This window comes from Gastrolobium bilobum, unplaced genomic scaffold (assembly GCF_033153095.1).
Source record: "Gastrolobium bilobum isolate Gb01-03AN ecotype WA unplaced genomic scaffold, APGP_CSIRO_Gbil_v1 utg5420, whole genome shotgun sequence".
Classification (NCBI taxonomy): Eukaryota; Viridiplantae; Streptophyta; class Magnoliopsida; order Fabales; family Fabaceae; genus Gastrolobium; species Gastrolobium bilobum.
In genome coordinates this window covers 487,555-552,068 of record NW_026898652.1, presented here as the reverse complement: position 1 = coordinate 552,068, position 64,514 = coordinate 487,555, and the positions used below count along the sequence as shown (strand labels likewise).

The 64,514-nt window shown below is 35.3% G+C and overlaps 3 protein-coding genes across 3 annotated transcripts; all 3 read left to right on the top strand.

Moving 5' to 3' along the window:
- The first annotated feature begins 17,107 nt into the window (after window positions 1–17,107).
- LOC133318044 (methionine S-methyltransferase) lies at window positions 17,108–24,228 on the top strand. Its single transcript, XM_061519975.1, has 12 exons — window positions 17,108–17,434; window positions 17,750–17,943; window positions 18,063–18,269; window positions 19,080–19,175; window positions 19,583–19,771; window positions 19,842–20,030; window positions 20,124–20,360; window positions 20,603–20,737; window positions 21,321–21,641; window positions 21,730–21,909; window positions 22,610–23,569; window positions 23,696–24,228. The coding sequence occupies exons 1-12, from the start codon at window positions 17,197–17,199 to the stop codon at window positions 24,017–24,019; spliced, it is 3,270 nt and encodes a 1,089-aa protein (XP_061375959.1). The 5' UTR covers window positions 17,108–17,196; the 3' UTR covers window positions 24,020–24,228.
- Window positions 24,229–25,193: 965 nt separating this feature from the next.
- LOC133318042 (uncharacterized) lies at window positions 25,194–39,120 on the top strand. The gene is made up of 16 exons (XM_061519971.1): window positions 25,194–25,355; window positions 25,460–25,599; window positions 25,714–25,771; window positions 26,005–26,220; window positions 30,849–31,124; window positions 31,243–31,377; window positions 31,472–31,597; window positions 33,151–33,195; window positions 33,351–33,455; window positions 34,533–34,675; window positions 34,793–34,916; window positions 35,660–35,734; window positions 36,456–36,812; window positions 36,883–36,975; window positions 37,504–37,660; window positions 38,615–39,120. Exons 1-16 carry the CDS (start codon window positions 25,242–25,244, stop codon window positions 38,869–38,871), a joined length of 2,421 nt encoding a protein of 806 aa, XP_061375955.1. The 5' UTR covers window positions 25,194–25,241; the 3' UTR covers window positions 38,872–39,120.
- Window positions 39,121–55,920: 16,800 nt separating this feature from the next.
- On the top strand, window positions 55,921–56,712 carry LOC133318089 (zinc-finger homeodomain protein 3-like). The gene has a single exon (XM_061520037.1). It carries the CDS (start codon window positions 55,921–55,923, stop codon window positions 56,710–56,712), a length of 792 nt encoding a protein of 263 aa, XP_061376021.1.
- The last annotated feature ends 7,802 nt before the right edge of the window (window positions 56,713–64,514 follow it).

The following is a 64,514-nucleotide window of genomic DNA, read 5'->3' as shown; positions in this document are numbered from 1 at the left end:
AGTGCACGTGTCAACAAGTAATAAAGTGGATGTGTGAGTCCAGATATCGTTCCCACGAAGAAAACTATAAAGTTGGGATCAATGTGAAGCAATCAAAGTAACAAAGATAATTTGGAAGATGTTAATGACTAATTAAACAATTAAGAAATAAAATAAAAATAATAATTAACTAAAAGAATGCAGTAATAAAATAGGTTTTCTAGGTATTAAAGATAGATTAGGATCAATTTCCCCATTATTGCAACTTCACCAGAATGCAGTAACCATGCTACAACAATTATCCATTCAGTAACCAGAACACTAATGCATGCAAGGGCTCTCACCAACTCTACATGTATACTAAGTCCCACATCTCTCTGGCCAACATAGTTATGAATCATTAAGTGCAAGTTCCATTAGATTTTGTGTTGTGAATGATCTCTCTACCCACAATTAACTAATTAAATTAGTTAAACCACAATGCTTAATAACTTTCTGAGTTCACCTATATCTCTATAGCCCAAACCCTAATTATCTTGCAGCTCTCTCTCGATAAGTCAACAAGAATAAAAATAAGCACTTTATTAAGCAACTAAAAGGACAATCATATAGCAAAGTTTAGGCAAACTGATTACATCACAATAAGGGTACTCTATCACCCAATCATAACAATTTAGCCCATACTTGGGTGGGAAGAAACAACAAAAAAAGAATAAGATTCCATTAAACTAAAGTAAAGAAAACAGGGACGTTGCTGTAGCACTGCTCCCGCAGCTACCGTAGGTTCCACCACCATCATCCTTGCTTCAGCCGCCGAAATAGTGCAGGGATCCACCGGATTTGATGATCTCTCTACCAAACCCTAGCCTCACCCTTTGATTCCTTGGATCTCTCTCAACGAACCCTCAAATTCTCTCTATGTGTTTCCCCCACTTTCTCTCTCTAGGATCTGATTGAATGTCTAAAGCGTGTGTAGCGTTCCTAGCCTCTTTCTGTGTGTAGGGTTCGTTCCTTTATATACTTGATATTCTGGGTCTCAATCATCTCTTCCAGTCCATGTAAATCTTCATTCAAATCTGTCGTGTGAGTGGATAAGGATGACACTCTGTTTTGCTGCAGCACTTGATTGGAGATTCTTTCCTTATTTGCTGCAGCACTGATTGAATATACAACTGTGTTTTGCTACAACGCTGATTGGAAATTCTTTCCTTATTTGCTGCAGCGCTGATCAGGGACAGCGCATAATGCTGCAGCATATCTCATCAGATTCTTTCCATTTCGTGTTTCAGGTCTGAATTTGGAAATGTAATCGCTGATTTAATGAAGCTTTAATGGTGATCCTTTGAATGTTTTAAAGCGCGTAGCCAGCTCAGGACTCTGATTACACGTTCAGAAACTTCTTCTAGCTAATTAGACTTGGATCCATAGCTTGCTGGAGGTGATGCATTGCTGACCTCATCTGCACTGCTACAGCACTGCTTTCCGATGCTACAGCGTTGACCTGCAGTAAAATAACAAGTGCATTTAAATGTTTCCAATGCTCATTTATATCCAAATACACATAATTAACATAATTCTCAATTAAATCATGAAATCATAGAATTCATGCATTAATCATATAAAATCAAGAGAATTATATGCAATCATGGTACCAAAATATCACAATTAAGCCCTAAAATAACTCTCTTTTCGAGAGTTATCACACTCCAAACTCAAAACGCTGCTCGTCCTCAAGCAACAAAACACTCCTCAGGTTTAACATTCATCAACTCAGTAACTTTTGTATCAACGGCCATTGTTGAGATTCTCCAGATTGCAGCAGCATTGCTACAACATTGTGCAGTTGATTGTTGATCTTCAGCCATCATCCTTACTTCAACTTCAGTATTTCTTGTTGGCTTCATCTTCCCAAGGATTCATGGCTTTTGGATGATTCAGTGTGTGTGTGCTAGGAGCTTGCTTCTCAGGTTGATCCATCTTGGAACTTCAAACTAAAAATCATCGAGTCTAGTTGCTTGATTCATGCTTTGTCAGGATTAAATCCACATCTGTGTGCACAAGATTTGAAGGAACGAGTGTCCACCTTGCATTTTTAGCTTTGCCTTCCTCTTTTTTTTCTTTTTTTTAGTGCTTTTGCACTTAGTCTATTTTTGGGGTTTTCCCCTCTTTTCTTTTTCATTTGACTCTATTTTCTTGAGGAAGAATTCTTTGTGCATTGGCAATTTGTAGCTTGGCTTCTTTCACCCTTATAGCCCTCAAATCTATTTAATGTAATGGGATTCAAACTTAACAAATTGTTGAACCCTAAACCCTCTTTCGCTATTCATTCCTTAATTTCTCTTCCCTTGAATTGATCCTTGTGCTTGAATGGTCCATCCATTGGCCTTTCACCCTGAGTTGGTTCTGCTTTTCAAGTCTAACTTGGCTTTCCATTTAGACTTTGGCTTTAAACCACTGACTTTCATGCTTACCCAGTGCTGTAGCAATCCTGTAACAATACAGATCATAACAGAATAGGCAAAGATACAACATTGCCTTATTGATGTTATGCTAAACCATTTCAGCATTTTTAACTCAACATCAGTACTAAGTTTGTTTCTTGAGTCCCTTATTTTCTTTTCATGTTTTGCCTAACTTCTTTTATTTGAAATAGAAACAAACTAAAATAAAATAAAAAATTAAACTTACATAGCATACAGATTCCTTACTAATATTTTCCAGTGGGTACAAAAAGATATAGATAAGAAAGAAATAAGACAACCTGGGTTATCATTGAATTTTTAGAATGGTGGAGTCCCTTTGTTGTTGGGACTCCAAACTCAATTTCTAGAACAGAGTTCTTGCAAAAATGCTTTGGGGGACTCCAAACTCAGCTTTTTGTTGAGTGCTTTCATGATTTCATTCAGGAATTAAACTTGACTTTCTTCCCCTCAGCACCTTATTCCTTCTGCCACAACTATGATGTAGCAGTGTTGTAGCAATGTTGTAGCAGTGTTGTAGCAATGTTGTAGCAGTGTTGTTGCAATGCTGTAGCAGTGGGACCTTAATTGCCCATAAATTGCACTTACATCAACAAAAATAATGAGTTTGTAATCTGTTTGCTCATTTATCCTAATCTAAAAATTGAAATTCAGAAATTTAAATGCAATAAAACTAAAGAAAAGTATAGAAATTTCCTAATTGATTTGGGTTGCCTCCCAAAAGCGCTTGTTTTATAGTCTTCAGCCAGACTTTGGTTGATGATCAAGGTGGCTTGAAACAAAGGAAGAAGAACAACTTTGAATCCTTGGTCAAATTCTTGTCGCATGTAGGCTCTTCCTTCATCTTGACCTTTGGATTGCCTTCATCTTGGTCTCCATCTATTTCAAGAATCAGTTCACTCTTCCACATATCTCCCATAACATTTGGGGTATAGGCATGATGACTCTTCAAGATATTGAGAAATAACTGGGTCCTTTTTCATGTCAAGGACCGCAAAATCCAATGGGTGTGCAAAGTTGCCTATCATCACATTTTCAACAACATCAACTGATATTTTCATGACTTGACTAGGCACTTGCAAAGTCATCTTTGTAGACCTTATGCTATTTATTCCCATCTTTTCTAGTAGATTCATGGGCATCAAATTTGCATTAGCCTCACTATCACATAAGGTGCTATTCTCTAGCACATCATCTTGTTGCTTCTGAAGTCTTTGAGGGAAGGGAAGTGGTGGTCTAATTGTCCTGTTGACTTGCTGACAGTGTTGTTGCTTTGCTGTAGCATTCTGTTTTGTGATAGCAACTTCAGGTGCAACATGTTGTTCTTTTAATTCATCTTCCACAACAACCTTGCCTCATTTCTTCTGAATTTCAGCTTCCTCCTCCAGATTGTGGTAGTTCTCTATGGCCTCTGGTCTATCTACTGCCTTCTCATTCTCTAATGCTACAGCTTTGATTTGCAGATATCCAATGCTTCTTGGATCTTCAATATTGTTGGGCAGTGTTTCATATGATATATCTCTCACAGCTTCCACCAACTGATCCATTTGAGTCTCCAAGTTCTTGATTGATGCAATTTGGTCTTGGATAAGAGCATCACTTCTTGCCATAAAGTCCTTCAGCATACTCTTCAGAGCATCAGAGTTGTCAGCTTGCTGTTCAGGCTGCTGGTAATGCTGTTGCTAGAATGGTGGTCTGTGATCTTGCAGTGCTGTAGCATACGCTGACCCTTGCTGTTGCCCTTCAAAATAGGAACAATTTGGATGATTCCACCAATATAGGTTGTAGGTGTTTGAATATGGATCATTCATGTTATAATTTCCTACAAAATAGAGAGATTGAGGATTTTGGGGACAATCATCATAAACATGTGGGCCATTACAGAAAACACATGTTATAGCATTATAAATTGAATGTGCTTGTTGTGCTCTAGCATCAGCAGTAAGATTGAGAGTCTCTATTGACTTATTCAGAGAGGATATATGTGCTGCTAATGAAGATATAGCATCAAGCTCCAGCAATCATGCAGCTTCATTCAGTGCAATTGACCTCTCTGCTGGCCGGTGGTAATTGTTGTATGCCATCCTCTTTAGCATATCATATGCTTCAATGTAAGTCTTGTCCAAGGGAGCTCCTCCAGATGATGCATCTACTATATCTCTAGTTTTTTCACTCAACCCATAGTAGAAAGTTTCCACCTGGATCCATTCAGGTATGCCATGATTGGGGCATCTCCATAGCAATTCCTTGAATCTGTCTCAACTTTCATGTAGTGATTCTCCATCAAATTGCCAGAACATTGCTATATCATTTCTCAATTGTGCCGCCTTGGTGGGAGGAAAGAATTTGATCAAGAATTTTTCAGCAAGGTCCTCTCATCTTCTGATTGAATTAAGTGGTAGAGTGTTGAGCCATGTCTTAGCTCTATTGGAGAGAGAGTAAGGAAATAACTTTAGTCTCAATGCATCAGATGTAACTCCTTGCATCTTAAAGCTGTCTGCCACGTCCATGAAGTTCTTCAAGTGTAGATGTGGGTCTTCACTTGGCAACCCATTGAACTGGCCAATAGTTTGCAGCATGTCAAACATCATTGTTCTAAACTCAAAATTGTTTGCTGCAACATCAGGTTGCACAATGGCAGAATGAAGATTGTTAAGTGATAACATTCCATGTGCCCTGATTGAGATTGCATCCTAGTTTGGACCTAGTCCATTAGCACCAGAACCTGTTATTCTTGCTGTCATGTCAGGTAATGCTGTAGCAATGCTCTGTCACTGCTGCCTCTTCCTAGCTTGAAGTGTTCCTTCAATTTTTGAATCAAAGTATACTTCTGTTTAGTGAGGAGGACTGTTCATGTACTACCTGCAAAACCTGAAAACAGAAAGAAAAGGGATCAAGTATCACTTCACAAAGAAACTAACTTTATAAGTTTTCCCCGGCAACGGCGCCAAAAATTTGTTGTGCAATTGTGTACCCCTTTATCAATCACACATTACGCAAGTGCACGTGTCAACAAGTAATAAAGTGGATGTGTGAGTCCAAATATCGCTCCCACGAAGAAAACTATAAAGTTGGGATCAATGTGGAGCAATCAAGGTAACAAAGATAATTTGGAAGAGGTTAATGACTAATTAAACAATTAAGAAATAAAATAAAATAAAACTAATAATTAACTAAAAGAATGCAGTAATAATATAGGTTTTCCAAGTATTAAAGATAGATTGGGATCAATTTCCCCATTATTGCAACTTCACCAGAATGCAGTAACCATGCTACAACAATTATCCATTCAGTAACCAGAACACTAATGCATGCAAGGGCTCTCACCAACTCTACATGTATACTAAGTCCCGCATCTCTATGGCCAACATAGTTATGAATCATTAAGTGCAAGTTCCATTTGATTTTGTGGTGTGAATGATCTCTCTACCCATAATTAACTAATTAAATTAGTTAAACCACAATACCTAATAACTTTATGAGTTCACCTATATCTCTATAGCCCAAACCCTAATTATCTTGCAGCTCTCTCGATAAGTCAACAAGAATAAAAATAAGCACTTTCCTAGGTTAAACAGTGACCGTAACCTCCTTCTTATATCCTTGTCTTCTTCAAAAGATGAGTGGAAGGATCGTCCTTTCCGTTTCCATTCCTTTTGGCAGGACCATATCCTGTTCAATCAATTTTTAAAGGACAATTGGCACGTGCATGGGAACATTGCTGATTGTTTGAAGGTTCTTACCCCTTGCATTAAGGAGTGGAATGAGAAGGTATTTGGGAATATTAAGCATGGGAAGAATAAGTTGATGAGAAGACTTGAAGGTATTCAAAGAGCCATTTCTGAGCACAATAAAGATTATCTGGAGAAAGTGGAGTGCAAGATCAAAGCTGAACTTGAGGAGGTCCTTGATCAAGAGGAGTTATTATGGTATGAAAAGTCTCGATCTCAGTGGATTAATCAAGGTGACAGAAACACGAGATGCTATCATACAAAGACTATTGTCAGAAGGAAAAGAGGTAGAATCGTGGAACTCAAGGATGATAATGGAAGTTGGATTCGTGAAGAGGAAGGCCTGGTTAAGATGATCCGCGATTTTTATATTAATCTTTTCAAAGATGAAAGTTGTCATCATGAGTGGATCAATACTAGATGGCCTATTGTTCCTGTGGAAGTCATGGATAAATTAAGGGTGAATGTTACTAAGGAGGAAGTTAAAAAAGCTTTTTTCACAATGAAAGGCTCAAAAGCCCCAGGGGAGGATGGGTACATAGCTGATTTTTATCAAAAGAACTGGAATCGGGTAGGTGATCAAGTCTGGAATGCTTTCCTAGCTTATTTGGAAAACCCGCAAACCATTGCTGATATTAATGGTACGATTATTACCCTTATCCCAAAGGTTAATAAGCCTATGTTGGTTTCTCAATTCAGGCCAATTTCCTTGTGCAATGTGATTTATAAAGGCATGAGTAAAGTTATAGTGGGTAGACTGAAGAAAGTAATGGAAGCTTTGGTTTCTGATAACCAAACCAGCTTTGTCCCAAACAGAAACTTGCAGAATAACATTATTGCAGCTAAAGAGATTGTCCATTCGATGACAAAGTTTAAAGGTAAGATGGGTACTATGGCCATTAAAATTGATTTAGAGAAAGCCTATGATAAGCTGAATTGGTCGTTTATTCGTAAAGTTATCTCTGAAATACAGCTTCCGTCTTGGATGGTTGAATTCATTATGGCGTCTATCACAACTAATAGATTCAAAGTGCTTGTGAATGGGGGCTTGACTGAAACTATTATTCCTGAACGTGGAATTCGACATGGTGATCCATTATCCCCATACATCTTTGTCTTGTATGTTGAAAAGCTATCTCATCTTATTGCTCAAAGGGTTGGCAGTGGTGTGTGGAAACGGATCAGAGTGTGTAGAGGTGGTCCAGCAGTCTCCCATCTCATGTTTGCAGATGATATTGTCCTTTTCTCTGAAGCTTCGGTGCAACAAATGCAGGTAATAATGGAGTGTTTAGATCTTTTTTGCAGAATGTCTGGTCAAAGTATAAGTGTTCATAAGTCTACCATTTATTTCTCTTCCAATACATCTGATGCAACTGCAAATGCAATTTCTGCGCTCTCTGGGTTCAACAGAGTTAGTAACATTGGTAAATATATGGGCTCTTTTATCAGGCAAGGGCGAAATTTGAAATCAAATTATGCTGATCTAATGGATCGGGTTCGTAAGAAACTTGATGGCTGGAAGCATCAAAGTTTATCTTTTACGGGGAGAGTCACTCTGGCTAAATCAGTGATTGGTGCTATTCCCTCTTTTCATATGCAGAATGGTCTTCTCCGCACTTCTGTGTGTGATGAGATTGAACAGCTTCAACGGAACTTCATTTGGGGTATTAATAAAGCTCATTTAGTGGCTTGGGACACAATGTATAAGCCGAAGGAAATGGGAGGTCTTGGTATTATCAGATTGCGTACTCAAAATGAGGCTTATATTCATAAGTTGGCCTGGAAAATCTTAACTGACAAGGAGGAACTTTGGGTTAAGATTTTGAGAGCCAAGTATGGCAGAGGTAAAGATTTGAGGCGTGAGATAAGCTCTAAGCCTTATGATTCTAAACTTTGGCGGGACTTTTCTAAATGTTGGAACAGTTTTTTAGCCGGTCTTCGATGGGAGGTGGGTGATGGAGAGACTATTAAATTCTGGGCGGATAATTGGTTGAATCTGGATGTTAATCTTTGTAATTTAGCTCCTAATCACATTCCTGATCTGGAATTGCACAGAACCATTGCTGAGATCTTTCAGCATGGTACCTGGGATGTTCGATATTTGAAGCAATTCTTAAATGATGAGCTAATCTCTAAGGTGTTTTGCGTTCCTGTTGCTTTGGAAGATAATACTGAGGATAGGTTAGTTTGGTGTCAGAATCATGTGTCCTCTTCCTTAGTTAAGGTTGCCTACTTGAACTTGATGAATTTTCAACATGCTCAAAGGAATGTTCCCTGGAAGAAGATTTGGGACTGGAAGGGTCCAGAAAGAATCAAGACTATGATGTGGCTGGCTTTTCTTAATAAGCTTCCAGTTAGGAGTCGTACATGCAAATGGAATTGGGGTCCTAATTTTTGCATTAACTGTCCAAACAGTGAAGAAACTCTTATTCATGTCCTTAGAGATTGTTCTCAAGCCAAAAGATTGTGGATAGATTGGTTTGGTAGAAGGGTCCCCAACGATTTCTTCACATTAGACCTACAGCCTTGGCTCATCAAAAATGTGAGTAAGGGTTGGAATTATCAAATTCATGTTGATTGGAGAGATGTTTTCAATACTACTTGTTGGAATCTTTGGAATTGGCGTAATCATCATATTCATGATGATAGTTTTCGAAGGCCAAGCAATGATAAACGTGTCATTTCTGATTTTATTACGCATTTAATTGAAGCTAGAGGTAAGAATAGAAGCATTCTTGGCAGCTTTCCTAATGCCCATCAGCCTACTAAATGGTGTCGTCCTGAACCTGGTCGGTTGAAGATTAACACAGATGGTGCTTCTTCCCTATCTAGGCAGCATGCTAGCTGTGGAGGCCTTGCTAGAGATCACAATGGTGCTTTTCTGGGTGGTTTCTCTTTCAGATTAGGTTTCTGTAATCCTCTTGATGCAGAAATCTGGGGTATCCTCAAAGGTTTAGTGCTGGCCTGGGGTACTGGTGCTAGGAGAGTGGAGTTGAAATGTGACTCAGAAATTGCTCTTAGCACTATCCAAGAAGGGAGCAACAATCACAGAAACTCTCAGGTTGTTTCCCGTATTCACAAATGGCTTGCTGAAGATTGGGATACTCGTTGGGTCCACACCTTTCAAGAAAATAACAGATGTGCTCACTGGTTTGCTTCTAGGCATTTTGAGGATGATAATAATCTTATTGTTTATCATTCTCCTCCTTCTCCTTTGTTAGAGCTCCTTCTTCAGGATGCTTCTGTAGATCTTTTAAGTTCTCGCGTCGTGTAATTTTTGTTTTGTTTGGGGCTTTTGCCCCTCTTTATTACAAAAAAATAAAAAATAAAATAAAATAAAAAATAAGCACTTTATTAAGCAACTAAAAGGACAATCATATAGCAAAGTTTAGGCAAACTGATTACATCACAATAAGGGTGCTCTATCACCCAATCATAACGATTTAGCCCATACTTGGGTGGGGAGAAACAACAAAGAAAGAATAAGATTCCATTAAACTAAAGTAAAGAAAACAGGGATGTTGTTGTAGCACTGCTCCCGCAGCTACCGTAGGCTCCACCACCATCATCCTTGCTTCAGCCGCCGGAATAGTGTAGGGATCCACCGAATTTGATGATCTTTCTACCAAACCCTAGCCTCACCCTTTGATTCCTTGGATCTCTCTCAACGACTCAAATTCTCTCTTTGTGTTTCCCCCACTTTCTCTCTCTAGGATCTGATTGAATTTCTAAAGCATGTGTAGCGTTCCTAGCCTCTTTCTGTATGTAGGGTTCGTTCCTTTATATACTTGATATTCTGGGCCTCATTCATCTCTTCCGGTCCATGTAAATCTTCATTCAAATCTGCTGTGTGAGTGGATAAGGATGACACTCTGTTTTGCTGCAGCGCTTGATTGAAGATTATTTTCTTATTTGCTGTAGCACTGATTGAAGATACAATTGTGTTTTGCTACAGCGCTGATTGGAGATTCTTTCCTTATTTGCTGCAGCGTTGATCAGGGACAGCGCATAATGCTGCAGCATATCTCATCAGATTCTTTCCATTTCGTGTTTCAAGTCTGAATTTGGAAATGTAATCGCTGATTTAATGAAGCTTTAATGGTGATCCTTTGAATGTTTTAAAGCGCGTAGCCAGCTCAGGACTCTGATTACACGTTCAGAAACTTCTTCTAGCTAATTGGGCTTGGATCCATAGCTTGCTGGTGGTGATGCATTGCTGACCTCATCTACACTGCTACAACACTGCTTTCCGATGCTACAGCATTGACCTGCAGTAAAATAACAAGTGCATTTAAATGTTTCCAATGCTCATTTATATCCAAATACACATAATTAACATAATTCTCAATTAAATCATAAAATCATAGAATCATGCATTAATCATATAAAATCAAGAGAATTATATGCAATCATGGTACCAAAATATCACAATTAAGCCCTAAAATAACTCTCTTTTGGAGAGTTATCAGTACCTTCTTACTATGTGATCGGAATTTTTGTTCTTCAACAAGTTAAGTTTTTTTGACACTAAAGTGTGAATTAGTTGGCTAAAAACAAAAATTTAGGTAGGATAATGATGGTTACTTACTAGCCGTAATTAGATCATGTGTAGTTGAATTTTTTTTTGGAACAATCTTAGTTAAATTAGCCTTTGGTACTTGTTTTTTTTTAAATAGAACCTACCTGTATAAAATTCGGATTTTTACTCTAATTTAACATGCATCTTGTGAGTTCAATGTCTATTTTCAAATTATATAAAACCAAATTTCAAAATATTGAAATTTCGATTTTATATAATTTTATGAGACAGACAACTTTTCTGAAAAATTTACTATTTCGTTTTCAAAAGTTTTTATGAATCTCTCGCTGTTTTACCTATGTCATTCGATTTAATACAAGTCTTTATCATGTAACTTCGTACTCTTCCTGAATTGACTACGTTATCGTCGCGACTCTAATAAGATTTAACGGGCATCTCCCTTGGATGCATACAGGGGAGGGTGTCACACATTGGAATGCATATATAGTGTTTTCTTTGACAACTAGTCGTTTATAGCCGTTATATGAATTCTATCACAGTGGTAATCGATTACCAAATGGTGGGTAATCCATTACCGTATGCTGGTAATCGATTCCCAACCTGACAACAAGAACACTGTTTCGTATTTTGGGCATAACTTGAGTTATACTTGTCGTATTGATGTGATCTTGGTCTCGTTGGAAAGATAAAAGAGATATCTACAATTTTTATGAAGAACACATGATCCAAATCCATAATCTTGGATACAAAGACTGTATGGAAGGAAGCAATAAAAGTATACATCAAATTTGAAGTTTAAATGTGCTCTAACTTGCTTCCAACCACTTTTTATGAAAGATCTTGATTTGATAAATATGCTTTGAATTTATAAAACATGTAAAGGATCTTTTTCACGGATTTTTCAAATTTCTTTCAAGTATATAAAAGTTATGATTATGCAATTCGAAAAACACGTTTACTTTGAGAAAAACTTTAAGCTCTTGTAATGCAATTTACCATATACCCTCACATATATTCTAAGTATGATTTTAGACTTAGCTTTATGTCTTGTGTCTTGGATCTTTACTTCAGCTTGATGCTTTGACTTGTTAGATATGACAATGCTTGATACTTTGTTGGTTTTTATCATTTTTCACCATGAATATGATATTGAGCTTCTCTTAGATGTTGTCTATGGTTTGTTGTCTTTGATCTTGGTGTTGCTCTTCTAATTATTCCTTGTTGCTCTTGATCCAATGATCTCTCCACTTTGATTTGTCATTACTCTTCTTGTGTGGCTATATCATACATCTTCAATATCCACATACGGTTGATGCTTTTTGCTCTTGATCAATACTCTTCTCTTTTTGTCGTTGTCTCTTTGTTATCATCAAAAATATACCTTGTATCTACAATTTCTTTCACTTTTCTCTGATTTTTCTCTTGTTATGATCGTTCTCCCTAACATTTGGTGCTTTCACCTTCACTCATCGCCATTATGCGCGTCCAAGATTTGGTGGAGGAGGTCGATGCTAGGATGCAATGCGTGGAGTGTCATTTGTACGAGAATCAGGTTCAACTGAAGAATTTGACTCTGCATACGCGATCCTTGCCTTGCAAACGCGTCCCATTGATCTAGTTCCACAACGACAAGTTCCTCTTGTAGTTGATTCTGATACAAGTTCGTTCTTCCCATTCATTTCGATCAAACTAATCTGCGCTCCTTGCTGAAGTTTCTTCGGCTGGAGCTGCCATGCTGATCCAAATGGTTGGATTTTTAAGATGGAGATGTTCTTCGATTTGCAGCAAATTCTAGAACAACTGAAAGTGTAGCTTGCTGGATTACGAATGGAAAGACCTGCAACGTAGTGGTTTCAATGGCTCTATAATGCAGGTATTGCACAGTATTTTGTGGCCATGAATTACACTGATATGAAAGAAGCTTTATCATAGCTTGCACAAATGGGATTACTCACCAACATTTTGTGGCCACGGATTACGATTCGTAAGTCTGAAAGGGAGATTAAAATGCCAAGCCATGCTCGTGAGAAGGTATGGAGTTGCAACATAGAATGCATGTAATGTAATTATTAGTAATGTAGTTATTAGTAAAAGATAGCTAGCATGATTTCCGGAGAGTAGTTATAGGTATGACTAAATGCTAGTGCAATGATATATATAAAAGGGTATACTTGTATTGAAGTCATTCATTCAAGAATAAACAAGGAGTTTCTCTCACATTTATATGATTTTTCTCTCATTAGGATTGTTCTTCCTAACACCATGTTAAAACTTAGTAAGGAGAACTTCGTCACCCACGTGATCCTACCCGGCTCGAATCGAATTAGTTGATTAAGTGATGATGTTGAACAAGTGACCTACAACTCAAGAGGGGATGAATTGAGTTTTAAAAATCTTTTCAAAAATTGCTTCACTTTCTTTGAAAAATAAATTTCTTGAGATACTATGATTTATGATAAGTAAAAGGTAATGGATAATAATTTAGACAAACAAATTAGGATCAACAAACTTGAAGCTAAATAAACTCAAGGATAATAAGAATGCTAAATTAAAGGAGTTAGTGTTAGCGAGATTGTAAACTCGGTTTATCCTAATTCGGTCACAACTACTGTGACTTACGTCCAGCCTTCAATTATACAATGATTGGTCCATTATTGGTCAAACTTCAATGGTGCTTGAATAAACCACTACAATCACTCCAAGGTTTTGGTTCTTGGCCACCTTACAATTCCACCCAATTTCTTAGGCTATAGGAAACCTTTACGACAAGGGTTTCACTACCCTCAATCACCAATATCTCAAAAAAGAAATGTGTTTTTAAACAAGATAAGCACTCTCAAAGTGTAGATAATACAACTTGAAATCTAATAGGTGTATAGCTTATTAAACAAAGTGAGTTCAAGCATATGATGATAAAGAAAATGTGTAATCAATGAGCGATAATATGTTGAAAGGAGTAATAATAGCTCAATAAATGATATAATCTTGTTTCTTAGTAAATAGAGTCGTTATCAATGAATTTATATACTTTTCCAAACAAAAAATAGCTATTTATAGCCGTTGGAAAGCATTTTGGACAAGTCATATCCAGATATATCGATGGCATATCCGAATATGTAACCCTCCAATATTCGGATATTTAGAAATTCATATCCGGGAATGCAAATATCCATATTGGGATATTTTATGGTAGCAACACATCTTTCATGAAAATTTGATTTCTTTTCACTGTAATGACTTCTATACCATTCCAAAATCATGTGAAACATTTATAAGCATTTAAATTAGGGATGGCAAAAACGAGCCAATCCGTCGGGTTGGCTCGTAACCCGTCACAAATGAGTCAGGTTGGCATAAATGAGCTGTCAACCCGAGCCAACCCGACCCGACACAACCCGGACAAAAATGAGCTAGCCCACAGGTTAAACGGGCCAGCTCGCGGGTTGCCTTTTTTTTTAAATTAAAAATACTAATATCAAAACTACCCTACGCTGTAACGCTACGCATCGTTCATCGTTCTCATCGTCAGTCATCACTTTCTTTCCTCGTTTTCAAATTTTTGTCCAACCCTAAATTCTTCTCACTTTATCTACTCTTTTACTGAATCAAAGTGAATGAACTCAAAGGTAAAGTGAAACTATTCTCCTTCTTTCTCTTTCTCCCAACGTATTTCTGCAAATTTTGTGCTTTGTATCAGATATGTTTTCAAATTTTGTTCAAATTTCCGAAAAGTTACAGAGACAACTCGAGCAAGAATAGAGAAGGCAAGTGGTGAATGCTTGACCTTTGATCAGTTGGCTCTTAGGGTTCCTCTGGGACAGAGACAAAACACGGTATGTGTTAACATGGTTTTGTTATGCATCCTGTTAGATTTTGGTTGAATAGTTCATACCTGTTGTATTGTTGTTGTTGATGCATCATATATAAGAAATAATATATAGCTATGCATAATAACAAGTATGGAAAGAGATAATTTTTTGTACCGAAGTTAATAATGTTACTCATTGAGCTCAAGTGAAGTTTTTATTGTGTTTGATTTTTGCAGTAACATATTTACAGCACAACCATGGGGGAATAACGTTGTATGGATTTACGCTTGATTGAGGATTACTTCATATGAAAGAGAGTTTCTGCACAACTTAGTAAAATTGAAACTTGGGGCCAACTACTTCTATTATTTTGATTCAACTCTAAATGATTCAAATGCTAGGTTCAATTTTATTCAAATATGTTATGCTATATGATTTTCTCTATCCTCTCCTTCCTCAATGATAACCCCCCGGCCAAAAAAGTCCAAACTATTATAAGTCAACCCGCAAGCTAACCCATCAGCAATATTTCGAGCTAACCAACCCGCGAGCCAACCCATTGGCATTATTTCGAGCTAACCCGCGAGTTTTTATTGAGCCAACCCGTGAGCTTTTTTTCGAGCCAACCCACGAGCTGATTATCTAGCCAACCCTAACCCGGCTCGGGTCGGGCTGGGTTAGATTTTCTGGCTCGTTTTTTTCTTCGAGCCAACCCTAATCTGACTCATTTTTTCGGGTTGATTACAGGTTGGGCCAGGTCGAGCCGGGTTGGCCCATTTTGCCAACCCTAATTTAAATCATGTGAAAACCATTCCAATCCAATTTTGACACATTAAACCAATCAATTAAGTCTTATTTCAATACTCAATGTCCAGAATGCATTCTTTTGAGTTCAACTAGAGTTTTAAGAGTGTGAGCATGTGTATTTAAGCTATGCAAGATTGTTTGTGTACTCAAATCATGTTAAAAATAATTTTGATGCAATTTTGACCTATTAAATCAAGTTTTTTAAGCATTTTTTATTATGTAATTATGAGAATGACTTGAGCTCATGCAATACTATATACTATATACCTTTACATACATGTTCTAAGTCCTAAAAATTTATTCTAATGCGATCTTTAACTTAGCTCCGTGCTTTAAGGCCTTGATTCCTGATTTTGACATTTGAGCACTTGAATTTGCATTGCTTTGATACATACTTGGATTCTTTTTGAATTTTGCTTCTTATGACTCTTGAATCAACTTGTTCAACCTTATTTGTTATCATCAAAACTATGTTGACGTGACATCATCCAAGATATTACCCTTGAATGCATAGGATCCGCAGCATTGCTTTGATTCCACATATGAACTGATACATAATATTAAAAAAAAAGCCTTTTATAGAAAACATAGTTGCTAGCTTTAATGGAGGACAATTGTGATATACTTAGTTATTTATTAAATAATAAATGATTTGTATTTATAATTTTAAAGAAACAAAATATCTTTTTAAAATAAAGTTAAATATCACAATGACTATTTAAAAGTAAGGGTGGTAAAATAAGTTGAACCTGACAGTTTATTTTTATATATTATCTATATTCAATTAATCTAATTCAGTCCGAGCAAGGTTACATGGGCAGCAGACTCTCTCTACCAAATTTTAACACAATTGTGTTCAAAGGACTCAAACTTAAGACTATTGGTTAAAGTCAAAGAATCCCTTACGAGTTCATCTATATGTTTGGTTAAGGTAAAACAATCCCTTACAAGTTATATGTTTTAGAAGTTAAAAAAAAAACCCACGAATAATACATAATGAAAAATGTTATTATTGATTGCAAGCCCTAGATTTTGCAACTCGGGGACTATTTTATGGGAAGGTTAATAAAATTTTGAGCAAACAGATCAAAATTCTATTTTACCAATGTGAGGTAGTTTTAATCAGGTCATTTGTTATGTGAATTTGGCCATCCCCATGATAGATGTAAATTTGCGTCTTATGTTAATTAATACATGCTTCACGTAAAAAGTATTTCTTGGGGTCATTGGATCTCCTATAAATTTAAAATGACATTATTTTTACGTTATAAAATTAAAAAATTATAATAATAAAAATTAATATAATCTTAAAATAAATTAGAATTATAAAAATATTTTGATTTTCACCGCACAGTGATTTTGTGCTTAGCGGATGTATCTCCTGCAAAAATGATTTTTTTATAATAAAATAAGAGTTTGTATTTTCTCATGCAATAGAAGATATTTTTTCTTATGTTGCAGACTCAAAAGCACTGTGGACCCCACCATAATAAATAAAAAAGAAAAAAGAAAAAGAAGACGAACACATTTCTATATGTCTATAGGAAGAATATTGTCTCTCCTACTACATGAGAGACACATTTCCCTAGAATAATCCTATTTCGATAAGTAAATTATTTTATTTAATACCGTGTAAGTATATCCGCGGATCTGGGGGCAGGCAGAATTGTTTTAATAATGTATAAAAGCATGTAGTTGCAATTTAGGGATGAAGATGATATTGATTGATTGATTGATAGAAACGAAAGGGTTGGTGGTAGTGACTGACTACTGACTATTGTGGCGCTGAGCTCTTTCTTAAGTCGATAAAGATAACCCTTGTGAGTTGTGAGTTGTGACTTTGTCAAAAAATGGGTGGTTTGATGATGACAGTGGATGAGTTCCTGGAGCAATGCAAGCAGTCCGGCGACGCTGCCTACGCCGCCTTCAGATTGTTGCTGGAGCGCCTTGACCATCCCGATACTCGTTCCCAGGCTCGGATCTTCCTTTCCCACCTTCATAACCGTTTTCCCACTAAGGACTCCTGTGATCAATGCTTTAAAACCTACCATTTTCGCATCGAAGACGTTTTCTTGAATCATTACGAGGGTACGCTTTTCTCTTAACCCACCATTGGATTTGGATTTTAATACATACTCTGCAATAACAGACAAAACTCAGTCAGTCCCATGTTGCAGGAGCAGGACCCCATACCACTAATTATTATTATTATTATTATTATTATTTTTTAAAAAAAGACAAAGTTTGTTGATCTGTGTCGCCTTTTTCTTTCTTTATTTCTTTTCCCCAAAATGCTTAATTGATTTCCATTTCAATTTTAGATTTCTAGTTTCTACTTGTCTATAAGCACTTCCCTCGCTGATTCTGATTGACGACTCTCTCTTGCTAAACTGCTAAATGCAGGATACCGAGGGAGAAATAAATTGACTATGATGGTCATTCCTAGCATTTTTCTCCCTGAAGATTGGTCCTTTACTTTTTATGAAGGGATTAATAGACATCCAGACTCCATTTTCAAGGACAGGACTGTTGCTGAGTTAGGTTGTGGAAATGGATGGATATCCATTGCCATAGCCGAGAAGTGGTTGCCTTCCAAGGTTTCCTTCAACCACTCATGTCATACCCTATCACAACATTTTTCCTTTTCTATTCATGGAAACACCTATTTCCCATTTTCTATGCTAACTTGGTGCCATGATACAATTACTTTCTGCAGGTCTATGGCCTTGATATCAATCCTAGAGCGGTTAAGGTTTCCTGGATAAACTTGTACTTAAATGCTTTAGATGATAAAGGCCAGCCCATTTATGACGAGGAAAAGAAAACTTTGTTGGACAGGGTAGAATTCCATGAGTCTGATCTTCTATCCTATTGCAGAGAAAATGAAATTCAACTCGAAAGAATTGTAGGATGCATCCCTCAGGTAATTCGAGAACCATCACATATACTCACACATTACTTTGGGCTTTGGTCATTATACTTGGCATAGTTGTTTAGGTTTGCCTTGTGCAAGTTTCATTGAGTTGCCTCTTCGAGAACCAGGTACCTGCAAGATTCTACAATCACCTTTTGGCTAGGTGCCTTTGACTGTATGTACTAAGTGGGGAATCGATACTCTTGAGATTATATTTTGAAATGTTTGACGTATGGTGTTTTATGTTTAGATTCTCTTCTTGAGTGATGTTGAATTGGAATATTTTTTAAAATAGATCAATGGAATTTGGACTTCATGCTAATACATCTTTCCTGTTATTGTTTGTGTTCTTAGCATGCTGCTGCTTTTTACCTTGTAGTTTTGCTTTTTTATGGAGCAAAGTAATAATTTTGGTGTTTGATACAATATATTCATCATTTCACATGCACTTGACTTTCTGCCTTGCTTATCTGATTATTTATCTGTGTTTCTAGAAGTAGATAAAGGTGGTTTATAGTTTCACCAACAAAAAGGTTGTTGATTGATGGTACTGGTAGCTTTTACTAGCAACTTTATAAACCAGATTCTTTACAAAATTTGGCTCATGATAATCGCGATGGTTGGATTCTGTGTGCCACATTTCTTGATTCATAGAAGCATGCACCTTAAATTAGATCTGGTTTCATTGATATAGATCTTGGAACCTAGGACAACCTGCTCCTTTAGCAGTCACGAGTCTTAATGAATTTGATTTATCCTTTGTTTTTGTGGCATAATCATTTAATTAATATCAATTATTCTCGTTGTTGGCTCCTTTAGATTCTCAATCCAAATCCAGAGGCAATGTCTAAGATGATAACAGAAAATGCAAGCGAGGAATTCCTTCATTCATTGAGTAATTATTGTGCACTTCAGGTAAATAAGATCCTTATTTATTGGTCACTTGCAATTTACTTGGAACTTGGCAATTATGTATGGTGTTTTTTCATGCTAAGCACCTAAATCTGAAACTCACCAATCCCAAAAGAGAGGTTAAAGGAAATATAAAAAGAAATCTTTTGTTGGCACTATGTTTCTTAAGTTTTCTACCTGCCTAGCTATGATATTATTTCCCCGGAGCAGCTTTTATGCATTTGTTCTGCTCATAGCTGAAGTATCATACCATACACATTTGATAATACCTATGTGTGCGAAGCTACAAGAATTACCCTGTTATTAAGATATCACTTTTGGTAATATAGAAATGTTTTTGATTGATGTATAATCTGCGTATTTATGGCATAAATGCGTTATTCTCATGTTTATTTTGTCGCTGTACCTAGGGTTTTGTGGAGGATCAGTTTGGCTTAGGTTTAATTGCTAGGGCAGTTGAAGAGGGGATAGCAGTGATCAAACCAACCGGAATCATGATTTTTAATATGGGAGGCCGTCCAGGTCAAGGTGTTTGCAAACGATTGTTTGAACGTCGGGGTTTTCGCATTACAAAGCTTTGGCAAACTAAAATCATTCAGGCCAGTAAATGCTTGATTATATATCATTTCTCCAGTAGAAGTGTAATCTTATTGAGATGTATTGGTACAGGCTGGTGACACAGATATTGCAGCCTTAGTTGAGATTGAGAAGAACAGCCCACACCGTTTTGAGTTCTTTATGGGACTTTCTGGGGATCAGCCCCTTTGTGCACGGACAGCATGGGCCTATGGAAAGGCTGGTGGCAGCATTTCTCATGCTTTATCAGTTTACAGTTGTCAACTTCGTCAACCTAACCAGGTGGGGTAATTCACTAAAGCTTGTTAATTCCTACAGAGAATATTTATTGCTCTGACGAAAATTTAAAGCACAATGCAATTTGTACACTGACAGGTTAAGGTTATTTTTGAGTTTCTAAACAATGGATTTCAAGAGATCAGCAGTTCTCTAGATTTGTCTTTTGAAGACGATTCTGTTGCTGATGAGAAGATTCCTTTCCTTGCGTATCTTGCAAGCAGTTTGAAAAATAATTCTTGTTTTCCGTATGAGCCACCAGCTGGAAGCAAACGTTTCCGCAGTCTCATTGCAGGATTTTTGAAGACTTATCACCATATTCCACTCACTGCTGATGTAAGAAGAAAAAAGTGCTATATTAATCTTAATATCCATGCTGCAGTATGCATATACATAGATGCATATAGCATAAGATGATGTCGCACTAGATTTTATCTTTTTACTAAGCTCAACTGTAAATATCTCATGTTGGTATGCCATCATGTAAATACAGTTCTCTATTGCAGCCAAGCAAAATTGCATGCATTAATGAATGATATATTGCAATATTGACTTCATCTTTTGAAATATTGTGCAAGAATGTTGTCATTTTTCCTTCAAGGACTGCAGCAATTGAGAATGCACTTCGCTTGTTCTCACCTCGCCTTGCGGTTGTTGATGAACATCTGACTCGATACCTACCTCGGCAGTGGTTAACATCTTTGGCACTTGAGGTATGAAATAGTCATGCCTTTCTCTTTTGTGCTCTCATGCAACCATAATTTTCTTCAATTTTTGAACTTGATTAATATTTTGTTGACTCCCTGTATTCTTTTCTGAATATGTCAAAGATATGCAACTAAGTGAATGTTTGTCCTTACTTTCTATAGCAAGAATCATTTCTAAAAAGGTTCTTTTGGTGAGGAACACTTCTAAGAAAGAAATGCAACTATGTGCAGGTTTAACTTTTTTGTGAAGTTTTTTTTCTGGTGAGAATCACTCTTAAAAGTGCTATTTGTTAGAAAACACTTTTTTTTGGGGGTAGGGTGGGGGAGAGAGTTTTGGCTCATTGATGAAGATCATCATCTCCTGAAAGTTAGTTGCTAGTCGTTTGCCATTATGAAGTTGTAAATATCTAGTGTATGTTACGGTCAAGGATGCAGTTATCTTCTGTTTGTGGCTGAAGAATGTATCAGTATCGTTATGTCAAATATCATTGATACTCATCTATTTGTTGTGTATGCTTCTCATACCATTTTGATAACTATTTGGTTTGATTGTTACATCTACTATAACAAACTTTTATCTTTCTAGTAGAGCACAGGAACTGCTGACTATTTAGATGATACAATTATGGTAATTGAAGCCCCTCGGCAATCAGACTTAATGATAGAACTAATAAAGAAATTGAAGCCTCAAGTGGTGGTAACTGGGATTGCTCATTTTGAGGCTGTTACTAGTTCAGCTTTTGTGCACCTTTTAGATACAACACGAGAGATTGGATCTCGTCTTTTCTTGGACATATCGGATCATTTTGAACTGTCCAGCCTTCCGGGATCAAATGGGGTCCTGAAGTATCTTTCAAGAACTATTCTGCCCTCTCATGCGGCAATTATATGTGGACTGGTAAAGAATAAGGTAATATTGCATGTTAACTGCTTGACTGACTGAGTCTGTATGGTAGACTTCTGTTTTGGCTTGATTTTCACTGACATATGTTTTTCAGGTTTATCCAGATTTAGAGGTAGCTTTTGTCATTTCAGAAGAAGAATCCCTCTTTAGCGCCTTGTCCAAAACTGTTGAATTACTAGAAGGGAACACTGCATTAATTAGTCAGAACTATTATGGTTGTATTTTTCATGAGCTTCTTGCTTTTCAGCTTGCCGGCCGGCATGCACCTGCTGAGGTCTGTCTTTCCTTTTTATTTGCCTGTAATTTTAAAATTTGAGTTGCTTTTTATATGTAAAATTTGTTCCTGATATCTATCAGTTCTTTCTGTGGCTCCAAATATATTTGGACAACAAAAGAACTCGGTAGAAAAAAAAGGGTACAAAAGCTTTATTTAGGAACCTAATTTTAGGAGTGAACTTCCCATTTCCCTGTTATCCTTGCCTCATCCCAAATTCATACAAGGAACTGTGTCAGTGTCATTCCTGGACTAGTAGCTGGATGTTTTCATCAATTGCAATGTGACATTTGGTTCTGAATTTAGCTAATAGAGGGCCAAACCAACTTTTGTTATCTGCTTTAGTAGGAAAAAAAGGACAACCCAGGTTCCGGGCCGTACTAAAGTTGTTGCCTAAAACATTAGAAGTTACTAGGATATTTGAGAAAACATTATCTGCAGCATAAATGATCTAGGTTGATGCATGGCCAACGACTCATTTTTAGAACTGATGTTTATCTGCCAAGTTACGTGCCTTGATTATTGTAAAAATTATGGGGATGGGCAATGGTAAGATTGACAACTTAAAGCAGAATATGCCTACTTAAATTACCTTATCTGTGTAGCTATTTATGACTTGTGCTGCTGCCACTTGTTCATAAATTAGTTTGTTACCATATTAAGTTTTCTCATCACTTCAATTTTTACTCCTATTCTTCAGAGAAACTGTGAAAATGTCAAATCAGTTGATATGATAGGATTTGCTAGATCAGCCTTATTGGTCCTTGATAATGCTGAGTTATCTGTTGATGGGATAGAAAATGGGTCCCTGATCCACATGGACGTTGATCAAATCTTTTTACCTGTTCCATCTCCTGTCAAGGCAGCTGTTTTTGAAAGTTTTGCTAGACAAAACATGTCTGAGTCTGAAACTGATGTCACACAAAGTATCAAAAAATTTGTCAAGAGAAACTATGGTTTTCCAACAGATGGCAGCACTGAATTTATATATGCTGACAATTCAAAAGCTCTTTTCAATAAGCTGGTCCTCTGCTGCATCAAAGAAGGTGGCACCCTCTGTTTTCCTGCGGGGTCAAATGGGAACTATGTTTCTTCTGCCAGATTTTTGAAAGCTGACACAGTGACAGTCCCTACCGATGTCGATGTAGGTTTTAAGTTCACAGAAAAGACACTCACTGGAGTCCTTGAGACTGTGAAAAACCCATGGGTGTATATTTCTGGTCCTACTGTCAATCCAACTGGCTTAGTTTATAGCAACAATGAGATGGGAGAGATTTTAAGCACTTGTGCTAGATTTGGTGCAAGAGTCATAATTGATACGTCATCTTCCGGTTTGGAATTTGACTGTGATGGCTGGGATTTGGAGGGGTGTTTGTCTAAGCTGAATTCTTCATTCAAGTCATCCTTCTGTGTGTCTCTTCTTGGAGGATTGTCTCTAAAGATGCTCAATGGTGCTCTCAGATTTGGGTTTCTGATTCTAAACCAGCCAGCTTTGGTTGAAACATTTTATAGTTATCCAGGATTAAGCAAACCTCATATTACTGTTAGATATGCTACAAAGAAGTTGTTGGAGCTTAGAGAGCAGAGACCATCAAGCCTATCAGATACTGCTGTTGAATACTCGAGGATATTGAGAAGCAGGTCCAGATGCTTGAAAGAGGTAATTTGTGATCTGCTAAACATTTCTGTTTGAATTTGATTTTAATTGGTTTGTTTGTATGGTGGTAATTCTTCCTTTTCTTCTTTTTATTAAACGAATGCTAAACTTTTTGTTTTTTGGGGCTAGACACTTGAGAAAAGTGGGTGGGACGTGCTTGAATCCTGTGCTGGTGTTTCTGTTGTGGCCAAGCCCTCTGCCTATCTTAACAAGACTACTAAGCTAAAGATTTCACCAAAAGGTGAAGGCAGCCAAGGAAATGACACTCAGGAAATCACGCTGGACGACTCTAATATTAGGAATGCCATTCTCAAAGCCACTGGTTTATGCATCAATAGTGGCTCCTGGACTGGAATTCCTGGATACTGTCGGTTCAATATTGCACTTGAAGAAAATGATTTCAAGAAAGCATTGGATTGCATCATCAAATTCAAAGAAGTCGCACTAGATTAAATCATCTGCCATTGCAATACATCTCATATTGTTTTTAAATGCTTGAGCTTCAGCGCATGCCATTCTTTTCTATTTTTTTCTCTAGTGTTTTATTCCTCCTATACGCACTGTCCAACAAGCATAATTGTTCTTTTATGATTGCCTGGTTGTGCAATAATGCTCTGCGATGTGAACTTTCTTAGTTGAAGTTAAAAATGAAATTGTTTTCTCTACCCATATATATATTCGCGCGTCTTGGTGGCAACTAGCAAGAGTGATACCTCCCATTTCGTATTGCGAACCACTGAGATAGCAGCTGCTTTTTTTTTTTAACCAGAAAATAGTTACCCAATACCAGCTATATAATATATAAAAGGGATAATCGTTTGTCATGTAACATGATACCATTTGTGTCATGTTACTGACACAAAAACACTGTAGGCCCTATTGTACAGAAAAAAAAGTTAAAAAATTAAGTAGATCCCACGCTATATTGAGTCAGTAGGAAAGCAGATATTTTTCCTATTAGATAACACTTGTATTTCCCTATATAAAAAGATTGTGCAGAATTTGAGCTGTTTTTCAAATAGCCGAGTGTGATACAATTATTTTTTGAAAATCTCCTGAATAATAATAATAATAAGCTTGAAGGAAAGGTGGTACAGTATGATTTTTATTTTTATTTCTTAATAATTGGAGAGTATGATCTTTGTGTTGTTTGTTTGTTTGATATATCTTATTTTTAGTTTATCTTCTCCTTAAAAACATAAATTCAGCCAAACATGCTTTTATAAATTTTTTATTATAAAAAAGATTTATTTTATAAATTAAAAGCTAAAAGTTTCCTAAAAAAGTTTTGTTTTAAGATGTATGTTAGATTTTTTGATTCCTCATATTTATTTTACAATTTTATTCTTATTCTAAATTTATATTTATAAATGTTCTTTTATTTTAATAATAATTATTTTATCTTCTTTGTTCAAAATTATCATAATAATAACTTTATAATTATTAAACAGTTTTTAATTTTGTTTTTTTTTAACTTAAAAAATAAATAAAAAAATTCCCTCGTACAACCTGCATCCAATTTTTGCTCATTCCAGATCGGGTTAAAAATTTAAAATCCGTAACCCGACCTATATAGAGCGTATAAATCATCGTTTGTCTTGTTTGCAGTGTATTCGCTGGGATGGACCAAACCCAAACCCAAACCCTAGAAGCAGAGCGAGAGGAAGACGAAGCCATGCCTGTTTCCGAAGATTCTGACTCCGAGGACGAAGCTCAGTTGAACGTCCAAATAGAATCCCTCGAGACTGAGCTTGCTGCAAACCCCTCCAACTACGATGCTCATTTCCAAGTAATTTTCTTTCTTTCTTTTTTTCAAACTCTGCTCTACCATTCAATCAACTTATTCTTTTCTTTTTTTAAGTCACGGTTGGTGTTGGTCATCATTCTTTTCAGTATATAAAGCTTCTGAGGAGAATGGGTGATGTTGATAAACTGACAAGAGCAAGGGAAGCTATGAGTCTACACTTTCCATTGAGCCCAGCAATGTGGCGCGAATGGACCAAAGATGAGCTTTCTATCAACCCTACTTCTCGGTCTGTTTCTCTTTCTTTTACTCCATTCGTCTTGCTTTTCCTCTCCCGTATGATTAGGAGTTAGGTGACTTTTCTTGACCTAATTACTTGTTACTCTTTGCTTTTACCATGCAGACCTGATGCTTTCTCTACAATTCTGAAACTTTATGAACGTGGGGTTTTTGATTATCTGGTTTGTTATTATATTTCAATTTGCGACTTTCGATAATTAATATCTGCATGAGCACTTTATTTGCCTCTCCTAGTTAAAAAAAAAAAAAAGTCTTTCTTTGAACTGTAGCTCTTTTATATTGATACCGAAGAGTTTAGGTATGGTAGAAGCCAGAACAATTTTTCTCTCGTCATTTATGTATAAATTATTCCTCAAAAAGTTTTACACCACCTATGCATTATCCACTGTTTCAGTCAGTCCCCCTTTGGTGCGACTACATCAATTCTGTTCAAGAGTTTGATCCAATGGTGTGCCAATGTTCACCTGCTGGTGTTTCAAAGGCAAGAGATCTCTTTGAGAGAGCACTCACTGCAGCTGGTTTGCATGTTACCCAAGGAAGTAAAATATGGGAAGCATACAGACAATATGAGCAGGCTATACTTCTAACCATTGATGACAATGATGCACAGGTCAGAACATTTTCCATAACTTTACCATAAATCTATCTTGATGGTGCTATTCAACTTGCCTGTAGTAGTTGGGCTCTATGCAAATTTTACAGGTTAATACAATTGTTTTATTTCATGCTCCAAGCATTGCATCTGGTTAAGTATTCAGAGAGAATCGAAGAAAAGACGAGAAGAGCAGAGAGAGAAAGCTAAAACATTATATTCTTGACCTAATTAAAAGGAGGCACTGTACAATACATATATAGAGCTGTAGATGGACAGCTCAGCAAGAAAAGAAATGTTCTAGAATATGTACAGCTCATCCTATTCTAACAGATAAAATTGCAAAGAATATAATTACAATAATATCCCTAATATGCCCCTGCAAACTCATGTGTGTGGAGAGAGCTGTGTGGAATCTAGAACCATGAGTTTGGTTCTAATATCAGCAAAGCGGGCAGTAGAGAGAGGCTTGGTGAAGGTGTCAGCAATTTGGTCATAGGCTGGAACATGAGATACTTGAAGTTGTTTAGCAAGGACCTTTTCACGGAGGAAGAAAATATCTAATTCCATATGTTTAGTTCTAGCGTGTAGAACAGGGTTATGAGAAAGTGCAACTGTACTTAGATTATCACAGAAAACAAGAGGCACTTGAGTAGGGACTTGTAGTTCACACAACAATGATTGAATCCAAATTAATTCAGCGGCTGTTAAGGCAAGACTTCTGTATTCTGCTTCGGTACTTGAACGAGCTACAAGAGTTTGTTTCTTTGACCACCAAGAAATCAAATTAGGACCCAGAAAAATACAAGCACCGGATGTTGATCTACGGTCATCTGGATCGCTTCCCCAATCTGCATCGCAGAATGCAGTTAGAGGCATGGCAGTGGCTGGATCAGCAGAATGAAGGAGAAGACCAAAAGAAATGGTTCCATTGAGATATCTAAGAATTCTTTTGACAAGCTTCCAATGCTCCTCAAGAGGCTGACTCATGAATTGACAAGCTTTGTTTACAGCAAAGCTAATTTCTGGTCTTGTTAAAGTTGCATATTGCAAAGCACCAACAACAGACCTATATTGATAAGAATCTGGGTGGTAATCAGCACCATAACGAGACGGTTTACAGCCACCAATCATGGGAGTGGATATCCCTTTTGCATCAGCCATATCAGTCTTGACCAAAAGATCTTTAATATATTTTGATTGAGAAAGAAAAAGAGCACCTGAAGAAAGTCGTTTAACTTCAATCCCAAGAAAATAATCAAGCTCACCAAGATCCTTAAGAGCAAACCGAGAATGAAGATGGGAGATAATTTGTTCAATAAATTTGGCATCATTACCGGTGACAATGACATCATCCACATAAACCAGAATATAAATGCAGTGAGATGTGGTGCGAAGAATAAATAGAGAAGGATCACACCGGCTGGTCTTGAACCCCAATTGGAAGAGAGTCTCCTTAAGTTTGTCAAACCAGGCCCGTGGTGCTTGTTTAAGGCCATAGAGAGCTTTGTGAAGTCTGCAAACAGCAGTCTTGTCATGTGATTCAAAGCCAGGTGGTTGTTGCATATACACCTCTTCCTCTAAAACACCATTGAGAAAAGCATTATTTACATCAAGTTGCCTAAGAGTCCAGCCAAAGGAAAGAGCAAGAGTTAGTATGATGCAGACAGTTATGGGTTTTATAACAGGAGAAAATGTTTCACCATAATCAAATCTAGGTTGTTGATGAAAGCCCTTTGCTACTAAACGAGCTTTGTATTTATTTATAGAACCATCTGGGTTTTCTTTAATACGAAAAACCCATTTACATCCTATTGCTTTTCTGCCAGGGGGTAGAGACACTAGGGACCAAGTAGCATTGGCATGTAAGGCAGTAAGCTCATTTTGCATAGTGATACAGACTACTAAGATAATCAAATAATCAACAGAAACACAAGCTATTTTGGGCCCAGAAGAATCTGGATTTTTATATATATTGGACAAGAAAACAGAATTACAATAAGCAACTTCACCAACAGTATTGTAAAGGAAGAAACAAGGGACAATTACAGAGATTCTAAGCAAGACACATTACAGAGACAATTTGCAGAATATAAAAGAGAATTACAACAATCAAGGAAATAACAGTAAAGGATAATTCTAGAGGAATTCTAGAGCCCCTAGTCTCTCCCAAATCACCCTAAGGTGCCCAAGGTTCCAAATGCCCCTACAGCTCTGCTTTCCAACGCTACAACTCTGACTTACAATAAAACAATAAAGGCAATAAATGGCTCTAACACTCAAATTATCTTCAAATATCCACACTTAACATATTTCTCATTCAAATCATGAAAATATATAATTCATGCAATAATAATGTAAAATCAAGACAATTATGGCACCAAAACATCACATAATAGCTTAAAAATAACTCTCCACCATAGAGTTATCAGCTACCTTGTAAATATTCGATCGTAAGGCAAGGCCAATTTGACAATTTTACCACAAAACTAGCAGATGTCCCATTAACTAATTTTCCTAACCAAAAGAAAATTGATGCGCAATTCTTGAGTGTTCAATGGTAATCTATTGACCTAGACATTGTTGACCTCTTTCAACCCTTAAGACATGTTATGAGGTGTGGCAAGCACACAAATGCTACACAACATATAGTGTCACTTCTCTATTATCTCTAGTATGATGGGTTTGTGCAAATAATAGTATACTATGGGAATCTCACTTGCCAACATGCGTTCTTGTTGCAAAAATTTGCTGCCATGATACCTCACATGAAGGACTAGTTTGAACACAAGAATCAAAGAGAATGATTCTTTTTGGTCCTCATCCCCTCTGCTTTTTCATAGTTTCACATTTTCTGGGAAATTTTCGCACCTATTGAGCATCTCTAGTATGCTTCTATTGGCCTTTACTACTACTTCAACAATGCCAGTATTAGATTTCCTATGCTCTCGTCTCACAAGCCAACAACTCTTGGTGGTGGTGTTGCAAATTCCACAAATCACTTATGGCCTGTACCGGTCACATTGGGCCTTGTGGACATGGATGTGGTTGTTGACTACATCCATTGAAATTAATATGTATTTACCATGGAAAAAAAGTAATTTGATTGGTATGATCCACGGGTTTCTTATCTTCAGTGTTAGAGTCTTTGATATATGTTAGAGAATAATATAAATCATTAAAAGGCTCTCACCTAACACCTTAAGGTTTTTGGTTGAAGTGGTTCTTTACATGGTATCAGAGCTTCAGTGACCATATGGTCACGAGTTTGATCCTCACCGCCCCCCACTTCCAAGTGGAGTTCAATAAGCACAAGGTAAAACCAAAAAAATTGGGCCTATGCAATATCCACGATTCAAGCCCAAAAGGCTCTTGCGTGAGAGTATGTGTTAGAGAATAATATAAACCATTAAAAGGCTCTCACCCAACACCTTAATGTTTTGGGTTGAAGTGGTTCTTTACAATATATGATATAAATTGTTAATGTGGTTTTCACTTAACAAATTAAACTTTTAGGTTGAATTGGTGCTATACATGCTATTAGAGTCTTTGTGACCAAGTGGTCATGAGTTTAATTTTCACCATCTCGTTCCTAATAAACTTTAAATGTAGGTTAAAATCTGCATTGGATAGACAAAAAAATAGGCCTGTGCATTATTCATGCTTTAAGTCCAAAAACTCTTGCATGAGGAGAAGATGTGTCAGAGATATAATATATAAAATCATCAATGTGACTTTTACTTAACAACTTGATCTTTTTAGTTGAATTGGTGCTATACATCCAGTGACCAACTTGTAGATATTTTCACTGAGGTTCTTTAGTCAACTATTTATGTGACAAACTTGGTGCATATGATCTATACATACCTGCATGATGGTGAGTTTTAGAATGTATTGATAGAATGTGTAATATGTTAAAATCATAATTATTATTTTTTATTTTCTTTTTTTCTTTCAATTTTTTCTTGCTTTTCAATTAGGTTCATCAATCACCAACCCTAACTAGTTTGGGACTGAGGTGTTATTGATGTAGTATGTTAGCATATTGTAGATGATTACAGTATTATATCAGGTATGGACTGTAGAATCAACTAGGGTTATGTATATGAGGGATTGAATCATTGAAAATTATACCCATGCCAATATATAGGGAGATTGTACAGGCTCAAAATTCTCCTGGTCAGATTTCCTCCGAAATTCAAGTGAGATCATATTTTACTTTTGGTTTGTTCTAGAGTTAAAGGACAAAGAAAACCCAGCAGCCAAAAATAAATTTGATTCGAAGGATAACTTTTGGCATTTACCTAAATTTTTTGCTTTAGTTGGTTAAATTCTGCATGCTGAAGCATTTTATGGAAAAATAAATAAATTAGCTTACAGTTTGTCTTTGGACTGAGTGGGGGAAAGCTCTAAGTATTGTGGATGGGTAGACTTATTATTTCTTATGTTGCAGGGTCCTTTTTAGTCATTTTTCCCTATATTTTTTATTTTATTTTATTTTTCTCTCACTTATTTTTCTTTTCCTCAATCTTTCCTTGTTTTTATTTGGATTCATTGACTGCCTACCTCAACTAGTTTGGGATAAAGGTGATGTTAATATATAGATTGTTCCAGTTCAACTTTTAAGTTTTCTTCTTCCCTTGTAGTCAAAAGAAAAGCAAGTTCAACGCATTCGAAGTTTATTCCATCGCCAGTTGTCTGTTCCGCTTGCTGATATGAGTTCAACACTTATGGCCTATAAGACTTGGGAGGTGGAACAAGGAAATCTTCATGATGTTGAATCCATTGACCTGGTCAATATTTATCCTCAAGTTGCATCAGCATACCAGAAGGCCTTGGAGATGTATGATGCACGTGTTCATTTTGAAGAACAGATTTCTATCCAGGATATTTCTGATTCAGAAAGACTGCATCACTACATGGTATGTCTCCTGTTCCAAATATGGCTAATTACTTGCGGGAAATAGAACTCTAAAATTTTGTTCATTTATTGTTCTTTAGCATTTATAATTCCTTTTAATTAAGAGAATTGTATTGCAGAACTATCTGAAGTTTGAGCAGTCTTTTGGAATACCAGCCAGAATTCAAGTTCTATATGAACGAGCTATTACCGAGTTTCCTATATCACCTGATCTTTGGCTTGATTATACTCGTTATTTGGATAAAACTTTGAAGGTTTTTATTTTCCTCTTTGTTATTAGCACATCGTAACATCCATTTGCTAAGTTTATAATCTAGATATTTTACCCCTTTTTGCTTCTTTCTCCAGGTTGGTAAAATTGTCAGCAATGTTTATTCTAGGGCCACTAAGAACTGCCCTTGGGTTGGAGAACTTTGGGTTCGTTTTATGCTTTGCTTGGAGCGTGGTCATGCTTCTGAGAAAGAATTGGCTGAAGTATGTTTTTGGATTTGAAACACCTTATTAGTAATTTTTCCCTTTCTTGGTACAAATTAAATATTTGAAAATCCAGTTATTGTGCTTTGAATCAAATTAATTTTTCCTATTTCATGGTGCAGAGATGCACTTGTCTTTCTAATACTTCCACACGGATTTAGCTGGTATTCTATCACAAAAGGAAGAAATATTCTAAGTTAAACCGAAGTATGACCTTGGGGTTTTGTTATGAAAGGATGTTGACATACACGATAATATTTGTAGTTAAAATAAGCAATGATAAGAGAGTAGTATATCTTCAGTGTCACCGTTGTGCCTTAAAACTTATATCAAGAAAAAACTGGGTAATATAATATAATGTGAGCAGATTGGCCATCTTATGTTGTCTTATTACAAGGCTGTGCAGTTAACTTGAGTACAGTGTTCATCTTTAGACTTCTCTTTGAATATTAGACTGCTTATTTTAAAATTTTGTAAAAGATGGAGGTTGTTGTTCCTCTTTTTGTATGCATATTATTGATTGATGCGCCTTCATGCAGTATTGCCAATGGCATATGGCCGGCTTTGGGGCAAGCCCCAAAACTGACTTGGTGGATGGTAGGGGACGGCTATAGTGCTATGTTGAAGTAAGGTTGCCATTTAAAAAATGAAAGAAATATATATGTAGTACACAGAGAGAGAGTATACAGAGGAAGGAAAAAATCTTATAATTTCAGATAAAATTGAAAAAAGATAGGAAGAACAGGGTTCTGTTTGCAGCGAAGAAAGGAATAATGAAAAAGAACAATGATTAGATGTAGAAGATAGATGAATCTTTCCTGAGGACTTATGTCTGTAAGATTTTGGGGAGGAGCCTCGAAGCTTCTCTCTGTGTTGACTATTGAGATCCTGAGTTGCATCATCGAGTCAGGAATCAGTGATTGTTCCGGATTTTATTTTTTTATTTTTTTAAAAATTGCTTCTATATTTTAACACATTTTTTCCGAAAACTAAGAAACACAATGGCTGGATGCTGGGAAATAATGGGAGTGATGAGCGAAATTCCTATTTGGAAGTCATCGCATATCTACTGCAGTTGCTACGGCTGCTGTTTAGAAAGCTGCTATGCACATGATTGGTTCCATGCGCTGCCACGTTGAAGATGTTATGCCATTCTACCAAGGTGGCCACTATCGATAACTCTGCTTATATGAGTAATGCATAGTGCTTTGCGTACTGTGTATGAAGTGGGGCAATATCCTAGCACAATAAACATATTTGTCATATGTAGTTATGTGCAAAGATTATTGTTTAATTTTTCTCTCCTTCTTTACTAAAGGTGTGGCAAAATTACCTCCTTTCAACATCAAAATGCATGTAATATGCCTTTGGTTTCTCATTTTCACTCTGCATTTTCCGTACTTACAACTATGGTCTTGGTTATCTCTTTTAATCATTAGAACGAGAAGGAAATTCTAACGTACTAAACCCGAACTGGATGGTGCTGTATGTAAAGGTAGCTTTTTTATTCACATTTGGGTGAGTTACTTAGGTAATTTTGTCACTGATTTCAGGTCTTTGAGAAGTCCATGCAATGTACCTTTTCAAATCTTGATGAGGTATGACCAATATTCAATTTAGTTTGTTTGCGTCATTCTCTGTAGTGCTTGTTATATTATCTCTTTATAATTGCATTCCCCTACTTCTCTTAACTTTCATAATTCTCTAGAATATATTGCATTTACAAATTGTTTAATATAAACTTTTGTTTCAGTATCTTGATTTGTTTCTCACCCGGGTAGATGGCTTAAGGCGAAGAATGACATCCACCAGTGAAGAGGATCTCTTGGAATATAAAACAATAAGGGAGACCTTCCAGGTTGGTTATATTTATTTCAAGACCTATCAATCATGGACATCCTGCCAAATTGGTCCCTAAAGAATATTCCTATAAAGCTAAGTTGAGGTGAAACTGTGAAAGTAAAAATGATCTAGTGGTACTTCCGCTCCACCTTTTTTATGTTCTCGCCTAGAATTTTTCTTTCTCTCCCTCTGCCTCTAACTACTCAACTGTGGTGGTTTGGTCATGTGAGAAGATCAATAGAAGCTCAATAAGAAGTGGATCAGATGAAAGATACTCCAATAGTTAGTGATTTTCCACCAAGAAAAACTCTGGGTGAGACAATTAAAAAGGATTTAGATCTAATGGATTTTCTGAGGACTTGGTTCATGACAGAACACAATGACTTTGTTTGATCCATGTGACTAAACCCACTTCGAAAAATGGCTTTATTTGTGTTCTTATAGCCATCTTAGCATCTTTATTAAGCTAAATTTCTAACAAGGTAATAGTTGCAGGGAAAATAAATTGGAAAAGTTCATAGTAATTTTATCTTAGTCATTTGTTATTGCTGTTATATATGTCATACATATTTTGAAAACTGAAAGAATGAACATGCTACCGTTGGTTCAAAATATAAAAGTCAGGTTAATTTAACCAGGGCCTTGTTTGGGCACTTAAGGAAGGATGTCAATGATATAGTTGCTCTGGTTTAAGCTTTCTAAAATTCTAGTTCGTGTGTGATATTCTGTTCTTTATTTTTGGAAGAAACCCCTTGTTAACTCAATTTTATTTTTAGCATTAAGGGAGTAACTTGAAATAGGTACTTGATGACACTTTAGACACCCAATAATTTTATTAATATATTTCTCTTTTTCTTTTAATGGCATTTGTTAATAATTATGTCTTGTTTTGAAGCTCTAGTTCCTATTACCATAGTTGCTTTTCTCAGGAAAATGACAATCTGTTCCACACCCTAAAATTAAGCATGTTGCAAGAATAGGGTTTGCACCAACTGATCAACTCGTATGCTGTTGTGAATTAGCTAAAATGTTTCTTTTAAAACTATGTATTATATCTGATGATGCATGTAAGCTAACTATTTGCCTTGTCCAGCGTGCAAAAGATTACCTGACACCATACTTGAAGAATACAGAGGGTCTGTTACATTTGCATGCTTATTGGGCCCATTTAGAAATAATACTTGGAAAAGATATAATTGCAGCTCGTGGAGTTTGGGAGAATTTTCTTAAGATCTGGTTTGATAATGTCCATTTTAATCATTTCTATATTATATTCTTTGATTTTGTTTTATTTATCATTTTTAAATTATTTTTAGACTACTTTTTGACTTCTTCCCTTTTTTTTTTTGGCAGTGGTTCAACATTGGAGGCATGGAATCGTTATATAGTAATGGAAGTTGAATTGGGTCACTTAAATGAAGCAAGGTCCATATATAAGAGATGCTACAACAGAAGGTTTCCTGGGACTGGTTCAGAGGTACAATTACCTTTCTCTTATTTCTAAAAATTATTGACACTTTTTTTAATCCAAATCGATTTAATCTGGTTCGACCACTGTTGCTCCACCTAAAAGTTTGCCTGACTTGGAAGAACTTAATCATATGAAGAAAGTAGAGACAAAGATAAACCTTGGTTGCGTAAGACAGTTGAGAGAAGCTTCTTAGCTCCTGATTTTTCAAAAGAAACTTTTGAAATAATCCTTGCTTGTGTTGATCTTACCCCATCAAATTCCCAATTCTAACCTTGGGTCAGCTCTGCCTCTGAAAAAGAGGTTACTGAAGGTCATAGATAAGTCATAAGTCCTAACAAAATGTTAGGCTCAGTGCACAAGGCTGTTGGGATCTTGGGAAACATCGCCAACAAGAGCAAAGAGGCTGTTTTTGCTACTAGAACCCGTGATCATTCCGGTCCCAAGCGGGAACCTTATTGTTGTGCCAAGGCTCGCCCTCATATAGTCTATTAAGACCGGAGGAAAAGTACCAAAATGAAATCATCAATTCATTGTGCTCATTTTCCAAGATGTGAAGCTGTCAATTAAGATTGGAAGTCACAGTATTTTTTATATTTTTATTTTTTCGTTTTCTATTTTTGTTCCTTGAGAAAATGATGAAATTATTGTACTCATTGTGTTTAGATACTATTTATGGGTTATTTTACTTGCTATGTAATATTATTTGGATTAGATGATACCTTCCCTTCCTAAAAAACAGAATCATTCAGGACATATGCTATTCATGGTTACGCTTTGAGAGGGAGTATGGCAAGTTGGAAGATTATGATCATGCTTTACTAAAGGTAAACTTATTCCTCGTCATCTTCAGTTTCATTGTTTTCAATCAAATCTGCATTATCTCTGTGTTTATATAAAATTTCTTTGTTAGAGATATAAAACCAGCCTCTGTTTAAGCTTTTAGAGATTATCTTCAACAATCTAAATGAAGGATTGGAGAAATATCCAATAATACTTGAAGTAATATCTAAATTATGATATCCTAATAATGTCTTCCTCTGTTGGTGATTAGTTCTATCAATCAAACTAAATGTTGTAGAAAAATATAAGGAAGAATTTTCTGATGCCTTTTTAGTAGAAGATTTGTTCATAATTCAAGCTAAACTGAATGTATTACTAAATATAATATGCCATGTTATGACCCAAGTTAACGAGACTTAAGTACCACATCAAAACTATTGGATCTTGATGCGGGGTTTATATGGTCTTGGTTCTTCAACCTTAATGCCTAGCTTTTTTGGTGTGGTTGTACCAAGGTTTGTATCAGTTATATGGAGAATAAGGAATGACCTTTGGGATTGCCTTCTTGGGCAGCATAGTTATATTAAAAATGAAATGTCTCCACCTCCGATGGTTACTCTGGTACCATCCTCTGCCATCTAGTGTAGCTGTTAGTGAAATGGTCAACCCTACTCTGTGGACTTGTTTATAAATTGATCGGGCAGAAGAATAACTAATAATTGTTTTGATATGCTGATTTATTTTTTAAGGACTGCCTTTCCTTAGGTTACCCCTCGTTTGGAAGAGCTTCAGTTATTTAGGATACAGCAGGAATCCAAGTCAGCTGAGGAAAGTGAAAATAATCCAAAGAGAAATGCACGTGACAAGAGAAAGCTGGGGTCAGATATAACTGACAAACAGTCTCCAGCAAAGCGACAGAGAGATGCTGGTAGAAACCCAAATAAAGCGCATGAGGATAATAAATATCAAGTGAAGAACTCTTCTCAGGTTACAAAAGTGGAAGGGGTCAATCAGAAGAATAGCATGTCAGATGATAACCTAAGTGAGCAAGAGTCTGCCCCCAGAAAAAACAGGGCATACACTGACCAGTGCACTGCCTTTATATCAAATCTTCACATTACGGTAGATAATACTCTTAGCCTCTCTTAGAGTGTGTTTGTGTGTGTCTGACTAATGAGTTGTGTTATTACAGGCAAATTCTGAGCATATTCGTAAATTCTTCAGTGATGTTGGTGGAGTTGTCGCCATTCGTATCCTACATGACAAGTTCACTGGAAAATCAAGGGTATCAAATGACATATTCTTTATCATTTACATTTATTTCTTTGTGCCTTAATCTTTATCCCTTGCTGAGTTTTCTTAGTTGGGTTCGTGTGGTGGGGTTTGGGCTGGACTGGTGCCTTCAGTTTCAAAATCTTGCTATTTCAGGGATTTTGCCATCTTTTTGTCATGGGTAAAACCGCAATGGTCAAGGGGAGTACAAAACAGTACTTAAAACCTTAAGGCATTTGGTTTATCAGTTTTTCCACTTATATGGTCCTTAGTTCATTTTTCTCAATGTGTGTTTTTTATCCTCACACTTGAATTTATAAAATACATATAATATTAATCATTAATTCAGCTGAGTATGGGAGTATATTTCCATAGCATGGGAAAATTAACATATATTGTACACCATATTTTTTTAATCAAAACACACCCAAACCATATAACCAAGTGAACAAATCATGATACAGTACAGCAAATGAATGTTATATGCCATTCACTGTGTCCATACCTTAACTTAGAAATGTTTATCTTGATATTGATTCAGGGACTAGCATATGTGGACTTTTTGGATAATGAGCACCTTGCTGCAGCAGTAGCTAAGAACAAACACTGGTTACTTGGGAAGAAGTTGAGCATTGCGCGGTCTGAACCAAAGCATGGTGGGAAGGAATCTTCTAATCCAAAAACCTTGAAAGAACATGGTAAGAAAAGTGAACTTTGAATATTTTTTACTTTGGTCTGGTGCATACATGAATGTGCATGCGATCCTCCCTGATTGTGACCTTAATACATGCACAACATTTTGTATAGTGTGAACACCCTATTTTGATAGATGCATTTAAAAATAAAACCAATAAAAAAATTAATTCAGAAAAAAGAGGGTGATAAAAATCTTCCTACCGGTGGTTGTTACTCAAAATCGATGGAGCCAACAAACAAACAAGGAGAAGGCTCATCTATTTAAATGAAGGTTGCAGGTTACCTAAAAACAGTGAAAAAGAGAGTTTTGAGAAGGAATAATGATCATGTTTGGGGCTATTAAAAGAGTGTAGCAGAGATTGGTCCGGGGGAAGAGTTTTGAAGGAGGAAAAAACTGAGAGTTTTGGAAGAAGAAGCTAGCTAGAGAGTTTTGATGGAGCAAACAAAAGTGTTTTTATATGATTTTATAGGCTTAAAAGTGAAAGCATTTGGAAAAGTTGTGAAGAAGGGGGGGAAAGACTAGACGACTGGAATTTGAGGTTTTGGGGATTTTGTTTTTTGTTCTTCCTCTTGGCACTAATGAGGTAAGTCCCCTTACAGTGTTTCAATTCTTATTTCCATTGTTGCTATATGCCCTGTCTGGCGATATGAGTGTACTTTTTAATATCTTGTTTGGTTACTTGGTTCTTAAATTAGTCTTATGTTATCATGCTTTTGCTTCTTCTTTACATGCCGAAGCATTTTCTCATTGCAATTACACAACCACCCAACTGAGAAGTCGCAAAAACACGTCAGATTCTTTGACATACACCTCAATAAGCTTGTATTTTTTGTATTTCTCAAACCACTTGCTCGTCTGGCATCCTCCACTGACATTTGTTACAGAAGCTTATAATAAATGTTGGCTTTGTCTGTGTTAACATCGTTTGATATTGTTTCTCTAATCAATTTATCAGCACATGCCAATGACGGTATCGGTGAAAAAGGTTCAGCGTCCAAAGAAACTGATAGTACTCCCAAAGGAGATATAAAGGATGCGAAGTTCTCTTCTAGAAAGCCAGGAAGTGACAACATCCAGCTTAAAGGGAAAAATACTTTTGCTGTGCCTAGAAATGTAAGACCACTTGGTTTTACTACAAATAAACCAAAAACAGAAGAGGGGGATGAAAAGCCAAAATCCAATGAAGAATTCAGAAAGATGTTCATTGGTTAAGGGTTTAGCACCGCTAATTTGTAACTTTCCAAAGATGGCAGATATCTAAAATGTTTTTGACAAACGGTGGAAAGTATGGGAGTTATCTGTCTTCAAGTATGTCGCTTTGTTCTGTTGCATAAATCAGATCAGATTATTCTCCCTAAATTTACCTTCGCTGTCTATAATTGATTTGTAGAATGTGTTCTGTTAGGGCTCTATATAGTACGTATATGCAATTTTCATATAAATGAATGGGATGTTAGATTTTTCAGCTGTTACACACCAAAATTCGCGCACTATTACACGTCAGCCAACGATTAACTAGTGAATAGCGTTTTTGTGGTAATCAGGGATATTAATTGATAAAAGTGATATGTGAGTTTTGTTTTGTATTTATAACTTTTGTAGATTTTTGCTGTGAATGTGTAAACCAGCGTTTAAAGAGCTCCGGTATGTTTCTTTCAAAATGAAATCATTTATAAAGAAATTGAGTTTGTAATCATTTTTTATTTAATTTAAAGTGTAGTATAATCTTAATTTATTAAAATTTCATTTTAAAGATAAAACATTTTTTTAAAGAGCACTTGTGCTTGTATTACGGTATGAAAAACTAGAAGGCTTTGACCTGAGTTTAAAAGCATAGATAATACCTGCAAGGTGTGGCTCGGTTGGTTTGGTGCTGTGTTCAAGGGTTTTGGGCTATGAGTCTAAAGAGCTTGAGTACGACTCTTGGTAAACACACTTTGTGAATAGTGGAGAATTTTTTGCCCTCTCAATCCGTGAAAGGGAATTAGTGTAAGGATGAAAGACTTCAAATACTTTGACATGTATTTTCACTTGACATCGATTGTATTGGCATACATAATACGATTAACCGTACGCTTGTCTGAGCACTCAAATTTTTTTATTCTTTTTAATCCGGCGTAACCTGTTAAATTTTCTTGACAATTAAAATAAATTAGTAATGCCTAAAATTTCATTTGATTTAAATTTGGGTTTTTAGTTATTTATTTTAGATATTTAGTTTTTAAATTTTGTTTATTTATATTTTGGTCAAGACTGATGTCTCAATGATTAAAAATTATAAGTATCAATTCTTTATAAAAAATAATGATTAATGCGTAATGAAATTTTTTTGAAGATTAAAACTAGGAGTTTCTCTTTTTTCATATCATATGAGGTAGCATCTCTTATTCTATAAACACAATAAATAATGATGCTCATCACTTATTAAAAATAAACAAGAATATAGTACGGGTTTCGATGCCTCACGAGAAAACAATATTTAATAACAAAAGAAAATAATTTCCCTAAAACTATAAAAAGTCGCAAAGAAGAAACAGAAAAACAGATGTCTCGTTACACGTTACTCGTTAGCCTTAAATATTGTGATGAAATGAAATAATAAGAGAGATAGCTAGCTGTTCTTCTTTGGTTGAATTATTTTCTCTTGACATAAGTCTGAGGCTCTGATTGATTAGCCTACCTAACAGAAACTAACTCCGCTGCTGAGTGGCGAGCACAATGCGTTGGAGGCAGCTTTCTGATCTTAATATATGCAGGCGACTCTACAAATAACTCATGCTTGAGTCAGGTTCAGTTTCTTTTACCATGAGTAACTCAACCACCCCCATCACTGCTTATGACTTTGAACTCATGTACCCTTGGTTTCCTTACACGCTACATCTATCTATATATTACCCTCTTCAGGCCTTTTAAGTAAATGATTGCATGAGACTCTCATTAGGTAACACTGGTCCTGTCGTCTATACAAGGCACACCAAACCCACCCTTTTGGCTTATTCTTATTCGCGCGCGCGGGTATATATATATATATAGACAGGTTTTTCTACCTATCATTTTTTTGTTTATTTTTGCTTACCACTCTCCAACATCATTAGATCAGAATCTCAACTACATTTATCATTTCTCTCTCCTATTAAGATTCTGATCGAACTGTGGTCGAAGAGTGGTAGGCAAAAGTAAACAGAAAAAATAATAGGTAGAATAACTTATCAAATATATATATATATATATATATATATATATATATATGTATGGGTTAAGATCATTTCACACCAGTTATACTCTTAATCTTGTCCGTTGATTCCATTTATATCTAAGGGCTCTAATTTTTTAGTAATGTGAGCATTGGATATAAATGGATCAATGGTCAAGATTGAGTGTAAGACTTCTAACTCTTACATCGGTATAAGAATATCATGCCCTTACTTATATATATATATATATATATATATATATATATATATATATATAGGGATAGGATCCTTTGGCACTAGTATCAAATTTTAAAATTTGACATTAAATCCTAACCGCTGATTTATGCCAAAGAACGGTTATCATTTATTAGGAATTAAACTTAATTATTAATTAACTATTAATTCAAATAAATGATAATCGTTGATTGGCGGAAATCAACGGTTAAGATTTGGTGTGAAATTTCAAAATTTGACACGATGTCATATGATCATATATATCTCATACATAATAAACCCATCGAAAATGAGACACTCTTTTCTTTTCTTTTATAAATGGCGAGTCTCATCACATGTGTGTCTGCAACATGAGAGATCATGTCTCCTACTGCATGAGATTATATATATATATATATATATATATATAGGAAAAAAAAATTCTCATGTCGTTAGAGAGTTGTTTTCTCTTACTAGTGACGTTTCGATTTTTGTGCAATATTTTCTTTTTGTTTTTTTATTTTTTTAATAGATGTGGGCTCCACAGAAAATGTGTTTACAACATGAGAAAATTTTCTCCTACCGCATGAGAAAATCAAAACCCATATATATATATGGATTCGTTGGATATCCTATGACCGTTTTTAATTATGTACTAAAGATAGTACATAGATATAATATTTAAGTTACTTATTCTCTCTCCTCTACGTCAATAACTTTAATATTTTAACTATATACTACTTTTAGTACATAATTAAAAGACAGCTGCGGTCCAAAAACTCAGGCCTACAACATAATACTTATATATATAGAGAGAGACTTATTAATATCATGTTATTGAAGACATCTTATTTCATGCCATAAAGATAAATATGTGAATCCATTTAATTTTTATTTTATTTTATCTTTATAATATAAAACAAGATGTCTCCAACATAAGAAAATGTTTTCCAATTTGCTTTTGTTAAATTTATAGCAAAAGCAATGCAGAAGCATACATGAATATAGAATCAGCAGCTACCCAACAAGAAAGTCAGCTGTATGTAATGCAGAATTAGTTTGCGTTTCATGACCCAGCAGATCTTACGGATGCTACATCCCAAAAGTCTTAGGTCAACGTAATGGTGTACATGTTAGACCCTCCATGGATATAAGAATGTTTAGTACTTATTTTCTTAAGTAATTAAAAACATTTTTAACTAGTGTCGAAACTCATGTCATTAGATGTATTTTTTTCCAACTTAGTGAGTTCTCCAAATAATTTAATGAAGAAAAACTTTCTAGGAGGATTCAGAGAGATAGTTTTGGAGACGATGGACAGAGCAAAATTCGTAAATTTGGATATAAGTAAGGAAGTTTGCATTCATCATTTAACATGACATAAAAAAAATTTTACATACATAATATTTTGTGGTGCCCACATTTTTTGAAGTAAAATAAAATAAAATTAAAACACGCAAAATAAATCTCTATAATATTACAGAATCATTTTTCCTACGTCATAACTCTTATAATATAATTAAATGTATTGATGTTTTAAATTTCATGGATGCAATTAATTAGAATGATGAGATAACCATGGCTGATGAAACACGGATAGGAAGAGAACAAGTTGATGGGACCCACCGAGACCCACACTTTGATAGAAAAGGTTAATGCAGAGATAAGCTTTTCACTCATGCGTACGACTCTCTTTCTTGTATTGGATCGCGCTCCCTAAATTAACATTCCATCCTTTAATATATATATATATGGGTTAGGATCATTTTACACCAGTATAAGTTACACTCTTAATCTTGTCCGTTAATCCCACTTATATCTAAGGGCTCAAATTTTTTAGTAATGTGAGCTATTGGATACAAGTGGATCAATGGTCAAGATTGAGTGTAAGACTTCTAACTCTTACACCGGTGTAAGAATATCCTGCCCCTATATATATATATATATATATATATATATATATATATATATATATATATATATATATATAAAATACATCAGTAAGTAGTCACGTAAATTATTATATTAATGGGGCAAGATCATCTTACACCGGTGTAAGAATAATAAGTCTTACACCAAATCTTAACCATTGATTTTCTGCATCTAACGGTTAAGATTTATTAGGTCTCACTCATTAATTAATTTTTAATTCCCAATAAATTTCAATCGTTAGATGCACGGAAATCAACGGTTAAGATTTGATGTAAGATTTATTATTCTTACACCGGTGTAAGTTGATCCTATCCCTATATTAATATATAAAAGTGTTTTTTTTTAGATAATATATTCAAATGTTTAATAAAAGACAATGAGATCACGTAAAGAAATTACGTGGTCATGTTCATTCTTTAATAAATGACTTCATATGTATTGTATAGAGAAATTAAGGTGGTCATGTTTTTCTTCGTTGGGCATATATGCAAGACTGAGATTACTCATGTATTGAGTTGTGAGCTGTTTATGGTCCCCCAACTGAATCAAACCCATCATGCATGACTACTTGCCTCTCATTAAATCTAGAAAAGATAATACTATCTACTTTTTCGTCAGGATATGCACCCGGGAATAATACTATCCACTTTATATATTCTTAATATTTAAGCATGCCGTTTTATTAAAAAAAATAAATTATTTAATAGACTACTCATTTAATATTTAAGAAAGTGTTGTTAATTGGTGTAAAACTATCAGATAAGTCTTTACCACGTTAAATTTCGAATTTGAAGGAAATATGGAATATCTATATTATGACCAAAGAGTTATAACAACATGAATTGGAAGATTTCTTTCTTAAATTTCACTTAGCTAGAAGATGGTGGTGGGATAAGAAAATCGGAAGGGATATAAAACGAGTTACGTACAAGGAAAGTCATTGTCTTTTTTTTTTTTCGCTTATAATTTTATTTCTTGATTGGTAATTATGACATTACTTTGAATCTCATGCCTTGCCATGATATAGCCACATAGAATGTTGGGTGCACTTTTGCCCCCTTTATGTGTGTCATTTGACCTTTGGGTATTACTTGAGACAAAAATTTAAAGCAGTGGGAATGTTCCCAACCCAACGGGTAGTCCTTGCTTTTTAGTCGTTTTTGAAAACTTAAAAAGAAACATACAGATTCTATCATAAGCAGAGGGGGCCCAAACGACAGAAAGCACAGCCTAACACTGTCGAAATGAACGAATGAGTCATATATATGGACATGAAAGAAAGAGTAATTGAAAGAGAGAGAAGAATGAAATAATTATTTTCTACGTAATGCGTACAGGCTGAGCTAAAAAAAACCATTGGATCGAGTGGGGGCGATGCTTTTTAAAGAGTGAAAAATGAGTAGGGAGTTAGCAAGAATAATAGCAATATATTATGGTGATGGTCACCTTCTGCATTTGAGTGTTGATTCTCGAGTGCTTGGAACATATATAAAGCCTAGACTCAGTTTCTCTTAACAACACTTTCCCCACCTCCACCCTAAAGGTAAATATAACGGGAGTGGATCCTCTCGTTCATGTGAAAAAGTGGTCATGTTATTTGATCACAACCACTCATTGTTGACGAGATAAGAGAGAGAAAAGTGTATAATTTTTAAATGAGTGGTTGTGATCAAATAACATGACCACATAACCACTTTTTCACATGAGATGATCTATTCCCAATTATAACACATGTGTTAGTACCTTTGGATGGGAATTAATTGTTGTCTTGATCATGACGAGCACGTCTAAAGTAAATGATCCAAAACGAGAACAGAAAAGAAAAAATAATAAAGAAAGAAAAGGCCAATTTAAGTAATTTGATTCGTTAATGGGAAATGATTGGCATAATAAAGTACGTAGCATTTGTTTCCTAAGACAAGGCACCAAGAATAACGGGTTGCTATGGTGTTAAGATAAATTAGAAGAAGGTCCCTCTAGCACCTTGAAAAAGCAAAAAGCAACAACGTCTCGCAAATTATCATGAGGATAAAATCTAGTTGACCAGGAATAATTTGCTTTCCAATTAGGAAAAAATAGAGATTATTGTTTGCTTTTCTTTGTTTATTTGGTCATTGAATAACATATGCTTTTTAATGTGACGGGAAAAGTCTTAACTTTTCATTGGGAACATCTACTCTATATGTTATATTCCTTTCAATTTCATTTCTTTTCCGCTTGCAAAAAGAAAAAGAATGAAACCTTTGTAGGAAATCTTAGATTTATGCGGAAGCGGTTTAGGACCTAGTACATTGGTATGCTTACCGAATCATCCTTGTTTCACAATTACCTCTAGCTCGGTGCGCAGGTCTCGTGAAGAATCTTTCCTTGTAGGATTCCTCTTCACGAACAGCTCACCTCAGCGCCGCAGCACGAACAACCTCCTTGAAGCTGGACTGTGGCAGATCTTCCAAACTATCTCTCGAGGAGGAAGGGGAAGTGTGTGGGCACTGATTAGATTCTGAGCTTGCCTCTTTCTCACAAAAAAGACCTTTGAGGCTGATGACTTAAGAGGTACTATTTATATGGGTTCCAAGAAACCCTAGCTCATTGGGCTCTAGGTTCCTTGGGCTCTTCTCATACTAATAACCCATTTGGGCTTTAGTAAAAGAGCAAACCCAACAATCTCTCACTTGCTCTTTTGGATACAAACTTGAGTCGTAAAACCCAAGATCATGTAACCCATAAGTCATCATATCCGAAAAATACCTCATCCCTTGTCTCAAGCTAGCTTGGGGATCTACCATCTGTTATTAATCAAGGCTCCTGATAATCAACGAATGATTATCTAATTTGGTGCTACTCCACTAAAAGCCTGAACTTGAACTCCAAGATTAACAACACTTATAACATGAATATGCATCGCCCCTTTGTAGAATGTCTATAATTGATTGACAAGTTTTCTGTAACTCAATCAATTATTTATTCCCTTGACTATGATAGTTTCTCTGATGGATTACATGCACTGGCCAGTGTCTTTAATATCCAAGTACCGAAACATATCAAGGGGACATATCCTACAAATTTCATGTTGTTTATCTCATAAATACCGATAATCAAATAATCTCACTCCCAAAATACCGAGTTATTGGCCGTCAATAGATCGAACCTCACCCGTTGGTAAATCAAAGAATGAAAACTATTTGATTACCTATTTATAATAAACTCAGGATTAAGAGCAACCACATAACTATAGTTAACTGGAGATTTGATACCTTATGACAGAAAAACAACCTTAATCAAATCTCTCATTGATCCTTTCAATGTGAATGTTAATTCACACCAATATTTTACAATCATTCGGACAAAATCATTTCATAAAATATTGCAGCCTGAATAAAGTGCCCAACTTTATTTAACGGCTGTGACTCCATTCATCAATTGTGAGATCCTATGATCATGTCCTCCATGAACGTATCCATATGATCATATACTCCACAATTTGATCCGGACTTTTATGTTTGTAAATAGTGCGCAAAATAAATAAATAAAACCTTATTTATAAAATTCAGAAAATGATTTTATTGTTTCATCGTCTTATTCCAAGAGCACAATAAAACCAATAACTCCCACTTGCTTAATGCAAGTCTGGGATCCTCCTAAGACCCAAAGAAGTAACATGCCTCTCGAACACAAGTTCAGGCAGACTCTTAGTAACTGGGTCTGCAAGATCCACCTCTAATGCTATTTGAGTTTAATGAAAAACTCATAGCTCGAGGTTGATTTTCTTGAGTCAATATTCACTTGAAATAACTGAATTTTTGAAAACTCAGCTTTTCAAGACTCCCACTAGAATATACCAGCATATAATCTCTCGTTCTCCAAAGATACTTGAGTACATGCTTAACAATAATCTAGTATTCCTCTAGTTCAAAATGGTATTATCTCACTACTCCCACTACGTGACAGATGTCTGGTTTAACGCCTAACATGATATGCGTGAGTCTACCTTTGCCAAAGCATAAGATATCTTGCTCATGCATTCTTCCTTCTTAGAAGTCTTTGGTCACTCATTAGAAAGATGAATTCCACATCTGAGAATTATAATTCTTCTATTAGAATTCTCATGTTGAATTTTGGGTTTTGTCAATGTAAGTAGCCTGAGGTGATGCCAACAACTTATTATTCCGGCCTCATAAGAGTTTTATACCAAGAATATAATTGGCTTCCCCAGTACTTCTATACCAAAACACTAACTTAGCCAACTCTTTATGCTTGATATTACCTCCACATTGTTTCTAATAAGGAGCATATCATCTACATAAAGTCCCAGAAAAGCTATTGTCATCCGTTGTATCCTTTACATACAAATACACATCATTCATCAAGGTTCTCTCAAAATCAAAATTTTGATAACCTGATCAAAACTGATGTTTCAAGACTTGGATGCTTGCTTAAGTCTATGAAATAGACTTTCACAACTTACATACCGTGTGTTCCTACTCATTTGCTATAAACCATTTTGGTTGTTGTATGTAGATATCCTGACATCCAACTCCCAAAATGAAATCTCATAATTGAGACTTATAGCAACTAAGAGAATCTGGATAGACTCAAGCATGACGTCTGGCAAAAAATGCCTCCAAGCTAGCTTTGAAGGTTTTCACCTTTCTGTCCATCCTCTCTTTGCCTTTTATGTCCACATGCACCTTGTGGGTTTTACCCTTCTTGGTGTCTTTACTAGGACCGGACGGAGTTGAAATACAAGTATTTCATCTCATTGTTCATAGCCTGAGCAATTCTTGATCAACAACATCTTCTAGTGCATTATCGTAACTAGTAGGATCAATGTCACTCAACAAGAAACAACTTGAGAGTTAACAAGGTTCTCTCCCACTACGAATGTACTGCACTAGACCTTGTGTATTTATAGGTAAAACAAAGAGTGGGTCAGATGATGGATCTTCAATTTCTTGAGGATTCGCTTATCCTTGATATTGTTCCTTTACATGTGATACTAATATTTCTACTAGTTTCACTTATATATTATCATGTTGAATTTCTAATCATGGTTCTCTTGTTTGTTCACTTAGAGATATATTTATCCCCTCTTGAACAATCAAGGGAACAGTGGATGAAGATTCTAGAGATTCTGGAAATTCTTGATCTGAGATAAATCTCATCAAGAATAACCTAACTTAAGAGCTTATAATTTCTTATCTAGTCCTCCTTTAAGAAAATCATGTGAGTGCTCACTTAGATTATCTTGTCCTTAAGACTAAATAAGAAATCATCCCTAGTTCTCTTAGGGTAGCCAAAAGATATGCACTCTTCCATACAAGATTCCATCTTATTTGACTGTTGTTGTAGGACGTGTGTCGTAGCACCCTAAATCCGAATATGGTTTGATCTGGGCATGCACCCCTTCTATAATTCTTTAGGTGTCATTACAACAAACTTTGACGGAACCAAGTTAAGAAGGTAGATTTCCTTCTCTTAGGCATCTCCCTTGAACAACATTGGCAAAGATGAATAACTGAACATGATCTTCACCAAGTCTAGAAATGTTTGATTTTTGCATACTGCAACTTCATTCAACTAACGCGTTCTTAGAGTTGACAGTTACAAAAACTATCCCCTCTTAAATCAGGTAAGACCTGAACTTACCAGACAGGTAGCCAACACTTTAGTCAGACCAAAGTGTTTTTGATTTGAACACCTACATGTTTTTCTGCCTCAGACTAAACCTCTTGGAATTTCCAAAAGCTTTAGACTTATGGCGTACTTGGTTCATCTGTCCAAATCCAGAGTAAACATTCATATAATGAAGTACTCATCACCTCTTCTGGTCTGAACACTAATTGGTCCACATACATTAGTATGTACCAGTTCCAGTTGAATAGTTGCGCAAACCTTTTTGGCCCTTGTAGGATTGCTTGGCCACTTTACCTTCCAAATAGAACTAACATGTAGCTGTTAGTTAAAAGATTCTTGAACTTTCAGTCCCTCTTTTAACTAAAACATGTTTCCTACTTGAGATAATGTGACTCAATCACAAAGGCCAAAGTTATGTTTCATTTGAAACTTTTATTTCTTTGGTGAAAATCCTTGTTCATCATCCTTTCCATTCAACACAAAAATTTAGGGGGGGTATAAGACAAAGGTAATAAAGACTATTTAAACAATATACCAGAGCAAAACAAGACGAAGGTGAACTTCGAAATGTAATTGAGGAATCAATTGCATTGTCAACCATGTTTTAACCAAAACAACTAACAAAAATTGAATTCCTCTTGAAATCCGGAACAAATAAACAGTCACCCAAAACCATAGTCTTATAAATAACTTGTCCTACTGCAAATGCAGACACAAGTTCCCATTTTCAAGTTTAAAATATCTATGTCCAGTGCTGACAGGTATGCCATGTTTGAACTACTACAAAGAGTAACAAACATAATCAGTGATTCTTGAATCAATAATTCATTCACTGATCAGGCGTTGATATGCCCATGTCTGGTTCTTTTCATCACCTCTGGGCAATTTTTCTTTCAGTATCCCTTCAGTCTACACTTGAAGAACTTGCCTTGCGGCTTCTTCATATAGCAACTGGTTTGACAACTGATAACCAAGTCATTTTGTTCTTGTTACCACCCTTGGGTTTTTCCCTTTGGATTTAACAAGACTCTTAGCAAAACCTGCACCGACTGCATTTTGTCTAGTAGAGCTGCTAGACGCAACAAACATGTCATTAAGAGTCTGAAGCATTTCTACTCCATTCTTAATCATGTATACTTGCTTCGGCAAGTATTTGGAGAGACTGACAATAATGTAGCAGCGAACTACCATATCTGCTCTTTCCCAATCTGAGAAATGCATCTTAGTTTCCTTAGACGCATTCTCTGCAGGTTGCTATGGCCCTTGCATCGTCAGGACAAATTTTAGCTTCCATGTTTTAGAACAATATCAAAAATTTGCTTTTCACTTATTCATAGTTGGTACCATCTAGAGGTTTTCGACTCAAAATCATTTCTAAGATATTTTCTGAAAAACATATAAAGCACACAATTACAAACAAATAATGCAATAAACAAACGTGCAAGTAGATTCTCATAACTACTCTTGTTTATTGTTAACAATCCTTCAGTTTATCTTTACAAGGCTTACGATGGGCAAGTCACTTGTAAAAACCAAAATTGTTATTTGGGCCTTCAGTGCCATTGCCAGAGCCTCGATGGGAGGGTTAACAATTTTACCAAAGTTGAATGTAATTAACCATTGTTTAATTTCAACCTTATCCATAGTGTCTAAGCATTGCCGACGATGGGTCGTACAATACTTTACTAAAATTTTGAAATTATTAAGATTTAATCTAGTGAAATCTGATTATCCTTATTCGATGGGGCTTCAGCGATAACCATTTCACTAATAAACCCACAAATGGAGCCCGCAGGTTTTAAAATTAATTAATTTTTAAAACCTTCACTCATTCAACATTTTTGTTTGAGAATTTTCATAAGCCCAGTCAATACTTTATTAAAATTTTGAGATTAGTAAGGCTCAATAAAATCCAATCATGCTAATCTGTTGGGGCCTCACATGATTATTTTATTGATAGACCCACAATGCGCCTGGAGGTTAAATTAATTTCTTAATTTAAATCTCCTCCCATATATATTTAAGTCCAATCTAATAAAATCCAATCATGCTTATTCGATGGGACTTCACATGATTATTTTATTAATGGTCCTATAATGCGCTTGAAGGTTAAATTAATTTCCTAATTTAAATCTCCTTCCATTCAACATAAGCAACATTTTCTAATTTCCAAGAATTATTTAATTGAGAGTATCCTTTGTTTAATTTCAAAAACTATATAAGTAAGAGCGCCGATAAACGTGCACTAAGCTTAACATAATTTTGAAAGCATTAAGGTCCTGAAATCCGGTCACTTTACATCAGCGTGTGCTCCAAACAATCATGATACATGAATAAATTACTCGCAAAATTACTTTGTTGTATGCAGCGTGTGTTATTCCATGACCATTTCAGAAAACCCACAAATTACTCGCAAAATAAAAGAATTCTCTTAGGAAATTTTCTCTAATTATTTTTCTAGATTTAAATCATCCAAATAGCTGACTTAATTATTAATCTAGATTGCAACAATCATAATAATTATTATTTATGAGGACAATTTGAAATCAAAATAATTTCCATAACGATTATTTGTCTTGATGTTAATTATCCAAAATTAATTAATTCAATTATTAATCTAGATTTTTAATAAAAATCATAATAATTATTAATTAATTTCTTAGGATAATTTAAAATCAAAACAATCCCATAATAACTATCATACTAGTCGCTGAAGACATAATAGCTATTATGCTCATGCAATCATACAAGTTATGCAATAATATGGCACCACCTATTCTATATGGCATGTTATCGCAATAAAGCATGTTATCAATCATATAATTTAAACCAATCAATAAAATCATTAAATAATAAAATCTAATTACTTTAATCCATGACATTCCTATTTTAAAGAAAATAAAAAAAATGTTACAACTTTGGAATTCAACTTTCGCCTAGCCCATAGTATCTGTCTCAAGCCCCTTTAGGGTTTCCATGGGCCCAAAAGCCCAAAGACCCAATCCTTTGGCGAGAAACCCTAGGACGCGAAAGAGGAACCCTAGCCGTCAGGTCTGCCGCGCCGTCACCCGAAGTCAAATCATATCGAAACTCTAGGGGAAGGACTTGCCACATAGAGACGAATGCACCACCGCCGGAACCACCCAAAAAGGTGGCCGGACGCTCCCTCACTCTCCCATTCTTTTCCGGAGAGTGGCGGCCACTCTCAGCCTCTTGTGGAGGCGCGTGGGGGAGCGTGTGGTCTCCGATGGCGGTGATCCATCCACCGTTGTGTTCGTCTTTCCGTCCTCTTTCTAACTATATATAGATCGCCCCATTCCGAGATCGGTAAGTCCTCGAAAAGTCTCCGACAGTGCTGACTGCGCATCTTCCTCGCGATTTCTCGATCTTGAACTTTTACAAAATATTGAAAAAATACACAGAAATTCCAAAAATAAACAAAAACAGCAAGGAGGAAACCTAATCATATGGGATTAGCCTCCTTGTTACAAATCGAGAAATACACGAGAGACCCTAACCATGGATTAAAGCATTTTTACCGATTAAAATTTAAACTTTTATGAAAATGAATTATAAAATACACATGCTAGATTCATACCATAATCCTAGAACCCTAGGTGCCACATTTCAAGAAGCAAAACTAATTACATGAATAGTGAAACTAGATTCACATACCAATGTATTGCCAAGGCTCTGATACCAATTGTAGGAAATCTTAGATTTATGCGGAAGCGGTTTAGGACCTAGTACATTGGTATGCTTACCGAATCATCCTTGTTTCACAATTACCTCTCGGTGCGCAGGTCGCGTAGAATCTTCCCTTGTAGGATTCATCTTCACGAACAGCTCACCTCAGCGCCGCAGCACGAACAACCTCCTTGAAGCTGGACTGTGGCAGATCTTCCAAACTATCTCTCGAGGAGGAAGGGGAAGTGTGTGGGCACTGATTAGATTCTGAGCTTGCCTCTTTCTCACAAAAAAGACCTTTGAGGCTGATGACTTAAGAGGTACTATTTATATGGGTTCCAAGAAACCCTAGCTCATTGGGCTCTAGGTTCCTTGGGCTCTTCTCATACTAATAACCCATTTGGGCTTTAGTAAAAGAGCAAACCCAACAACCTTTATATCTTTAAGGATGTAACAAAGTATATATCTTGTTCTATCGATTTCCCAAGTTTTATTTGAACCCTCTTTGTTATTTTCCTCATGGGTTGTGATATGAGTTTTATAATTATCTACGTGCATCTTGTAATTAAAGATGAAATAACATATTCATTCAACGATGAAACGACACATCTTTTCAAATCAAACTTCTTATTCATAAAAATAAATAACAGTCACACGATTAAGAAGATTTAACATGGATAAAACAAAAATTGTAAAGATGGATGAAGTCCTAAATGTGGTGTAGAGAAGGGAATAAAGGTAAGGATAATGAAAGAATGAAAAGATTTCGATAAAGGGTTTTAGTTTTATCCTTTAACATAACACAACAAACTTTCCTACCCTCACAACATTTTGTGGGGCCCACACTTTTTAAAATAAAAAAATAAATAAAAAATTAAGGCACGCAAAACGAATCTCTATAACATTAACAATCACTTTTCCTAAAACATAACTCTTATAAAACCCTTCGATAAATTATATGAAAAAGCATATGAAAAAAAATGTTTATATAATAATCATATTATATTCCACACATGACTTCAGTTCAGTTTAGTGTGAAAATAATTAGTCAACAGCTAGCCGTAGATTCATATTATTATATATTTTATTATTAATTAATGGCATTAATTTGTCCGATAAAAGTCAGGATTATTTGATTATTTTTATAGCATAAAAAAAGTTTCCTTCATTATCAAACCTATAATATTGGAGAGATGAAATATATTTTATTAGGGAATGGTACTCTTTATGTTAAGATTTCATATGAGAGAATCATGTAAAAAATTTGTCTTTATATGTTTCTTATTATTGTGTTATGTGATAAACCTAAATGAAATTCAATTGCTGTTTGTATTCCAAAGGGATATCATTAACATGTTGATGAACTTTTCCCTTACAGACGACCACAAGCAAATACATACATATATAAGAAATGGAATATTTTGTACTATCACAAAGATTGAAGCGACCTTTTTTGTGAAAAATAAAATAAAATAAAATGAGAGTTGATCATCTCATGTGTTAATTAGTATGATCATGTTACATGAGAAAATTATAATCATTTATGAGTAAATCAATAGTGATGATCTTGTCATTTATTATTTTAATATTTAGTCTCTCTCATTTTCATTATCATTGATTTGCCCATGAATGTTTAGATCATCTCACATGATATGATCATGTTAACAACTTATAAAAGGATCCCTTCACAAATAAAATAAAATAGTGATAAGATATTATATCTACTTTTTTTTAATGCCTACTCTATTTACTCTTTTTTAACCGTTAAATCACAATCTCAATAAAAAAATGATAAAACTCAATTCAGATTGTGATCCAATAGTATTGAAAGAAATAAACATAAAAAAAAAGTTGTCATAAAACCACTAGGATTAATTTAATGACAAGAGATTTGAAGAATTTGCATAAGATTATAGATTGAAACTTCAGTGCAATAATTATATTAAAAAAAATAAGTATAATATTCTATTCCAATAAAATAAAGAAGACTTCATAATTTGTTTTCCTCATCAGTAATGCTGGCGCGTGAAGGAAAATCTTCCACTTGCGAGCTTTCCATATTCAGCCGAAGATATTGGACGTACTCCGTTTAACTCGCATTCTATCATCACCAATTTTAATTACTTCACCAATCCTCCCCTTTTCAGTTGTTGGAAGACCTTATATTCATCAATTCTTCGCCTTTAAGAACAAAATTAGGAGAGTATACATAGTTTTTATATGTTAAATGCAGTAGCATATTCATGAACATCCAATTATAACAAAAAAAAAAAAGAGATGGAAGGTTGAAACACTATTTTTAACTTATAATTTTGAAATAATTATCCAATTCGTCTTTCGTTGTTGCAATTAAGATAAAATTGCATCTTCTTATACCACAATAAAAGAAAGATAACATAACATTTCAAAAAACTTAGGGGATAAATCCTGACTATTTGAGATGACCCCATATGGATCTTATACATTATTATGTGTGTGTTCCTGCATCAAACTTTTATTTTATTTACATTTTTTTGTAAATCCCCTATTTTTTATTTATTTTAAAGAACGTTTATTTGTGTTAATTTAATTCTCTTTGGGGGTAAGGGTTGGCTTTGCTTATCTCTTTCTCTCGCTCCCTCTCTCTGCCTTGTTTTGTCCTCTACACTCTGACTGACACACCACACTCCCCTCTTGATGGCTGATAGTGCAAGCAAAGCAAGCACCCTACTTTTTTTTTTTTGGTCTCTTAATCTCTCTCTCCCCCCAAAACTCTCATGTGCATTTCTCTTTGTCTGTAAATTCTGCTTTATTTTCTTTACTTGATTCCCCTCTATCTTTTTCCCCCCACACCACCTCTATAAGCTCTTGTTTAGTGCTTCTTGATCAGCCAAACCCACCTCCAAAAATCTCCGGTCTTCTTTTTTCTGTCTCTCAACTCCTACTGCCTTATACTAACTCAAATTCTAATCTCTTTCTCTGTCTTTCCCTTGTAAGCTAAATCAACTTGTCCATGTTTTCTTCAGTTTAGTTTGGTGGTGTTCAGTTCAAGCTTATCAAGACAACTTGACATTGGTACTTGCTATGTTGTTTTCAAATGCTCTTCACGACAACTCTCCATCTGCGTCTGTCTGTAATTGAAAATGCCAAGGGTAGGAAAGCTTCTTGTTTGCTTAAAAAGTTGTCTTCTCATAACAATATCCTGAGTTTGCTCATTATTACTTAATTCACCTCAAGACAATAACATGGCTACTCAAAATTCAAGTGCTTCAAAACCATTTTCTCATTCCCTAGCATCGACAGAAACTCTCTCTTTCCACTAGCTAGTTCAGCTGACTACTCTCCTTTAAATTAAGCCTGCTAGGTCTTACAATTCACGTAACATTAATTAAGCCCTTTCTTGCTTCTGTTTTTTTTTTTTTCCTAGTTAGAACCGTAAAGAAGAGTTGAAAGAAAAATGATGTGAAGAATCAAAACATTTTCGTCTTCAGTTTGTTGCTTTTAGAAGAGTTGACAATGGTGAAGATAGCTCCTAGGATTTCAAGTAGTTGAAACTTGGAATTACAATCATTTTGGCACTTTTCCTCGTTCTCTTCTCCTGTCCGGTAAGCAAGGCCCAAAAATGGAACTTTCTGGTCAATTAGAAGGAGAAATCCCAATCCCAATCCCAATAAACAGCAGTTACGATAATGGGGATGAGCACATGACTCATCATGACCCTGCACACAATACCCACATTATGTCTTCCTCATCAATCAAAATTAACCCTTCAAATGGGTTCCCAGGCCTAGAAGATCATGGATCCTACAAGAAAATGGTGAGGTACAAAGAATGCCTAAAGAACCATGCAGCTGGAATGGGAGGAAATGCCACTGATGGATGTGGTGAGTTCTTGCCAAGTGGAGTAGAAGGGACCATAGAAGCTTTGAACTGTTCTGCCTGCCATTGTCACAGAAACTTTCACCGAAAGGAGGTAGAAGGTGAGGCTGAGGCTGAGCATGAGCCCTACAGCCGTAACTCACATTTCAACAGCAGGTTGGGGAAAAAATTCATCCTTGGCCATCACGTAGCTCCTGAGGCTTTGGGTTACCCTACTGCTGCTAACATTCTACCATCAAGAACTGTACCACCTCACCACATGATAATGGGATCCCTGTCCATCCCTTCCGAATCCGATGAACAAGAAGCTAGACCTCCACAGATAGTGAAGAAAAGGTTCAGGACAAAATTCACCCAGGAACAGAAGGACAGAATGATCAACTTTGCTGACAAGGTTGGGTGGAAAATTCAGAAGCAAGAGGAGTCTCTAGTCCAACACTTCTGCCAAGAGATTGGGGTCAAAAGAAGAGTGCTCAAGGTTTGGATGCACAACAATAAGCACAATCTAGCCAAAAAGAATCCCCCAGCTGCATAAATCACGACTAATTATATGATCACCATTTTATTTATTAACTCCACTCATAATTATTAGCACTCTAATTAAGTCTTGACTTTCTTCTTCCTCTAAAGTATCTTTCTAATCATTTCATGCATAGTCCCGTCGTAGTATTGTTTACGAAATTGCATTTGCGTTGGGTTAATTAGCTAATATCTGAGTGATGCTTCTCTTGAGCCTTTCAGAGATGCAATAAAATGCAACATTGAGTTTGAGGTACAAATTTTATAGGCCTTTAATATACTACTTTCCCCGTGCCTTATATAAATCTGCTTCTTTACGCTACATTTCATCTTCTGACATTGTTGTGAATTGTGATTGATTTGAAAAATGTTTCTATTACTTAAAAGAGTAAATCTCGAGCACATGTTAGACAGACAACAGGAAAATTATATTCTCCGTGAGAGTACTCTTTCTTGTTGCTCTCACATAGAAAAATGTGTCTTCTTTCTTTTAATTTTTTTTTAAAAAATCAGTGAATCTCATTTTATTTGTCTCTCAACATAAAAGATTTTGTCTTTCACTACATGAGAGAAATAATCGCCTAGACAATAAGTTCAAACTTCAAGGGAATTTTTGGAAGCGGAAAAAAAAAATTGTTCAGGAATCAGACAAAAAAATTGCTTGATAGGTCAAAATATTACCAAGAATGTTGAATCAAGTTCTATGTTTAGTCGATTGTTAAATATTACTGGAAATGTTGGATGATTTTACAAAAATAATCTCACATAGTACCTTGCCCCACCTATCAAATACTTGATCGAGGGGGAAGAATCTTACGGTAATCCCCAATGAAAAAACAAGACAAGAAAAAAAAGATAGAAGAATAACATTATTGAACAACATTTGAAACTTGCACGGCTCAACAATTGATGTTTCATTCTCTTATTACATTTCATCTGAATCACTCTATATAGTTTTTCAAACTTAACAGCTTAGAAAATTCAAAAAAGAAAAGAAAAGAAAAACCACCATTGATGGCACTACTTCATTCTACCTCTGCCTTAGCAACCATAGTTACGCTTTCATCGCCGAGAAGCAAACTTGTGAAACTTAAACCAGTCCCTATTTACTCTTTCACAAATGCACCATTTTTCACGAAACAAACAATACTCATTAGCAAAAGAAACCTTTCCTTAACCCTTCAATGTGTTGCTGCACCACCCACAACAATTGAACCCGATAACCCATTCCCTAGAACGGAAAGGAGCCAAATTGAAGACGAGTTTGGCGATGAGAGCTCGCCCTCGAAATTGAAGACGAGTTTGCCGGAGAGGGGTTACGAACAAGGACGAAGAGAGCATGGGTATTTTTATCTGATGAGAAAATTTCTCACCGGATGAAAACCCAAGAATACCACACACCTGTGGTATTCTTTGGAGGGAATTTTTTACACAATTTGAAATCTTGGAAATTTGATTTCTCATGAAAAATTTCACAATTCTTATATCAAACTAGGGTAAATAAGATTCTCAATGTCAGTTTTCTTGGAATCTAAAATTTATCCCCGTATCAAACACCCTGCAAATAAAATTTGAAACGTGTTGAATTTCGTCCTTTCCCCAGTGCTTTAGATTCTTTCTTCGGGGCTGCGTACTTGTTTCATTGGTACAGTCTATATTATGGAATTAGTGTTTCTTATGTATAAAATAATTTTATTTCCTACACAATAAAAGTGTGTTGCACATGTTTTCTTTTTCTTTCTCTTTTTTTCACATGGCCCCGCATGAAACTTACATATTTTTATAGGTGTGTAAGAGATAAATTATCTCCTACAAAATATGATGTGGGACCTATGTTTTCTTTTTCTCTCTTTTCTCTTCACATATCCTCATATAGACCCCACTTGTTATTTAAAAATATTGAATATTTGTATCATGTAATTCTTCCGTACCCATTTGATTGACCATATGCATATACATGTAATCAACATGTTTCTAATGACACCTTGCATATAATCAGCTAGCTATTGAGTTAACATAATTTCATCAAGACATAGACATGTCTAAATGTAGAAGAAACAAATGAAATATAATTATGATAAAAAATCATTTCCCTAAAACCTCAACGATGCAGTGATAGATATATGTATACCAAGCTATAATGGTATGCTATATATATAGTGATATCGCATAATATATGTAACGTAATGTAACATGTATTTGATGTTTATTTCTAATGTGACGGATGCTATGATTTAGAAATATAAACATGAGAGAAAAAATTAGGTGCGGTGACAAAAACAAATATGTTAATTGTTAAAGAGAAAGAATATGTTATCAAAAAAAAAAAAAAGAGAAAGAATATTGGAAAAAGTAATTATTGAAGAGCCTCTTGATCTTGATAGTGTCTAAAAAATTAACCATCTGATAAAAAAATAAACACAATATTTTACTCTAATTGAAATATAATAAAAAATGTATCATTAACTACTTTTTCTTTGTTTGATCAGGATATCCTCATACTTAATTTTTTAAAAGTGTGCCTCACTTATTTTCACTTGGAACCTGTTTGATATTTTCTTATTTTTCAGTTAAAAGTTACTTTTAACTTAAAAATTTAAAAAATAAATAAAAATAAAGTTAAAAGCTGTTTGGTAATTATGTAAAATTGTTTTGATGGTTTTTAAAGAGAAAAAATAAAATAATTTATTATTAGGGTAAAGAATAAAATTTATAAATACAAGTTTAGAATTAGGATAAAATTATAAAACAAATATAAGGAGTCAAAAAAGCTATCACACATCTTAAAATTCTTTTTAGAAGCTTTTAACTTTTAGTTTTTTTTATTATAAAAGAAAATATCTTTTATAATAAAATCTTTTATTAAGATATGTTTGGCTAATCTTCTAGAATAGAAGCTACAAATAAGACATGTCAAACAGGTATTTGATGTGGCCTTTTAAATTTAAGTAATATTAGTGGAATACATTCTAATTAATTGCAGGGGACGTTGCAATATTCAAAACTAAAATTATAACTCATTAGTTGGAAGTGTAACACATAGATAAAATATATCATACATTACTTTATTCATGTGTACCACTGATTAGTTTTTGTGTTTTCTAAAACTATAACTAATCCACTTAACTATTAACTCCAATCTTTTAATATGTTGAAATAGACATTTTGGACTTTCTGAAAAGGTACAACATTAACCATTTGGTTAAGTATGACATCAGTTATGAAACTCGCAAGAGAACTGCTTTAATAGGACTTCCGAAAATGCAGTATCATCTTTAAACCAAAAGTAATATTAATATGCTCACCCAATGATTCTAATAATGTAAAGGCTTATAACTCTGTGTATTAGCTTCACATAGATTAATGTCTCACTCAATTTGAAGCTTTCTAGCTCAAGTTATGCTCATTTTATTAAATGATGCTGAAAATGCCTCGAATTGGTGCTGGTAGCGCCAAGAACAGTTTCTTTGTGCAAAAAGCGCCAACTTTGGTGCTACTTTGGCACTAGATGTGCCACCAACTTTGTTCCTCGCCCAATCTTTTGTTTCTTGACGCGAAAGGCGTCATATTTGCCACTAAAAGCGACATGGAATAGAGGCACTCTAACATACCCGATTTAATACTGATACAAATATATGAGACATATGGAAGCACCCGTCTAAGCAATAGTCACCGTAAAAGTCGTAGATTTTATTAGATTTGTAATATTTAGATTTAAGATAAAATTAGATAGATATTCTTAGAAAAAGAATCAGCGCCTGATTCTATATACATATATATATATATATATAAGAAACCTAGTCATCATGTTATGAGAACTGAGTGGAAAGAAAAGAAGAGAGAGAGAAAACACGTAAGAGAAAAGAAAGAACGTAACCGAAGAATGGAAGGAAAATAATGAGGAACCCAAGAGAAAAGAAAAGAGAAAAAAATAGGAAGAGGAAAGTAATATTGAGAGAAAACCTAATTCTCCTAATTTTTTTTTTTTTTTTATATGTAAAGCTGGTATTTTGAAGTTATTTCTTTAAAAGCTGTGAATGTGTCATTTCTCTGTCCAAATATTTTCTTCTAAATCTCTTCTATTTTTTTGTTTTATCTGTTATCCTTGAGTTTGTGGATTTGATGAATTTATTCATATTAGTTATAAGAATGATCTTAAATCAAGAAAATAGAACTAAAGAATTCCTTTGGTGCCAAATGAATATTATGGAATATGTAATCTTTTACTGAATGATTTTGACATGACTAACCCACAAGGGGATCATAATGGTTATATGGTAAGGGACGCCTTATCATGGTTTGAGCTCCGGTATACAAAATCTCTCACATACAAAACCCATAGAATTTAATCCATCGCAACTTGCGACAAAAATTACGGCGGATAAAAATCTGCGAGGGTACTTAGTCCAGATGCTATTGACTTATTGTTTTCTTTCTTTCAAGCACACCTATATTATAGCCACTTTGCTATCTCATCATTTTTTGTGTGTGGTTCCAACATGAATATGTAATCTTTGTATATTAGTATTGTTTTTATTTTCCCTGTTGATTAAACTTTTTTCGTTTTGTTATTATCAAAACATATCTTCTATTTACAAATTCAATATTACCAAGGTAAAAAGAGAGGTTCACTTACCCTTTTAACATGTTTTAATAACCCTTGTTGATAAATAATTTTTCAACATCACCACAGTAATATTAGGGATTTGTTAAATGAATTTTTTTTTTTGTTTCTTTTAGAGGTTGTTTGGTTGGGCTTTTTCCCATTCAAAAACTGTATTTTTTAAAAGAAGCACTTCTAGAATTTGTTTGATGTTTGGATGTTGATGTAAGAACCTGCACCGCTAATTAAGGAATTTAATTAGATAATTATGTGATTAATGAGATAATTCTAAAATTGACCCTAATAATTATGAGAAAGCTTGTATAATTATAATAAGTGAGTAATAATGCTGAAAGTCGCTTTTCTGACGAAAGGTGCAGATACCAGTTCTGCTACTCGGTATAAATGCGTACCAATGAAGTATCCCAAAAAATTATAAAAAATTCATGAATATTCTTAGAATAATATGTAAGGATGTGATTTCAAGTTTCAAGTTAAAATAATGAGAACTGGTGCCAGAACTGATACTGGCTATGGAAAAGCGCGTACCGGAAAGATGCTGCGAAAATTAATATAAAAATATGATAAATCTTGTAAAATTGAGTAGGTTCAGAATCTTAAGTTTGGGATTAAAATGCTAAGCGTAGCATTTAGCACTAATACAGTGCGTTTAAGTTTAAACCGGCTATAAATATAACTTTTGCACTAAACCCTAGGCATTCCCTATTCTTCTACGTGGCTTTGGTGGCTGATCAGCCCTTTAGCACTGTTCCATTGCTGGTCTCCTTGCAACTTGTGAGCCAAGTGGCCTTTCTTCCTTGTTCTTCATTGAATCACTATAGATTTTGAGAGTGTATCTTGTGAAGTTGAGAGCCACCATATTCTGAGTTGTTGCTGACTTTATCTTGTGTGTGGGAAGGCTGTGCTCCCTGTTTGTGGGCTGAGTTGTTGGTCCTATTTGGTGAGAGCCATTTCCTTGCCTTTGGAGGCTTCAAGGAGCTTTCTTGGTAGCAAAGATCCAAACTTTGATGGTCAAATTCGTGGTTTTTTAAAGTCAGTAGCTTGGTGCTGTTGTGAGTGCTCTAAGTCACTCTCATTTTCTGAGTTTGGAGCTCTTGAGGTGAGTCATGATCACCTCTTTGTCATTTTGAGGTTTTTAGCTTGTTTAATCGGTTAATAAGTGAAACTTGGACCATTTAAGTAAATGAATGTGTTTCTGAGTTCATAACATGTTGTTGTTTATCTGTTTAGGGAGTCATTGGACTCCCAATCGCATTTGGACCCTTAAAAATGGGATTATGCAGATCATTATTCGTATTTCTGCATTCTGGTGAAGAAGTATTCTAGTACTTTTCGAGTGGTATTCGAATACTTCTTGCATGAGTATTGGGATACTTTTTTGGGAAGAAAAGTATTCGGATACCTTTGAAGAAGTATTCGAATACTGGAGAGTATTCGAATACAGTGAGGTTTGGTATTCGGATACTGTGGTATTCGAATACTGGGAGGAAAGTGTTCAGATACTTTGTAGTATTCGAATACTTAATTGAAAGTAATCGAATACTTTCTGGAGAGCTGGAGTATTCGAATACTACTCGTGGAGTATTCGAATACTTCCTGCAAAAACAGCATGTGATGAGTTAAAATGAGTAAGAAATACTTAATCACTTAATGTAATCTGAGCTATGATTATTGATGATTAATTATGGTATGTGCAGATTGTGATTGTGCTGTTTGTGAGCCTTGAGCTTGTGTGGACTCTTGGTTGGATAGCTAGATTACAAGGTAAGCTTTTGTGTCCTCGATTTAGCGATTGTTGGTTCCACCATGTCCCATGGGGAGATGGTATATGCATGATGTTGTTTTCATGATATATTGACTTGTTGAAATGCTATTGAGCTGTTTATGTGAGTGCTCTTATGATATGCATGTGGTGTTCCATTTATACGGTAAGCCTGGGTATGTGGGGACATACAATATGGTGAGGCTGTGGGTGAGGTGCAAGCGATGTTCCTTGTACTATAATTGTGGGTAATAGACGTATTCCTGCATTTCTCTGGCCAGTAAAATTGTTATAACACACATGGCATGAATATCTGTTGCACTGCATAGTTTTGAAACTGATATGGAATTACTGCTTTTGAACTTAGATTGCACATGTGAGTGAGCTTGGGGTGGAAGATCCTTGAGGACCCCTTGTCTTACTGAGATTTCTTGTTTAGAGATCTCACCTCACGTTTGAGGACGCTTATTTCAGGTTCAGGTATCTTGGGGGCTGATGCCTCTAGCGGCAGGAGGCCAGAGCTTAGCTGATAGTGCTGTTTAACTTTATGCTGACATGATTGATTGGATGCTGTTTATGTTTTCTGCCTTTATATTATGTTGTTGTTGTTGAGACTGTTGTTGGGCTTGTGCCTTATTTTGCGAACATGGGGTTTGTCCATGTCGCTTGATGTTAGCACCTTTTATTTGAGTTGTATAAACTATCAGGGTTGTCCGGTCTACGTGTTGTAGTTCCGCGACTAGAGACTCATTTATGTTATTTATATTATGAGGTATTTCGATTAGTTGTCTATTTGCAATTTACATACAGGCGATGTTTTGAAAATGATTAAGTAATCAAGTTGGTAATAATAATGACGTCATAATTGAAAAGAAAAAGATATTCCGCATTTTTAATTAAGCGCAGCTTAATACGATGATATGATAACATACCAGATATATACGAGGTGTTACAGTTGACTTAAAAAAAATAAAAGTTAAGAAAAAAGTTAAAATCACGCTTTTCTAAAAAGCTAAAATTTCTAGCTTTTTTCAAAAGGAGAAGCCAAAAGTTAACATTGTTTTCTCGGAATCGATTAGTTTTCAACGTGGGGTTTTTATCGTCTTCTCGGACCCTTTGGTCAAGTCATATATGTGTAGTGTCATTTTCGCCATCTTCACCAAAAATTGTAACTTGGCTTACCCCCGCCTCCTCTTTCTCTCTCTAGATTCTATCTATCTATATGGGTTTCTGTATCTCTTTCACACACACGCACAAAAGTTATTTACTTCAAGAAAAAGCTAGTAGCTCCATTCCACCTCTGTTCTTGTTGTCTGGGATTTGAATCAAAGTGAGATTCAGCAAAAACCCTTAAACTTTTCATGAACTTGTGAAAAGAACAAAGAAAGCGGTTATGGTTCAAGTCCTCTTCAAGGCATAATATTGAAATCTG

What these genes read in the sequence shown, in the direction of transcription:
- LOC133318044 (XM_061519975.1), top strand. Translation starts at nt 17,197, where the DNA reads ATGGGTGGTTTGATGATGACAGTGGATGAGTTCCTGGAGCAATGCAAG. An exon ending in AGAAGTGGTTGCCTTCCAAG is followed by an intron (nt 17,944 to 18,062) that starts GTTTCCTTCAAC and finishes TACTTTCTGCAG; the next exon opens with GTCTATGGCCTTGATATCAA. An exon ending in GGCAAACTAAAATCATTCAG is followed by an intron (nt 19,772 to 19,841) that starts GCCAGTAAATGC and finishes GTATTGGTACAG; the next exon opens with GCTGGTGACACAGATATTGC.
- LOC133318042 (XM_061519971.1), top strand. Translation starts at nt 25,242, where the DNA reads ATGCCTGTTTCCGAAGATTCTGACTCCGAGGACGAAGCTCAGTTGAAC. An exon ending in AAAGACTGCATCACTACATG is followed by an intron (nt 31,125 to 31,242) that starts GTATGTCTCCTG and finishes ATTGTATTGCAG; the next exon opens with AACTATCTGAAGTTTGAGCA. An exon ending in CCTTTTCAAATCTTGATGAG is followed by an intron (nt 33,196 to 33,350) that starts GTATGACCAATA and finishes CTTTTGTTTCAG; the next exon opens with TATCTTGATTTGTTTCTCAC.
- LOC133318089 (XM_061520037.1), top strand. Translation starts at nt 55,921, where the DNA reads ATGGAACTTTCTGGTCAATTAGAAGGAGAAATCCCAATCCCAATCCCA.